This window comes from Misgurnus anguillicaudatus, unplaced genomic scaffold, assembly GCF_027580225.2.
Source record: "Misgurnus anguillicaudatus unplaced genomic scaffold, ASM2758022v2 HiC_scaffold_48, whole genome shotgun sequence".
Taxonomy (NCBI): domain Eukaryota; kingdom Metazoa; phylum Chordata; class Actinopteri; order Cypriniformes; family Cobitidae; genus Misgurnus; species Misgurnus anguillicaudatus.
In genome coordinates, this window is record NW_027395298.1 from 1 (window position 1) to 53701 (window position 53701).

The following is a 53701-nucleotide window of genomic DNA, read 5'->3' on the forward strand; positions in this document are numbered from 1 at the left end:
GTATGCAGCGCTAATCGCAGACGTCGGTAGGAGGCCGAGTCGAGTCGTCTGTTGAGAGGCATCAAGCCAAAACAAGGCTCGCGTTTTCAGTTCATAGTTTACAAACCAGCTACATATTTTAATGTAATTTACCCCCGTGCGGCAGCATATCAGCATGGCGAGCCAAAAGGTAAGAGTATACGTTTAAAACCACATTTTAATATTAATCCGAGGCTTTGGTGCCATATTTTGCTACATGGCTAATGTAACTAGCAGCCAAATGTAATTGCATTATTTCACATCCACCGTGAACGTGTCTTCGTGCGTATTAAATCGTCAAAATGTCGTTTTAAATTAATACGTTCAAATCTGTCATGTATTCAGCGCAACGCCAATGAAAATTGTATTAAATTTACGTTTTACGTTGTGTGTCGAAGGCCCACCCTGGATAGACAGCTTGATAGATCAAAACTGATCAGATCAAGCAGGTTTAAATTGAGTTTAAATGTGGGTTGGTTTTCAACTAGACCTTGTTTATGTGAAATAGCTGTGCAATCTTGCTTTTAATTCTGTGATAGGCTTATGAGTCCATATAGGATCACGTTAGATCAAGCTGCAGGTGTTTATGTATGTATGTTGCTTGAGGTATTTTGGATTATTATTGCTGGTTTCATAAATCACTAAGGTGCTTTCCCTCATTTGTTTTTTATTGTGGCTCTGTTGTGTGGACCTGTGATGCTAAAAAATATTATCTAGGCAGGAAGCTTACTAGGTTTTGAAACTCAGTCTGACTGTATTGGTTTCATAGTGGAGTTTGCATCAGAATACCTTACTTAACCCAGACGTGTCATTTCTCACGTTTATTTTTAGTAATGTGTAGTGTTAATGAAATGATTCACTTAAAATTATGTCAGCAGTTACTCATGTCTGTCTTCAGTGGTCTTGTGGGAATGTTCACACTGCTGTTTCACATACAATGAAACCATACAGTGATCCAACCTGGCACTTTGCTGTCATTCACAAGATATGAGACCAATACCTGGTGTGACCCCTGATTGGTTTTTTAAAACTACACCCTTTTAAGTGCTTAAAGGAAAACACCACTGTTTTTCATTATTTTACTATGTTCTTACCTCAACTTGGACGAATGAATACATACCTATCTTTTTTCAATGCGTGCACTTAATCTTTGTACAGTGCCTTGTGAATGTGTTAGCATTTAGCCTAGCCCCATTCATTCCTATGGCTCCAAACAGGAATGAATTTATAAGCCACCAAACACTTCCATGTTTTCCCTATTTAAAGACTGTCACATGAGTAGTTACACAAGTAAGTATGGTGGCACAAAATAAAACTTTTGTTTGGAGCCATAGGAATGAATGTGGCTAGGTTAAATGCTAACACATCCAAGAAGCGCTGTACAAAGATTAAAAGTGCACGCATTGAAAAAAGATAGGTATGTTTTAATTCATCTAAGTTGAGGAAAGAACATAGTGAAATATTGAAAGACGGTGGTGTTTTCCGTTGAAAGGGTCTTTACGGTGATTTACGGTTACTTTTAGAAAAACTGTACTTGAAATAATTTTGATCTTACCAGTGTTCGAATTATGTCAAAGATTATGGGGTCCCCTAGCTAAGCCCCCCACCCTGTCATTATAGGGTTGTCTTGTTTCACAAAGTAAGATATGATCCTGAATCAACGTTTTAATCAAAAAACCCCAAATTACCCTTAACTCAAATCCTAACCCTCAAATTAGTGTGAAATGCTAATTAATAGGGCTGCACGGTTTGGGTAATTTTTCACATTGCGATTATTGGTGCTAATATTGCGATGTGCGGTTGCGATTATAATAAATGGTATCATGAGTCAACTTGATGGGTTTTAAGGAAAATCCACACACAGTTTAGTGATAATGCTAAAATGTGTATTTGTAAAACTAGAAATGTTTTCGAATTGCCACGTGATGTAGCAACTGCTCAGTGTCAGTAATCCTAAATCCAAAATACCGCCATACAACAGACGTAGAGTTTTTTTTAGCTACCAGATCACTGTCAATCTCCTGTGCATCCATCTTCGCTCTGGTATTTCCGCACTGCGCACACACAAGTGACGACACACGCCACACACTTGCATGCCACACGTGCACTGCCTTTTTTGTTAGTTTTTCTTTCTTTTTTTAAACAGCAAGGAAAATCATCAAACTGTTATCAGAAAGTTTGTGTTAACAAGTCCACACATTTATTTATTTAATATAATTGCAACATTTTGCTGTCATATAATCACACAGGCTGACATCGCGATTGCGATGCGATTAATTGTGCAGCACTACTAATTAAGAAGATTTTTTAAAGCCCCTAACCCTAAATATAATAACTAAAGATTCTTACCGTCAACAAGGTTAAAATAATCCACACGCAAAATGACTCGTCCGACAATTCCTCCAGAAAACAGCATAAGGCAAACTTGAGATTTTACATTTATTTCAGAAATAGTTTGGATTAGTTTATTGCGAAATTGGGACAAATAATGGACAGTATCACTTTGTGGCAGCGCAGCACCACAATTTTAAATTCATGTAGTATTTTACTAAAAAACAGGGGATCCCCTCTAATTTATATGTTTGTGCTTCATAACAGGTTCCTCCATGCTTATAGGAGGTCCGGGACCCCCCCTCAATTCGAACACTGAAGCTTAAACAATAACCCTACAGTCACATTAGCTACAAAAGTGAACGACACCGAGCTACACGCACTCGCTTGATGGGCGCTCCTTGGCTAGTTTCTAAAAGCGGTATCAAAAGGCACTTTAAAGGTTTTTGGATTTAAAAGTATGTATTTCTCGATAAAAGTAACAAAACATATGAGATAAAATGCCAAACTTATCAGATATATACATAAATACGCATTTTCCGCCATCTTGAATTATTTTCTCAGACTCGACCACAGACCTACGTCACGCTGCCCCTTCACTCCGATTGGCAGTCGCTTTGTCGCATCGCTCAGCATTTGCATAAAATAGCCTGCTTGTCTATTTTGGCCCCGCCTTGCTCGCGCAGCGGCGAGCTCGTCGCTTGTCGCTGGCAAACGGCCACTTCCATTGAAAATGAATGGTAGCCTGTCGCTCTGTCTCTGTCTCTTGTAGCTAATGTGACTGGGGGGTCAGTTAGATTAAGCTTTGATGCTTCCGGCTACGTTTACACAACTATGTTGTAAAAAACGAAAACCTTTTCCTTTGAGTTTTTGATAAATAGGTAACACTTTGCAATAAGGTTAATTAGTTAATATTAGTAGTTAACTACATTAGTTAACATGAACTAATAATGAACTGCATTATGCAGCATATTTGTTAATGTAAATTTTTAACTATTACTAATACTTTATTAAAATCTTGTTAATGTTAGTTAAAGGGGTCATATCGTGAAAATGTTAGCATTGCCACTTTGTAGGTGTGAGCAAAAATAGGTCATTGAAGAAATTTGGCTTTCTTTATGATGTCATAAGGATATCTTATTAGAATAATACCGCCCCCTTAATGTACACTATCCAACCACAGCACTGCTATTTAGTGCAGAGAGAAAGAAAGAGAGAAAAATAATTCACAGCACAATTGAGTTTGAATTGCATCAAACCACCATCATTGTGATTAGTGTTTGCACTTCATCAGCTCATTTGCATTTTAAAAGACACACCCAAAACGACACATTTTTGCTCAAACCTACAAAGTGATAATGCTAACATTTTCACGATATGACCCCTTTAATGCACTGTGAACTAACATGAACAAACAATTAAAAACTTTATTTCTATTAACTAACATTAACAAAGATTAATAAATGCTGTAACAAATGTATTGCTCATAGTTTGTTTATGTTAGTTAATACATTTTGTTTACTAATGAACCTTATTGTAAAGTGTGACCGATAAATGTAATGTACACATGACAATGTTGTCATAAAGATGCACAAAAGCGAATTAAAAAAGTTGTATTACGCAGGCCAGACCATTAGATTGCAAAGTTATTTTGTAAAGAAACACTACACGCCTGCACACGTACGTATTCTTCTACTGAGCGATAAATACAAATAATCCAACAGCAAACAATCGCGATGAGACGATCATTTAATCATTTCAGATCACCGCAATGATTGCACATCTCTCTAAAAAACACAAGGGGGAGCTGACAGTATCAGATTACTTTTAAATATGTGTTATGTGTTAACTTACTGCCAGATAAACCTTGCAAAAGATTTAATTTAAATAATCACAACAATGTGTGAAAATTATTTCATGATCAACGAAAATGTATGAGAATTAAATGTCAAAGCAATAAAAGAGACAATTAATCATCATAATAGTCAAAGTCCTAAAACAGGCAATTAATTGTAAAAATGACCGCAATTTATTAGGCAAATAACCGTCAGCCAAAAGTCATAATCGTGACAGCCCTACCTACAGTTTTAACGGTTTATCTAATTCAGTACCTACTGTCACAGTATGCAATTTCGGACGCAGGGTCAGTGTATTGAGCAGCACAAACACTTTTAGGATGCCATTGTTTCACTTAAATTTGTGTATGCTTATCGTTGACTGAATTAACACACATGCGCCTGATGTCACCATTATCACAGCTTCATGTTTTTGTAGCTTATATGAAGACGACAAGGTGTCGTTTTCAAAAACTGTCCCTTTGAAACCCATCATCAAACGTTTGTTCAGAAGCCCTTGTTACATTGACTTTGTGCTTCTCTTAGCAGTGCTAGGATCTATCTGAGATAAGGTGTGGGAGCGAGGCTGCTCCCAAATTCCCTTCCCTCGCCCTCCTGGACGACCCCAAAATGACCACAGGGGAGTGTTGCCACCTCCCGGGCTCCCTGTGTGACTGCACTGGCAACACTGCCCTGTCTAAAACTGTGGAGGAAGCTGATAGCCGTCGGGCTCAGTACGTCACCCAGGTCACGGCTAAGGATGGACGTTTACTGTCTACTGTCATCAAAGCCCTTGGCACGCAGAGGTAAACGCATCCCGCCGTCGTCTTTGTTAAGCTTCCATTACCCAATAAATATAAAACTCTTGAACTTCTCTCCGTGTTAGCGATCGGCCAATTTGTCGGATCTGCCACGAGGGTCAGGACGTGTGCAACAGTGAGGGGCTTCTTTCCCCGTGTGACTGTACCGGAACGTTGGGAACGGTACACAAAAGCTGCCTGGAGAAGTGGCTGTCGTCTTCTAACACCAGCTACTGTGAGCTGTGCCACACTGAATTTACCATCGAGCGACGGCCGCGGCCGCTTACAGAGGTAACGGGACGATGCTTTTAGCTTCACATGCGTAGCTTGGTCCTACTATTCTCTTGTGCGTGTGTACATTTTTAGTATTTGAGTGGTGTTGCATAAATTCAATTGCTATCTTAGTTGTATAGATGCTATCGTATAGACCACTCTGCATTCTAGTTTAAAGATTTGAGCTTTGCGAACCATAGCATCAGTTTTTGGCCATGTGTATGACTAAAGCATCTTCTTTCTTCAGTGGCTCAGAGACCCCGGCCCTCGAAACGAAAAGCGCACCCTTTTCTGTGACATGGTGTGCTTTCTGTTTATAACGCCCCTAGCAGCCATCTCGGGCTGGCTGTGTCTACGGGGTGCACAGGACCACCTGCACTTCAATAGTCGCCTGGAGGCGGTCGGCCTCATTGCCCTGACCATCGCACTCTTCACCATATACGTCCTTTGGACTCTGGTAGTGTATTAGAAAGAATTCAAACACATTCATATTTGTCCCCTTAAAGGGACACTCGTTTTCCAGCTCCCCTAGAGTTAAACATTTGATTTTTACCATTTTGGAATCCATTCAGCTGATCTCCGGGTCTGGCGCTAGCACTTTTTGCATAGCTTAGCACAATCCATTGAATCTGATTAGACCATTAGCATTGTGCTAAAAATAACCGAAGAGTTTCAATATTTTATCTATTTAAAACTTGACTCTTCTGTAGTTACATTGTGTACTAAGACCGAAAATAGTCCCCTGCTATTGAAAGTAACCAAGGGGACTATTTTCGGGCAGTGTGTAATATCACTAAGCCTCCTGCAGCCATGTTACAGCAGCAAAGTCCTTGATTATTACGCCAGTTTGAGAGTATAGTTCCTAGCCATATTAGCATTGAAAATCACAACTTTTATTTTTTTTTCGGCTTTAGTACACGATGTAACTACAGAAGGGTAAAGTTTAAAGTAGGAAAAATATCGAAACGCTTTGGTTATTTTTAGCGCGATGCTGCTAATGGTCTAATCCGATTCAATGGATTGTGCTAAGCTATGCTAAAAGTGCTAGCGCCAGACCCGGAGATCAGCTGAATGGATTCCAAAACGGTAAAAATCAAATATTTAACACTAGGGGAGCTGGAAAATGAGCATATTTTCAAAAAAAGTGAAATGTCCCTTTAATAAATATTTAAACCGGTGACCAAGAAAATTCACCATTTGGTCGATTGGACCTCGTCCTTAAACCAACATGTTGTCTTTCTTTGCAGGTCTCATTCCGCTACCACTGTCAGTTGTACTCCGAGTGGAGACGAACCAATCAGAAAGTCCGCTTGCTCATTCCCGACACCAAGGGTGCACACTCTACCCAGCATTCCTTGCTCTCCACCAAGCTGCTGAAAAAGACGGCAGACGAGACCATAGTATGAGAGACGTGGTGCCTGGGGCCCGAACGTGGTGGTATTAGCGTGCAACAGGTTCTTGACGCGCTGTCGTCAACTAGAGCCGCGGCACCATTGGATGCATTCTTTTCTATTTAATCCTTTATATCTAAATATGTGAGCACTTCGTTTTTATTTCACCAGTCTCTTTTATTGTCTTTGTTTTTTTTAGCCTTTACAAGTGTGTTGTTTAAAAGAAACCTTTATTTATTTGGGGCTTGAACAGCTACGCTGAGGCCCCGTACCATTCAGTATGCATTGTATTTTAAACAATCAGAAATCTAACTTATGTGTACAGACAATTCCTTTGAGCACAGCAGTGAGGGATTTCGACTCGAGTACATACAGCTGCTGAAGCTTTAAACCAAACCTTTCTTTCGTTTTTCTACTCTACCTTCAAGTACTTTCCATCTTCACCCGACAGAGAATCGGTCCAAATCGATTCCTGGCGAACTTGCCAATGTGGCTCCTGTATGACTTAAATATATGGAGAAATATATATATATACACTATACAGTATGTAAAACAAGAAAGCTATAAGCTCTGTCAATAGTATTACAGGGCCCCTAAGAGGCCCTTTGCATTTTTTAGGGGGCGCGGGAAAGAAATATGGACACATGGCGATCCGGGCGGTCAAGCTTGCCCTCTTAAACGAGAAAGACAGACATACGAGCGCATTACAAGTGCAGGTTTCAACGCATGCCAGATTCCATGTAAAAAGTCTCATTAAATCGGCGACTGTTCAGCGTGAAGTTCATTCGAGATTTGCTGAGGTTGCTTTTCCAAAACGAATGATCTTGTAGAACATGCAGCATGCGGTGGTCCTAAAGTGGTAGCACTTTCTGACAACGTAGCCTAGATGTGAGCTGATCAAATGTAGATACATGTACGCTTTTAGGATCCAACAAACTTGTGTCGTGTTGAGTCGTAAGACCCCGTATTGTATCGGATCACATTCAAGCGGCTATAAAATGATGTTTTGGTGAGTGTTGAAGATGGACGTCTGTATGTGTTTACAGTATGCATTTTTACATTATGCCGTTTCGGCTGTATCAAACGGCAGACACTGAAAATGGCACACTTGGGATTTTGTAGCAATTTGGCCTGTGGAGGACGCAGGCCAGAAGGTCAAGAGAAGGTCGGGATGCTAAACTTAATCGCTAGTAATGAACTTCCTTATCCATACACTACAGTATCAAGTATCTTTTAGCTGTGCATCCAAGAAGAATGCAAAACATTAGCAACCATAGCTTTTCGTTTCTCCTGTTGTAGTACCATTTGAAAGTATATCTAGATTGATTCTTTGGGATATGCAGTAGCGTAATAATTGCACATTCGCCACTGTAAAAGGGATAGTTCACCCAAAAATGAAAATTATGTTATCGTTTACTCATTCTTAGGTTGTTACAAACCTGTATTAATTTCTTTGTTCTGATGAACACAACAGAAGATATTTTGAGAAATGTTTGTAATCGATCAGAGGCCCCATTGACTTCTATAGTATTCTTTTTGTTTTACTATCTCAACTATGGGGCTTCTAGGGAGGCATCCTACACAAGAGGGGATGTATGGCAAAAAATCGAGAACCAATGCCTTAGAAGATAGCTTTATTTGATCTTGGCAGCAATTTGTTAATATGAACTGTTGTTAAATAAAAAAGAGCTGCCTTACTGTGGGTGTACACCAAACGCGAAGCGTGCAATCACATCGCGTTGCTCGCTCTAGATTACTCGCGGGATTTAACTTTGCGTCATGCGAATTTTTCGCTCGAGTTGAATACTTTCAACTTGGGCGAAGACGCGTTTGAGGTGAATAGCACATGTTTTCACAGCAAACGCGCCCCCCATATTGCGTCATTCGCATCGCCCCACGCGAGGACGCCTCTGATCGCGTCTTTGCATTGACTTTGTATGTAATCTACTCGCGCAAATCGTTGAACTCGCATCTGGTGTAAACCCACAGTTACTGTGGGTTTACACCAAACGCGAAGTGTGCAATCGCATCGCGTTGCATGCTCTAGATTACTCGCGGGATTTAACTTCGTGTCATGCAAATTTTTCGCTCGAGTTGAATACTTTCAACTTGGGCGAAGACGCGTTTGAGGCGAATAACACGTGTTTTCACGGCAAACGCTCCGCCCATATCGTGTCATTCGCATCGCCCCACAGGAGGACGCCTCTGATCACGTTTTTGCATTGACTTTGTATGTAATCTACTCGCGCATATCGGTGAACTCGCATCTGGTGTACACCAAACGCGAAGCGTGCAATCGCATCGCGTTGCTCGCTCTAGATTACTTGCGGGATTTAACTTCGTGTCATGCAAATTTTTCGCTAGAGTTGAATATTTTCAACTTGGGCGAAGACGCGTTTGAGGCGAATAGCGCGTATTTTCATGGCACACCCGCCGGCCATATCACGTCATTCGCAACGCCCCGCGCGATGATGCGTCTGATCGCTTCTTTGCATTGACTTTGTATGTAATCTACTCGCGCAAATCGTTGAACTCGCATCTGGTGTACACCAAACGCGAAGCGTGCAATCGCATTGCGTTGCTCGCTCTAGATTACTCGCGTGATTTAACTTCGTGTCATGCGAATTTTTCGCTCAAGTTGAATATTTTCAACTTGGGCGAAGACGCGTTTGAGGCGAATAGCACATGTTTTCACAGCAAACGCGCCGCCCATATCGTGTCATTCGCATCGCCCCACGGGAGGACGCCTCTGATCGTGTCTTTGCATTGGCTTTGTATGTAATCTACTCGCGCAAATCGTTGAACTCGCATCTGGTGTACACCAAACGCGAAGCGTGCAATCGCATCGCGTTGCTCGCTCTAGATTACTCACGGGATTTAACTTCGTGTCATGAGAATTTTTCGCTAGAGTTGAATATTTTCAACTTGGGCAAACGCGTTTGAGGCGAATAGCGCGTATTTTCATGGCAAACGTGCCGGCCATATCACGTCATTCGCATCGCCCTGCGCGATGATGCGTCTGATCACGTCTTTGCATTGACTTTGTATGTAATCTACTCGCGCAAATCGTTGAACTCGCATCTGGTGTAAACCCACAGTTACTGCAGTTAACTGTGGGATTTAACTTCGTGTCATGCGAATAGCGATTTAACTTCGTGTTTGAGGCGAATAGCGCGTGTTTTCATCGAGGATGCGTCTGATCGTCTCTTTGCATTGACTTTTTATGTAATCTACTCGCGCAAATCGTTGAACTCGCATCTGGTGTAAACCCACACTGCCTTAAAGGGACAGTTCACCCAAAATTACAATTCTGTCATCATTTACTCATGTTGTTACAAACCTGTATAAATTTCTTTGTTCTGCTGAATACAAAGGAATATATTTTGAGCAATGTTTGTAACAAAACCATTTTTGAGCACCATAAGTATTTTTTCCTACTATGGAAGCTAATGGTGCTTCTGTTTGCTGCTTTATTACAAATATCTTCTTTTGTGTTCAGCGAAAATTTATACAGGTTTGTAACATCATAAAATGGGAGAGTAAATGACAGAATTGTAATTTTTGGGTGAACTATCGATGATTTTAATTTTGCTTTCCACAAAACGATATGCAAGTTTGAAATTACATCAGTGAGTAAATAATAAAAAATAAAAATAATAGTGTTGGGTGAACTGTTCCTTTCATAAAATGAGCAACCTCCTATATGAAGGTCCAGATTAACTCTTTAATTGTAAATTTGAGGATCAAATGTAAATTTGTAGATACACTGACTAAATGTCTCTGTTCTTAAAAGTGTTGTGCGTTCTAGATCCAGGATTTTGTGTGTGTGTGTGTGTGTGTGTGTGTGGAGCAAACAAGCCCATGAATGTCTTGAGTTATTTGCTGATCGCTTTTTTCAGGGACGCATTTGATAGGCCTGCGCTTTGATGCTTGTAGTCCATGAGCACCGCTAACCAATGAGTTTTATACAGAAAGGTGCTTCTGTAGGTGGAATTCAAGCGTGTAAAAGTTTTCCCCGAATTCATTCACCACTCAAAATGTCACCTTGCATTCAAATTGTAAAAGAAAGTAATGCTTTTCCTCTTTAAGACGACATTATTTTGTATGAAGAAAAAGTTGTGCAATACATAAAACACAATAGCATTAATTATTGTGACTTTATTTTAATATGTGGTTTTGAGGTAAAAACTTAATCATTGTCTATCCCATTGCTCAGTGTATTCGAAAGTTGATCTTTTGTGCTGAACCAACATCTCAAGTCTTATTTGCGGTCTCATAATACCAACAAAAGGCAACTTTGCTGGCTCACTGCTACCTTGAGGAATGCTCTCTCTCGTTGTTGTGCTTCCACCTGCTTTTTTTTTCACATTTTGGGTCATTTACTGGTTATTTTGCAATGTAGGGTAATACATTGAGAGTGCAATTTTAAAAATATTACAATGCAATTCTTACCTATAACCTTAACAATACATGTATGATATTAACATAGATATAGATGTTGTTGCATATGAAGAACTTTAGAAGGGGATGGACATTGTTGAGCTCCGTTTTATTTAATTAATAATTCAGTTTTTATGCCAACTTGCAGTGGATATGGATGAGCTGGCTTTAATATGCAACCCTGCCAGAGCAGCTCAGCAGTTTAAATGATGTTAATAGAAGTAAACCCTGTTCATCAAATGCATGCTTTCTATTTTTTATTTAAACAAATGACACTCACAAATTTATGATGGAAACCCCATTCTGAATTTTTGAGAGGATTTAAACTTTTGTTGCAGTTTGAAAGGAGATGTTTTTTTTATATCAAAGCCATCTCTTTGTCAGGATAAACTTAATTGTAAATGTACGCATAGTTTGTTGTTCAGTTTAAATATCTCTAATTTTACCGGTGTGTTTTAATGTATTCATACTCTATGTATAATTTTGTTATTCTTGTTTCATTTATTCATCATGCACAACTCAAAACATTTGACTGATTTGAGATACTACAATGTTTATTATGTTGTGCAGTGGCTAACGAATGGTGTTTGTAATGTCCTCACCAAAATATGTTGGTGCTTGAAATCGGCCAAGAAAAGTGTGCATATTAAAAACAATGCTCTGGATCTGTGAAATTGTTGTTTTATTTTCCCAAGAGGGTCAAACTTTTTCATCAAAAAACACTTTTGTAAACACACACTTTGTATTTGTCAATATATATAAAGCTTTGGATTTTAATATAATAGAAATATTATATATAATAAGAATACTGTAATATAAAAATATATCTGCACTGTAAAAAATACTTTTAAATTTTTTGTTGAATCAATTCGCATTTACAAGTCATTTCAACTTACTATTATTTATCTTGACTAGAGATGAGTTGGTTTAACTACAGGTGAGTTGTTATAACTTGTAAAATTAAATTGACTTTTCTCAACTATATAAGTTGTGACAACTCATCTCTGTTGACATGACTTGTAAATCTGTGTTGATTTTACAAAAAATTTCAAGGAAGCAAAGTATTTTTTAAAGTGCAATGCAGGTGCATTGGGCCAAATTTGAAATTAAAGTATGGATGAAATGGCCGAATTCAACACATAACATTTAGATCAATATCTAAAAATAATTTAAATCAAATTTAGATCATAATTTATGTGAATTTTTCATAAAAATTTGATATTTTACAGGCAAGCTTATGGTGTAGTTGAGGAATTGTGTGGTGAACAGGTACAAAATATCTCCCAAAACACAGCATTATTGTATAGATTGGAAGTAAAAAAAAGATATATTATTTATATTATTTTTACAGGAAAATAAGGGTTTATGAGGGTTAATCAAAATGATAACTGTTTATACAATATCAGGGGAAATAACGCACAATTATTTCATAATTCTTAAAAATAAAAAGAATTATATTGTGCAACCCTTTAAAAAAAAATCTATGCATTAATGCATAATACAAGGATGGTTAGATGAAGGATCATGGATGGATGGATTAATGTGTGGATATCTATCTATTATAGGCAACTATATAAACAATATTCACCTTTATTATATACACAGACTTTTATTGAATTATTTGTTTTTAAGCAAAAAAAGCAGGTGTTACAACAAGCCATTTGTTTGTTGCACGTAACCCCATCTATGAGGTAAGTTATAATGTTTGCACTCCTGTCACTTTCGGTGTAATTGTACGATAACGGTAGTGTTCATTTGTAGCAGAGATGTCTGTGTTAATTATGTAAAAATTATTAATGTAACTTAAATATTTTTTGAATGATGGAGCCAAAAAATTTTAGTTTGTGTCCCCCTTTCCCCTACGTGTGAACAGGAAATTGCGACCAACTTAAGTACTGTGACGTATTTTCAAACGAAACTGAATATTTAATGAGAAAGGATCAGATCTTTTTTTTTACATAGATCGACTTTCATGAATAAATTGTTCACAAAAACAAAAAAACTAGTAATGTATTGTGCCCTAACTGATTTCATAATTTTGATTTTGGTCTTTCAGTTGAAGGGAATTATATTTATGAATTAATTTTTTTTTATTTAAATGAATTGATATGATTTCCAATGTAATACAAATACGTAATATAATAAAATAATATAACGGAAAATCCTTTTACTTCACCGTTTACTGTGATCAGCGTTTTAAACGCGAATGGTCATACGTCACTTCCTATCACGCCCTCTTCTCTTCAAATATCAATTTCACTCGAGCTGCGTCGTCGCCATTTTCACCCGGCTGCAGACGTGCGCATGTAACAAACCCATCCAACAGCGCCTACGGAAAATTCACCAATCTTTTTAATTTTTTGCCGATTATTTCGTTTGCATCTTCATCTTCTAGACTGAGTCAGACGACTGGGTCGCAGTTGAACTCAAACGGAAAACACGATGTCTGAAAACGAAGGCAAAATGTCGACTGAGGCCAAGCAGGAGAAACAAGGCCAAGGGTAATGCGACACAAATGCAAACGTGCTTATCTTGTTATGTGTTAAAAAAAAAGAATCCGTAGATATTTAATAGCTTGTTTTTCTTACGCACAATACGTTTTTATATTGATTTGCCAACTTTCAGAAAACAATCAGTGCTTATTGTTTATATAAAGTCGTTGGATGTAGGTCATGCATGCAAACAAAGGCGTCGAATTCAAATCGTGAGGAATTAAGTTTCGTGCACAAATTATTCACACAGTTTGTGTGCTTTGTTAAACACAAAATAACTCGCATATATATATATATATATATACTATATATATTAGAGTTTACTTGTTGGTAAACACGCGTCGAATAAATTTTCTTTGTTAGCCGCTGTAGCTTAGCTTTAGCATGTTAGCATGCTAATGCAACACAACCTGCGAATCGATTGTAGTAACTTGCGTATGCTCACGAATAAAAGCGGTTGACTCTAACAGGTACTGCTTTTATTTGTATGATAATAATGTATAAACACGAAGAGATCTTATGATTGTTTTTCCTCATAGGAATGCAGTGAATGGCAAGTCCAACCATGAATCCAGAAAGGAGAGACCCCAGAAACGTGGTGGCGGGGGAAGATTTGAGCCCTATGGAAACCCAAACAAAAGATACCGCGTGTTTGTCAGCAACATTCCTTACGATGTTAAATGGCAAACGCTGAAAGATCTCATGAAGGAAAAAGGTAAGGGTTTATGTCGTTTTGCAGGGCCACTTTTATTAGCCACGTATCTAAAAGGTGGTCACGAGTTGGCTTTGTAAGTGCCGTATGTAGGATCGAGGATAAATATCCCATCATGGGGAAGTTGTCTCGAGGCTGTTTGAAAAATCACAATTGTGGTCCAAGTAATGATTTCAGATAGGTAATGTGGTCATCTTTGTAGGGTGCCTACAAAAAAAGTGACTGGATAACGTGCACAAAGTTGTTTTTCATAAGCACATATTACATAGTACATTTGGTGCCATGCATTGGTCTCTTTGGCTTTTGGATAACCCAGTTACAGTTTATGCACTTTGCAGATGCTTTTATCAGTATGTGTGTGGGTTCAAACCCATGACATTTGAGTTGCTAACGCAATACTCAACTAATTCAGCTAGATAATCCTTGTTGGTTAGAATTTAAGTACTCATGGGTCACATTTTGTATTTTAGTCATGTATATTATTTATAAGATCCACTTTAAGGTGTAAATATTTAGTAGTGCCCTCTACTAAAGGATTCCTCCATGCCATTCCTATGCATGGGAATTTCATGTGGAAATTGTACCTGTGTAGAATTAAATTGCATTTTCTTTTTTAGGTTTGCAAGAGTGAATGTTGTTGCTGCAGATCTTCATTATTGTGCCTTTTAAATGGAAGTGTGATTGATTTTTGGGGGTACAGGTCTACAGAGTAAAGCAGCTTCTTAAGATGGTCCTTGTTTTATCTTCTGGACAGGAGAATTGGAAGGATGGCTCAGAGTAGTTTTCGAAAAACTTACCGGTGGATAACAGACCTGAACGGGTTCCTTGACCAGCAGGATTTTTTTAATACATGTATATGATCTGGTTTATCGAGTCCACTTAAAATTGAGTCACAATGCCAAGTGAATAGTTGGGCAGCCCAGATGACTTCATGTGGATGAGATTGAGGTTGCTGTAACGTTTAACTCGCAACTTTTCCCCCTTTGGGTTTAGCCATTTTTCTTCCATAACGCCAAGCAGGCACTTGGATTAGGTGTGTCGACTGTGTACGGGATAGATAGACAAGTCAAAAATCAAATGAAGTGTCTTTTTGTCCACTTCATTGACTAGTTGAGATGCTTTCAAATCCGATGGCTCACGAGGTCGTAAATCTTTTGGTCAGTATTGGATGTTTGAGGTTTTCAGCAGGGACCGCTTAAGAAGTTTCACCTTAAAATGTTCAAAGCTTGCTGCTTGTAGACCTGTACCAGAATTTGTGGTGCTGTGGGAGGCTCTGGACTCGCAGACCGAGCTCACCGTCACCGTTCCGTTTGTTTCTTCTCTAAACCCCAATTGTTTTCTCGGCTTCTCTCCCTTGGTGTGTGTCGTCTGGGATCTGATTTGTAGTGGGTGAGGTAACATACGTGGAACACTTAATGGACGCGGAAGGCAAGTCAAGGGTAAGTGCAAAGAGACGAACCTCCATTTGTCCGCTTGAGTTTTTACATTTACTCTGCTTTTAATGTGGGATGTCCAGGGATGAGAGTTCAAAATGTGTCGTCTTGGGTGGCAAAAAAACGGACGCCGATTGTGGTTCTGAGTGGAACCACTGGGGTTGTTTCGCAGCTACATAGTTACGCTGTTTCTTGTGTGTCTCCTTTCAAGAGTCTTAGTGAGTGGTGTTCAATAACAAAACAAGGTTAACATTCGTTGAAAAGATTTTAGTGAGATAACAGCAATGGAACATCCGAACTTGATTGTGTAATTGGAACCGAAGGCCGGTTTGGGAATTTTTTCCGATCAGTGATTTTGACTTTGAGCCCATAATCTATGATGTAATTCAGTGTAAACTAAGATGTAATTGTGTTGCAGTAAGTGGACACCACATAGATGTACTGTTTTTTAGTCATTTATCATATATTATAATTTCCTGAGTTTTCACTCAATGCATTACGAATTTTGTCTAATTTTGAATTTTGTTCCCCTTCTGTTTTTGTTTGGGCTGGCGTGCTGAATAAACAAAGGGTTGCGCGTAAGTGTTGTTCAAATCATTCCTCATTTAGATTTTATAGTTGTTGGTTTTTTTGCATTGCTAATGTTTTATTTAACACTATAAAGGGTGGTTGAGTTCAGAACTGAAGAACTCATGAAAAAAGCAGTGGAAAAAGTCAACAAACACGTCATGAATGGCCGTCCCCTCAAAGTTAAAGAGGTTAGTGAGAACAACGCAAAGGCGCGTTCATAATCACACCCTTTTACTTTTTATTTCTACCTGATGACCTGGATTTGCATTTAAATAAGCAAATAATACCCATTTGTAGGATCCAGATGGAGTGATTGCCCAGCGTGAAGCGCATCGGGCCCAGGGGGGAGGTGGTGGTGGACCCCCAGGTATGGGTGGAGGAATGGGAGGCGGAATGGGCATGGGTGGAGGTATGGGCATGGGTGGAGGAATGGGTCCAGGGCCTGGAGGTCCACCCATGGTCAACATACCTCCCAGTCTCATGAACAACCCCAACATTCCCAACGAGATCATCCACGGGCTTCAGGCAGGAAAAATCGGAAGCACCATTTTCGTAGCCAATGTAAGACTTGAATTCGCTGTATGAAAGCGTACAATGAATGTTGAGATTATCAGATCTGTAACAGTGGTGCGTCTCTTCTCAGCTGGACTACAAGGTTGGGTGGAAGAAGTTGAAGGAGGTGTTCGGAATGGCTGGAGTCGTGGTGCGTGCCGACATCCTGGAGGATAAAGATGGGAAGAGCAGAGGCATGGGAACAGTCACATTTGAAATGCCAATCGAAGCCGTTCAGGCAGTCTGTATCCTTCCTAAGAAGTTAACTGTGTACAGAAATTTGTGTTTTTTATTGGATTTTTGGAAATGTGGTTTGTGGTCCTTAATGTATGTTAGCTATGTTCAATGGGCAGCTCCTCTTCAACAGAGTCATGCATGTCAAACTGGTAAGTTAGCAGTTACTTTGGTTGACATCAGAAACTTGATTGTACCTTAATCTGCCCATTTACACTAGCCATTTTTTCCTAGGATGAGAAATCCCTGCCTAAAGGTGACTTCGGACCCCCAGAGCGTCCACCAGCTCTTCCTCGTAAGTGATTGTTTTAACTGTTGAAAGGGACACTCCACTTTTTTGGAAAATAGGTTCAACTCCCCTAGAGTTAAACATTAGATTTTTACAGTTTTGGAATCCATTTAGCTGATCTTGGTTCTGGCGGTACCACTTTTAGCATAGCTTAGCATAATCCATTAAATCTGATTAGACCATTAGCATCACGCTCAAATAACCTAATTGTTCCATATTTTTTATTTAATTAAAATTTGACTCTTCTGTAGTTGCATCGTGTACTAAAACCGAGAGAAAATTAAAAGTTGTGAATTTCTCGGCAGATATGGCTAGGAACTATGCGCTCATTCTGGCGTAATAATCAAGGGCTTTGCTGCCGTAACATGGCTGCAGGAGGCGCAATGATATTACGCAGTGCCTGAAAACAGTCCCCTGCTATTGAAAGTTACTAAGGGGACTATTTTCGGCTGCTGCGTAATATCATTGCGCCTCCTGCAGCCATGTTATGGCATTTTTAAGCATGATGCTAAATGGTCTAATCCGATTCAATGGATTATGCTAAGCTATGCTAAAAGTAGTACAGCCAGACCCTGAGATGAGCTGAAAGGATTCCCAATCTGCAAAAATCAAATGTTTATCTCAAGGGGAGATGATAAATGAGCAAATTTTCAAAAAAAGTGGAGTGTTCCTTTAAGGATACTTTAGGAAGTAGCCAAAATGGCGGCACACACGTGCATCTGACATCTTACTATAGTCCCTTTTCTAATTGTTTTCCCACAATTCCAATGCAGGTGGTCTTAGTGGCATCGGCCTTGGTTTAGGACCTGGCGGTCAGCCCATCGACGCTGCCCAACTCAACCGAGGTGGAATGAACAATATGGGACCAGGAGGTAAAAACATGCCTGTTTAATCTTTCAATCATTTCAGCTTGTACTCACTCATTCATTTATCATTCCCCTCCCCTCTTCATAAATGAATGTTTTCATAGGAATGGATGGAATGGGATTTGGTGGCATGGGTAGAATGGGAGGTATGTTTCCTCTGAATTAATTGCATGTTAAGTGGATTGTGCATGCCAAGATGATTGGCTGAGTAGTTTCCATAGAGCATCAACATTTTTCATTCATGTTTTCTGTTCAATGCGCTAGTGAATTAACATTTCATAAATGATTTCAAAGGTATGGATAATTTTGGTGGTGGCGGCGGTATGAACAACATGGATCGTTTCGGACCCTCTGGAATGGGGCGAATGAATGGTAAGTGTATAGAGAGTTGATATATAAATCTTTACGTTTGTCTCTTTTTAGTGTATGGTCTTCTAATAATGAACCCAAATATCTAATAATTTATTTTTAGATATGGATCGTGGCATTGGTGGTGGTGGCGGAGGTTTTGATAGAGATTTCGGTGGCCGCAATGACATGGGAATGACGAGGAGCAACTTTGGAGACTCCTTTGACAGAGGAATGGGTCAGTAAGCCGTTACATGCCCTAACATATAAGTGTCATTTCATTTAATGGTATGTTCACACCAGTCATGGTAGAGGTGGCAAAAACGCGCTATTTGTGCGTAGTTGGACGCTTAAACATTTTGAGTTTACTCGCTTCATTTAGACATGATATTCTAGTCATTTGAGACATTAACGTGGAAATTTGTGTCATGGGAGGGGCTTCTGCGACTCCGCACGCTCCCTGTAATCACGTGACTACTAGAGCAAGCTCCTTATTGGTTCCGTTGCACAAATATCTGCCAGAGTCTCGATTTGTCAACCCGCGCATTTCCCACGGCAACGCTCAAGTCAATCCTACCGTGCCGCAGGATGCCTATTCGCGTCTTTGCATTTAATCTCACTATTTTTTTGTCTACCAGGAGGAGGTTCCATGGGAATGGATCGGATGAATCCCGGCATGGACCGTCTCAGCGGCGGAATGGACCGCATGGCCAGCCTAGACCGAATGGGAATGGACCGCATGGATCGCGTTTCTGATCTAGACAGACTGGGTACCGGTTTCGACCGAATGGGTGCAGGCATGGACCGTCTTGGGCCCGGCATGGACCGTTTGGGATCAGGCCTCGACCGCATGAGCTCCAGCCTCGGCCCCACCGGATTCGATCGCCTCGGCTCGTCCAGCTTGGACCGTATGAGCGGTGGTGGGATGGACTTTGCCTCTCCTATGGGCATGGACAGGATGAATACGGGCCTAGACCGCATGGGAACCAACTTCGACCGCATGGGCACCGGAGCCCTCGACCGTTTTCCCTCCTCAGGTCTGGACCGAATGGGTTCCGGCATGGATCGAATGGGCGCCGGTGGCGTAGGAGGCCAGTTTGACAGACCTGCCGATATGGACCGCGGCAACTTCGGCACACCTTTCGGTGGTACCGGAATCGGACAGGGAGGTGCAGGGGCTGGCGGACCCAACGCTAGGAAGGGCTGTCAGATCTTTGTCAGAAATGTAAGCACTTTTTTTCGGGTTTTGTGTGTTTGTTTCTCTTAATTTGTCACATTATTTACTCTTTGCATTTTTATTTTACAGCTGCCCTTTGACTTTTCATGGAAGATGTTAAAGGACACTTTCAACTCATGTGGTGAGATCATTGTTTGATAATGTTAACCAATCAAATTCTGAAATGCTTTTATTGCAGCTGACTTGTATTAATCTCACATTTGTGTTTTGTCACAGGAGTTGTGCAGTACGCAGATATTAAGATGGAAAACGGCAAATCCAAGGGTTGCGGGGTGGTGCGCTTCGACAGCCCCGAGACCGCAGAGAGGGCCTGCCGTACAATGAACGGTTACCGGCTCAGCGGACGAGAGATCGACGTCAGGATTGACAGGAATGCATAATTCGTCTCCCACGTGTGATTTGCCTCATCCCTCGCCGTGCTTTCCAAATTATTTGTCAGTTATGTATTTGTATGGGTGCCAAATGGTGCACTTTTAGTTTTTGCTTAAGATTTTAGAGACCAAATTTATTTTTTTCCCCCTGAATCCCTACACTTTTTATTGTAATGCTTTTCAAGAAAATGCCTTTGTTAAAGGTTTAATAAATCTCAACAATGGGAACCTTAGCCAATGTTGTCATGTTTTTTTCTGCATGTGTTTGGTTTGCTAGGTGGATATATCTTTTAATAGCTTTTATAAAAATGGGTGAACCTAAAATGCAAGGTAGTTCCCAGTGAATTAAATTCTCAGAAAAAGGCACAAAAATAAAGTCTAATGGTCATATTTATTTTAGGGGTCAAACAAATACACTCACACAATGAGCTGCTTGTGGTTCGTCATAAAGATGAATGCATATGGTGGACATTTATGTAAATAGACTCACATTTTGTCATGCTATTGAAGGGCGCACACACAAACACAACTGTTGGATTGATATTGTTGCAATGTTTATACATAATACAAAGAAACGGTCTTGACTTAAACACAAGTGATGCTGCATGCCCTTGATCCTGGAAGAAAGCTTGGGTAGATCACGGATGCCTTTTGCACACCACTTGTGTAAAAAAAGTCAAATAACATTTAAAATATATTTTGTGTATTTATAGATCTATTTACAAACAATCTAGGGGGTATAAGAAAAGAAAATCTAACTACAGCAGGATTTGGGCTGGCAATAAAGATTAAGGCAACCGAAATATGCACAAAATATTGCTGGAGTAGTCTTAAAAACACAACGGCAATATCAATAGCAACTGTCCACTGCACATACAGTATTGAGTATCGCACACTTCCATTGTAAAATTATACACACACACACACACTCAAATGCATATATGTACACACATATTCTTTACAAGAAGATTTACATTTTAACTTTGAATCTCACATATGAATGTTAAATATATAATAATGATTGTGATATGGTACATATTTGGCCTCCACACAATAAGTTTGGTCCCATCTTGCGGTTTACCTGCTATTTTTAAACTATAAAAGCTTGAATCACAACTTTGGGTTGTGTACACAATTTTAAAATCCAAATTTTTATTGAAATAATGTTATGGGACTTTGGTTATTGCCGAATTTCCCACACACTGAATGCCATTTAACGTTACACATTTTATAAAAATCTTAAACGTTGAAACAAAAATATTAAGCATTTAACTATCGCTGAAATAAAAGAAAATTAAAGCTGGGCATAGATTGATCTAGATTAATCTCATACAAAATAAAAGTAATTTTATGCATAACATATGAGTTTGTGCTGAATGTAATTATTATAATATAAATACAAACACATTCATGTATGTATTTAAGAAACATTTACATGTGTATATATATTTATTTATATTTTAAATTATATATAAATTAAAAAACGATATTTAAATAAAACATTTCTTAAATGTTTCGGACGCACGTGATACACGTCTGGATCCGAACCTTACTTCCGGTTTCGTTTTTTTTAATGGTCTGACTAGTTGCTAAACTGATCTCTTGAACAAATACCTCGTCGAAAATAACTAATGTTTTGGTTTCCTAGGTAACCTATGTGTTGTTATTTTGCTTGTTATATAAATAAACTACGTTTAAAGAACTTTGTTGTTATTTATTCTTAGCGGAGTTTACCGGAAGTTATGGCAGACCGCGACAGGCGCTTGTTTATGTTGTTACTGCTGAAACGGTCGTGTGTGTGTGTGTGTGTGTGCGTGCGTGCGTGTTTAAATATACATAATATTTACACACATCACAAACTCGTATATTATGCAAAAAAAATACTTTAATTTTGTATGAGATTAATCTAGATTAATCCATGCCCAGCCCTAATGAAAATCTTTTTTTTTTTCAAGAAAAAGCAGTCTGGTTTTTGGAGGTAAATAAATAAATAAATACAAAATCAACCGCAAGAGCAATACATTGTCTGTCATTTGAAGTCATCTGCCCTCATATAAAGAAAAACTATGAATAATGCTGTCTGACAACAATAAAGAAATGCATTATAAGTGTTGGCTGTTTGTATATTAAATGATCACGTGGCACATAACTTACGTGCCACTTGAATCTCGATTCCCAGATCTCAAATTGGATCAAACGTTCACAGTATGTTAATAAACAAACGAAATAATTCAACATGAATATTTTCATTAATCCTTATAAATATATCTGGATGTTGTTATTACTACTTGCTCTGTGTTGTTTGTGGAATGGATTATAAGACAGTGAATGATGGAGCTGAATTAAACTTCGCTGTCAGCTCAAACGTGATGGAAGTTCATGACGTCATACACCTGAAGATGAACATCTCGCAGCTGCCTCACTTCCTCTGAGGTCTGATTACTGTTGGGATGAACACAGAAGAAAAGCGATTGGATGTTTTTAGTACTGATATTTAAGTTTACATGATGTACAAACATTATATATGTTTCCACCAATAGTATGGTTCCAATATGTGACCCCACCAAACAATTTTTATTGAGACTTTTACATCATTTGAAAGCTTAATAAATGATATTTCTATTGAAGTATGGATGGTTAGGATTGGGCAAAACTATATGGAAAATCTGTTATTTGAGGGTGCAAAAAAATCGAAATATTCATACGTCATAACTGTTTCGAAAATCCGATGATTCACCACTAGGGGGAGTCGATCACAAATTACTAGTTTCCAATATGGTTAGGAAACTCGGGTCAGTTTTATTATGCAAGTTCATAAAACATTCATCCTTCTGACTAATAGTAATAACACAACCATTTTGTCTAGTTTTTGTCTATACATAGATTTAATGACAAAAAATTGCATAAATAGAAGGGGAGTTCATTTTAATAATTTGTTTGCCCTAAATAAAGCTAAGAATACATTTTTAATGATGTCTAAATTAAGTTTAATATTTTTTAAACATATTTTTAGAAAAACTTGCTATTATTTTGTAAAAAGTGCAAAATGTTTGGACAGATCTGGTTGCTTTTACACGATTTTGACCAGCAGGTGTCGCCAGCGTGCGTGGTGTTTCGAATTAATTCGAAGCTTCGAAAAGCTTTGTTTCTTTCATCACTAACACAGTGTATTGTTGGCTATTGCTACAATATACCCATGCGACTTATGACTGGTTTTGTCACATATGCATTTATCAAAAAGTGTACATCTTCTTCCTTATCAGTTTATGCACATTAGCTCAAAGATTGCATTACTCTTAAAAGTACGTAGTAAGTAGAGTTTTTTGTAACTTTTTATTAAAACTGTACATTTTTTAAGGTTTTAGTTGGTAGCGCAAATATAAATGTTATAAAAAACTGACACTTAATGTTCTGATAACAATCACAATTTTTACACTTAGTATGATCTTATGAAAAAACTGATACACATGCTTGTTTAATAGCACTATGAATATAATGGTCTGATTGCAAACCTACATACTATTGTTTTCATAGTTGGTATACACTAATAAAATGTAGTTTGCAATAATAACATGTATTATATATTATGAGCCTTTTTTTGTCTATACTGCATACTAATATGCATTTACTGTAAAGCTGCTTTACAACACTGCAAAAATATGAAAAGCACATCCTTGTTGCACTTAAAATGTTTATGTTTAATTTAGTGCTAGGCAAAGATTATAATAAAAGTTAAAGAAAATAAAAGTTAATTTTTGCATAATATGTGTGTGTGCTGTGTGTAAATATTATGTTAATTTAAACACACTCACATATATACATACATTTCAAAATTTTTTTAGTTATATATAATTTTGTAAAAATATATAGATTATATAGAATATAAATAAATGTATATACACATGTAAATGTTTCTTAAATACATACACGAATGTGTGTGTGTGTGTGTGTGTGTGTGTGTGTGTGTGTGTGTGTGTATTTATATATACATAATAATTACACACAGCACACATTTTTATATTATGCAAAAAATGCTTGTCGATTCAGATAAATCCAAGAAATTTCATGAAATGCGTATAAATAGCACGCAGTGTGATTATTGTGCAATACATACGCCAAATTCCAATTTTGCGTGCATATTATACACCAGTCCTTCCTGTTCACTTACATAGTGTATCTTTTCGTGTCATTTTATTTAGTAGTTTTTCATTTGTTTCCTGCTTTTTAAACCATTTTCGCTTGGGTTTGGGGTTAAATTTGGGTTTTGCTTTAGGATGTCATTTAAAGGTGCAGTGTGTAAATTTTAGCGACATCTAGTGGTGAGGTTGCGAATTGCAACCAACGGCGTAGTCCACTGCTCACCCCTTGCTTTTGAAACACATAGAGAAGCTACGGTAGCTGCCACCGGACAAACATGTCATCGTCGGAGACGACAAAAATTGTCCGTTAAGGGCTTCTGTAAAAAAATGGCGGCACAAAATGGCGACTTCCATGTAAGGGGACCATCTTTGTATGTAGATAAAAAGGTCTCGTTCTAAGATAATAAACACATAACGGTTCATTATGAAAGGTCTTTGTACACCCCTGATAATATAGTTTTGTATATTATCTTGCATTTCTGTCAAGAGATCCTTCTAAAAATTACACACTGCACCTTTAACACATAGGTTTCTCCATGTTTTGTCTATTTTTAAACCATGGTCGCTTGGAGTTGGGGTTAGAATTGGGGTTTGGGTTACGATGTCACTTTATGTTACAAAACTTGCTCTAACCCCAAACCCAAGCCCAATAAATAAAACGACGGGAAAAGATACACCATATAAGTGAACGGGAAGGACTGGCATATCACATGCACGCAAAATTGGAATTTGGCGTATGTATTGCACGATAATCACACTGCGTGCTATTTATACGCATCTCATGAATGGGCTGTAATTTACAACAACAAAAAAACACACATACGAAGATGTATGTGATGTATATGGGGGTCATCAACAAAAACACAGATGAAATGCATGCACGGCACCATACAAATAAAAAAAAAACATATATTTGACTAATGACAAAAGCTATTCTCACCGGTACAGATGGCCACGACAAAGTTTACACTTACTGTATCACTCTCCTCTTCATCTCCAGACAGAGTCTTAGACCCTGCGCTGTAGTGTAGAGGAGAATAAACCCAGCTTCGGTCCTCTGGAGGCTGACAGTACACGACCAGAACAGCAGAGGACGCCAGAACAGCATAGGAAATAGAAAAATACAGCAGAAGACGAGTGCAGAGAAGAACATTAGAAATGCTAGAGGAGCATAACAATAGACACACAAGTCAAATATTAGTTTTGAATGTTATCAAGATAGAAAAAGTAGACATTTATAACAGTTGGAAAAACATTGGTGGATATCAAGAGAGGAAGGTGGCTGATAGCAAAATGTCACCCTGCCTGTGAAAACCAAAATAAAGTCTGTTTGTGATATATTTTTTACATAAAATACATAATGTAAAGAACATGCAATGAAAATATAACCTTGATATCTTTAATATTGACTGTGTATGAAATCAAACTTTGATGCTTTCATAATTAGATTATGAGACTTTAACCTGGATGTCACAGATAGGGTCACAAAACTGCATAATAATAATAATAATATATAACGTTATCATACAGTGTGGATGCCAGTATAGCTATTCTCAATTTTATCGTACTTGGTGTGAACAAACCTTTAAAACTACCTCTAAAATATTTAAGCACTATAAGCTATAAAACTTACAGCGTGATTTGAATTTAGCCTCTGTGTGTGCGAGACGGGCTGACAGACGCAGACTCCACCATCAGAGAACTTACAGGCAGCCAGAGAAAGATAGAAAGCAGGACGGCAAACAAATAATGAAAAGACAAAACGGTAATGAAAAATGCAAGGTGATGGCGTGCCGTTAGCAGGTAATAAATGAAAGATCTGACAGCTCCATTTATAAGACACACACGGGCCGCAGCTGGGAAGGAGTGTTAATGGATGAATAATTCAATAGCTGGTGTCTGCACATCTTTAGGGCTTTGCAGAACCCATTTCACACACAACCGATTTTAAAAGGCATCTGATGTGTCTAGCTATGATAATGATTCTCATTTCTCAAGTATTTTAGCTGTCTTTAGAGACGTCACGAATGGGATGCGAAGGAGAGTCCTTTTGTTTTTCAGGATCACAATCAGAATAAATACTCAAAACTTCTCAAAGAAGGACTATATTTAAATGACACTAAAGAAAGTAAACAATATATTCAACTACCCATAACATCTAAGCACACAGAAACCCTGTGTGAGATTGAATTCAGCATTGGAGACGTTTCCTGTAGTTACCATTTATATATTTCAATAATGCTTATAGACTCCTGCCGAGCACAAAACCTGTCCAGATCTGATTTCAGGACAAAATCAAAGTTAGAAATTTTATTTTGTAAGAAAACTAGTGCTGGGAAAAGATTAATCGTGATTAATAGCATACAAAATAAAAGTGAATTTTTGCCTAATATATGTGTGTGTACTGTGTGTAATTATTATGTATATTTAAACACACACACATCCATGTACACATTTCAGAACATTTTTATTTATATATCCATTTTTATTGTTAATATATAATATATAATATATAAAAATATAAATATATAAATATATATATATATATATATATATATATATATATATATATATATATATATATATATATATATATATATATATATATATATATATATATATATACACACATGTAAATGTTTCATAAATACATACATGAATGTGTGTGTGTTTAAATGTACATAATAATTACACACAGCACGCACTCATATATTATGCAAAAAAAACTTTTATTTTGTTTGCGATTAATCGCAATTAATCTTTTCCCAGCACTAAGCAAAAGCTTCCTTTAGTACCATTAGGAACGTTACCATTGTCACAATAATTTAATTAATTAATTTAATTTTAATTTAGTCCAAAATTCACATTAAAAAATAAATACAACCTCACGTTGTGTCAATAACATTCACAAACTGCCTCCGAAACTTTCCGTCATCAAAAAATTCGGATCGGATTTGCACATGGACATTTTTGGCGATGTCTTTTATTCTTTTCTGGGCTTGAATATTGACTATTACCGAGCCCCTTAGGTGACATTGGAGTAAAAAACATCTAAAGTTTAGTTTCATGTGCTCGCCTGAAACTTTCATGTGCTCATGCAAAACCTTCATGTGCAGATTTTTTTTTTAAAGTTTAGTTTCGAGCGCTCACATTAAACTTTCGGGCCCAAGTGAAACTATTGCACGCGCACGTGAAAGTTTCACGTGAGCACGCAATAGTTTCACGTGCGCATGCGAAACTAAGCTTTATTTAATTTTTGCTCCATCCCCTTAGGGGCTCTTTAGACTATTAACTCATTCCCTGCCAGCATTTTTCGACAAAAGTTTCACAAAATCCCTTCCAGGAAAATCTTCTTCTATAAATAAATAAACATACAAATATATCAAATACTCTTTGCTTTCAAACAAACAAACAAAACGAAAAAAGTTTCATCCTATCTTCATTTGTTCTCTTTTTATAACCTCTTAAATATGGGTAGGTTTCTTCAAAAATACAAAATTTTGAGCAAAAAAGCTGAAATAGTTGCATTTTTGTAAAGGAATTTTGTTAGAGATCAGATTTAACGATTATCAAAACATACACAGAGTTTAAAATTAATTATATTAATTTTTGCTTTAGTTTTTTTATAAATTGGCCATCTAGTGGATATTAGCGGAATTACAGATTACCGTAAAAACTCGTTAGGAAAGCGTTATTGGCAGGGAATTTTTTTCTCTTAATTGACTCGTCAATGGCGAGGAAAGAGTTAAATAGTAGTCTACGGGACAGTCAAAAGCCTCCCGGTTTTCATCAAAAATATCTAAAAATGTATTCCGAAGACGATCAAAGGACTTACGGGTTTGAAACATCAAGGGGGTAAGTGATTTATGATCAAAAGTTTAATTTTGGAGTGAACTATCCCTTTACTGCTTTACTGTGAGGTGTCAAATTCGCGTCTACCGCTTCTAGTTTGCCGCTTGAACATTTTGCGTTTACTCGCTTCATTCGCATGAAAGCCGCGTGTGAAATTCTAGTCATCTAGACATTCAGGCGGAAATTCGCATCATGGGAGGGGCTTCTGCGACTCCGCTCACACGTTTTTCCGTCAAAGTTCAAATTTTTCAACTCGCGCGTTTCCTGCAGCAACGCTCAATTCGCGCCATTCGCGGCGGAATCGTGTCTACCGAGCCGCGCTGAACGCCTCATTCGCGCCGCGAGACCTCCAGACTCGTGTCAACATGTCTTTATATTGACTTAACTCACGCTGACGCCTCTACTGCGGCTTGTGTGAACGCAGCATAAAGGTTCACTTTGTTGATTTTTAGCGCCATTCAGAGGTGAGATTGTGACTTGCAACAACGGCTCAGTCCACAGTTCACTTCTCCCGTTTGAAACACAAAGAGAAGCTACGGCAGCTGCCACAGGCAAACACGTCATTGTCTGAGACAACGTAGTGGCAAAACATAACAGTTTGTCCATTTGGGCTACTGTAGTAACATGGCAGCGTGAAATGGCGACTTAAGGGGAGACACGGTACATAAAAATACCTCATTCTACACTGATAATATAGTTATGTGTATTATATTGCATTTCTGTCAAGAGATCCTTCTAAAAGTAACACAATGCACCTTTAAGACTTACGAAATATATGTCTGTAACCGGCACCTCATCGTCCTCATCCACAGAGGCGCGGCTTGTCCCACCAGATGCCTGACTGCCACCGTCAGATTCCACGACTATCCTGGGGCTCGCCGGGAGGGACGATGACGAAGCTTCTAGAAACGTCTCTGGAAGTTCACTATTTAGTTTATGAAAACAAACAGTCAGTCAGTGCCAAGTCCTTTAACTCTTTCCCCACCAGCTTTTAAAAAAAAAAGTTGTCAGCCAGTGCCAGCATTTTTATAAATTTTCACGAAAGTTTAATGTTCTTCTTTAAATATATAAACATACAATATATCAAATGAAAGAACAGACCCTTTGCTTTAAAAAAAAAACTTTCATTTGTTCTCTTTTTATAACCTCTCAAAGTTTCTTCAAAAATACAAAATTTTGAGCAAAAAGCTGAGATAATTGCATTTTTGTGAAAGACTTCTGATAGAAATCCGATTTACAGCAATTATCAAAACATACACTGAATTTGAACTTTTTGGTGTGAGGGGTTGCCTCCGGGTTTTATAAGTTGGATAAGAGCGCCATCCGGTGGATAATAGCAGAAATACGAATTGCCAGAAAAACTTGGCAGGAAAGCGTTTTTTCTTAATTGACGACTTAACTCATCAATGGCGGGAAAATAGTTAAGATACTAAAAAAAGACTTGGAATATAGAGAATCCATCTGTTAGACAACTTTAATAATGTTTATTAATGTCCTGTTTGCTCATCTTTATATAAAACTTCCTTTAAACTATTCCTCACATAAGAAAACGTCCCACAGGTTTAAAATGATTTGAGGATTTTTAAATGTTTATGCTGTACCTCCACTGTCACTATAGCCGGTTTACTTGTATTATCCAACACAAAAACGTGGTTCCTGTTTGCTTATATTCCTGTGTGACTGTTTCCATCGAGGAGTTTTCCCATCACTCCACCAGGAAAACTCAGCTGATCATTGCTCATTCCCATGATACCCCTGACTGCACGGCTTTCGATTCAGTGAAAGTTTCCCAAGGGAAAATACATGGTTTGCACTTGATTCAGTTTAAAACCGCATGAAACTGTTTTTTGTTTTGTTTTGGTAACCAGATGAAAACATTATTTCTCTCATTTGGACAGTGTTGCGTCATTACCCGATTTCCGTCGATGGCTGGGGAGCCTTCAGGGTGAGCTCGCTGTCATAACGTCCCTCCACTTCCACCTCCACTGTGAAGGTCTGCTGATCTTCATCCTGCATTCTACGACAATACAAGCAAAGGGCTTAATAAAAGCATACTGCTGACAGTACTACATAAACATGGTATATCTCAGCATAGTGCCACTATTGATAAAACATAAACACATTTATCTACCAAAAACGACATGGTCAATATTTTCGGTGTAAAAAAATGTGTAGTTTTCTTTTAAAGGAAAAGGTGGGATTTATTTTTGTAAAAGGAGAAGTGACTGATGAGGTCATTAGGGACAAAATACTTCCTGTTTTACTTACGATTCTTCATGACTGGACTGGGTGTGTCTCCTGTACAGAAGAGAACAGATGGCTTATTGTACGAGGTATGGGTTCAAGCCATGACACTGTAATATTACAGAGAGAGAGAGAGAGAGAGAGAGAGAGAGAGAGAGAGAGAGAGAGAGAGAGAGAAAGGGGGGGTTACCTGTAGCGCGGGTGCTCTGAGGTGTCTGATGGTGAACGTTCTGGAATGGATAGAGAGGTGGTGGAGGAGAGAGTGGTCGCGATGGACGCTGTTGCGGCCTCCTCAAAGGATGGAGGAGTGCAGGGGAGCACGTCTGCCCGACCTGAAATACAAATGTTCTCATTAAAACTCAAAAGTGTGACCTTTTAAATGCAAATGAGCTGATCTCTGCACTAAATGGCAGTGCCATGGTTGGATAGTGCAGATTAAGGGGCGGTATTATCCCTTTCTGACATCACAAGGGGAGCCAAATTTTAATGGCCTATTTTTTCACGTTTGCAGAGAATGGTTTACCAAAACTAAGTTACTGGGTTGATCTTTTTCACATTTTCTAGGTTGATACAAGCACTGGGGACCCAATTATAGCACTTAAACATGAAAAAAGTCAGATTTTCATAATATGTCCCCTTTAATGCCTAAAAAGGCATGTCTTAAACCCATGCAATTTTTGGTAGATTGCATTAGTCATTATAGAAAATTAGATTTAAGCACCTATGTTCCCTGATGGGCGCCTTGACAGTACAGTTGTTACTTGTTTAGAGACATTTACCATCGTCATCCAGCGTGGGGAAGCTCCGAGCTCCTCTCAGGTCGTAGATGTTTTCGTCTTTCACGAACGGCAGCTGGCTGGCCGACCAGGACGCACCGGGGCCGCTGCATTTGGTGCCGATCAGACCTCCGCGGCCCCTCTTCGATGGAGAGGATTTTAATGCTGAAAAGATATTCAATGTGTTCAAATGAACTTGACTAAAACTCATTAATTGAAAGTATCTGTCTGATTCAGAGGCAGAATCAGTTGACTCACAGGAAGACTTTCTGAATACGGTAGTGCTCATGAATCTGAAGAATCTGTCTGCATAAAATGACGGCCGGTGTACAGACACAGTGTCCTGCAATAGAAAAGATACATTAGCATTCATAGATAGACAGATAGACAGACAGACAGATACAGTAGATAGACAGACATACAGACAAACAGATGAAAACTATCTGTAAAGATAGATAGATAGATAGATAGATAGATAGATAGATAGATAGATAGATAGATAGATAGATAGATAGATAGATAGATAGATAGATAGATAGATAGATAGATAGATGTTCCAAAACCCGATAAACTACCTTTTTTTAATAGTTACCGCCAAAATCAGTGTTGTATCAGGTCAGTATTAAAAAGAAAATTCTTAATTTTAAACAAAATCTGATATCTGCCGTGTTATTCCGTCATCTTTTCTCCCTTTTTCCCAAAACGCAATAAACGCCAGTTTTCCTTCTCTGCAGAATGCAATAAATCCACATAACCAATCACAGCGCACCATTCCACGCACTGTAAACAACAATGGCGGCGCGCTGAATATACAAGGAATCCTAGTTTTCCTCATCTACTTTGTACTTTGTGATCAACAAACAAACAAAAACAATCAACAAATCGAATAATTTACGCGCGAGGCACTCGGGAGACGGAAAAATGCCGGCTGTTGCTTGTTCTCACACGAGAGCATCAAGCTTCTGTCATGCTAACACATTGACTCCATCTTATAAAAAACTTTCCATTATTTTACTCAAAGTCAACAAAAAATCGAGCAGGACCAAAACATTTTACAGCTGATCGCTGTCAAAAACGTTCAGCGACGACATCCCAAGAATGGCAGCAGCAATGACAGTGTACTTAATATGACAAGTAAGTGTTTTGATTAATGCCATTAATGTTTATTTTTTATCAGTGTTTAGCACTAGTCAACTAAATACATATAACATAGCAAAGATGAATGCACGTTTATATATAGATTCAAAAGATTCATAGCATTTTGAAAAAAAAAATCAGTTTTTATAATAAATCTACGAAAATCAAATTATGAATTTGAAATTTTTATGTTATTATAACCTAAAGATGCCATGTGAAAGTTTGTAACAGGAAATAGTGGTTTTCATCTTGTCACTTTCTTGGTATAGAAAACACGTTTTTACCGAAATTAGTCAAAATAGATTGTGTTTTGGAACCAAACTCTTCATTGGTTGGCCCCTTTTTTGTGGTATTCTGTTCTGGGCTACGTCTTTATAAACGTTGCACATCTGTTGTGTGTAATTTCTTGCCAAACCTCCTTAAATTCTTCTCAAAGCTGAGCTTTAGCTCCAAAGACAACAATACAACATGCATACAAAATGTTTAATGCATCTTCAATAAAATATTTCAATAGAGTGAAGATATCTCTTGGACATCACTTTTGTCCACTACACACACATTTTAGTCCCACCAGATGTGATTCGGAACTGTTGTCTCTTATTCTATAAATAACCTAATTAGTATGCAAATGAATCCTGAGCCATTTGCAGTGCGGCATAAGCTGAAGCGTCAGAGGCAGAAACCTACGTCACCAAATGTGACATAGCCTCTATTTTCACAGCTGTGCCTAGCAAAATGAACTTCTTCTTCCAGGAATAAAGTGTGTATTTGCGAATGCATGCACCCCTTATATCCAGCAAACGTCACATGCATGGGACAAATACGTGTGCATATTATATCATTATTTCAATTTATAAATAATTTATTAATTCTGTTCCAAGCATTGCATCTGATGAAAACGATAATGTTTGCAGAGATATGTGTGACCCAGTCTGTTTAAACCTAGCTAAAGTAATTTTTTTTTTTTTACATAAAATCATCCTATTTAATGTAAAGAACATTCAGTGAAAATATACCATTGATATCTTTAATATTGACTGTGTAAGATTGAAATCAATGAGTGAAATCAAACTCCTCATCTCAAAATTATATTGAGACTTTAGCCTGGATTATACAGACAGGATCACATATGTAAATGTTTTCTTTATTAATAACTGTACAGCAAAATTCTCACCCCATCATGAACCAAAGCCTTCCACGTGTGCTCTAATTTCTTTATTAACCTAAAAGAAAAAACAAATGTGTCAAACACTACGTTGCATAAATCAAACTGACAGCTATGAATCATATGTCGGACACAAGCACCTGTAGGACTGCAGGATGTCGATTATTCCGATGTACAGTAACAGGCGCTCTCCTTTGGCATTGACTGCAGGAATGCCGCCCATCCTGAAAAATACATATATAGAAAGTTACATAAAATAGCTTTTTTCAGTGCAAAATAACTTGAATACTGAAACAAAATACTGTATTTTGAAGATGTTTTTATAGCTAATTCCTAAACAAAATGAAAAAATTAACATAATTTGTTTGCAGGTGTCACCTTGTTTGGTATTTCGTTATCTTAACAACAAGCCATATAATACATATGTATATTTTATTTTCCTTGTACTGTATATTTGTGACCCAGTATATATATACACTCACCTAAAGGATTATTAGGAACACCATACTAATACTGTGTTTGACCCCCTTTCGCCTTCAGAACTGCCTTAATTCTACGTGGCATTGATTCAACAAGGTGCTAAAAGCATTGCCCGTCCAGGGCACAAAGCTCCCGTTCCACCGCATCCCAAAGATCCTCTATTGGGTTGAGATCTGGTGACTGTGGGGGCCATTTTAGTACAGTGAACCATTATCATGTTCAAGAAACCAATTTGAAATGATTCAAACTTTGTGACATGGTGCATTATCCTGCTGGAAGTACCCATCAGAGGATAGGTACATAGTGGTCATAAAGGGATGGACATGGTCAGAAACAATGCTCATGTAGGCTGTGGCATTTAAACGATGCCCAATTGGCACTAAGGGGCCTAAAGTGTGCCAAGAAAACATCCACCATCACACCACCATCAGCAGCCTGCACAGTGGTAACAAGGCATGATGGATCCATGTTCTCATTCTGTTTACGCCAAATTCTGACTCTACCATCTGAATGTCTCAACAGAAATCGAGACTCATCAGACCATGCAATATTTTTCCAGTCTTCAACTGTCCAATTTTGGTGAGCTTGTGCAAATTGTAGCATCTTTTTCCTATTTGTAGTGGAGATGAGTGGTATCCGGTGGGGTCTTCTGCTGTTGCAGCCCATCCGCCTCAAGATTGTGCGTGTTGTGGCTTCACAAATGCTTTGCTGCATACCTTGGTTGTAACGAGTGGTTATTTCAGTCAAAGTTGCTCTTCTATCAGCTTGAATCAGTCGGCCCATTCTCCTCTGACCTCTAGCATCAACAAGGCATTTTCGCCCAAAGGACTGCCGCATACTGGATGTTTTTCCCTTTTCACACCATTCTTTGTAAACCCTAGAAATGGTTGTGCGTGAAAATTCCAGTAACTGAACAGATTGTGAAATACTCAGACCAGCCCGTCTGGCACCAACAACCATGCCACGCTCAAAATTGCTTAAATCACCTTTCCTTCCCATTCTGACATTCAGGAGATTGACTTGACCAGGACCACACCCCTAAATGCATTGAAGCAACTGCCATGTAATTGGTTGATTAGATAATTGCATTACTGGGAAATTGAACAGGTGTTCCTAATAATCCTTTAGGTGAGTGTATCTATAAAAATGTGCTCACGTGTCCTCCGTGTCAATCTCCTCTCCGCAGGCAGACGCTCCCTGTATGGACTCCATGGCAGTAGAGTAAAGTGCTTTCTGTGCCAGTGGTCTCTTCTCATCACTGTTACCCTGAGATCCCTCCATCTGCTGCTCTTTCTCCGCCTGATCGATGTTGTGAACTCCCAATAACAAACTGTAGTCCATAATCTTAAAACTCTCCAAGACCTGCAACACAAAACATGTCAATAATAGTCCAATATCTTAACAAATCTTATTACACGGCTTGTTGATATTCAAGGCTGTGCCATTATTGTGCATATAGTCACGCCAGTGCACCCAATTATAATTAACCGACACTTTACCATCATTTATTTACAAAGCCAATTTTTACCAACATGTTTCGCTTACTAGATGTACATTTTGGACCACAATGTGATCATTTTGTAAAAATGTAAGCCGATGTCCGAGTAGTATTTAGGAAACTGAATCTCCTGATAACCTTACCAAACAGTCCCTCTGTAACGTCTTTATCAGGGCGCTGTAAGTGTCCGTGTCCAGCATGATTCCATCCAGCATATCCTGCATGAAGTCGAGGTCTTTGAAAGTGGGCCTTGCCTTTTCCCGCTCTTTCTTAGAGGCCCGTCGCTTGTAGGTGGATCCTTTCAAGTCATATTTAAGGTGCATGCGCACCACCCTGGGCAGCACGTTGTTCATGACCACCATCCGAATGTTCTTCCCACCCGATTGTACGCAGTACAGCCCGAAGAACTTGGGCAATAAGGTGCGAGGATTCTGGTTTAGGTTCTGGACGAAACAAAAGGCACAAACACATTCCAGTCAGACTGAGACTAACATTTACACATTTTGGGAAGGATTACTGAATACATTTTAGTGTGGGAATGTTTTAATTAGCCTATTAATCCAATTTAGTTTGATGCTTTTAGTTTAATTTCACTTATTTTATTCAAACAATATTTGGAGGACTCCCGCCACAGACCCCCAAGGGTCCCTGGACCCCCTGTTGAAGACCTATTGTCTAGATGTCTAATCTTGGTAGACACTCTAAAGTTTTTGACTGAAGCGTCTGTAGTCTGTAATATGAAACAAAAAAAGTTATAGCAGTTTAAGCCTATTTTAATAAATAAAAATAATGCAAATCAAGTTAAAAAAATATAAAAATTAAAATGTTTTATGCTTAAAATGCTAAAAAAAATTAAGCCGTAAGTCTTAAGTAGTTTGATCCAAATTTCAAGTTAAAATCACAAAAAAATTGTTTTTGTCACATTTTTTGTGATTTTACCAACAAAGGCCACTAGGTGTCATTGGTTTGCTGCATACTATTGTCACAAATTAATAAATTACAGTCACTGCATTATTATTACTCCAAAAAGGTTTTGAAATATGAAAACCACATTCTTACGAGCTTCCCAAACGATATAAAGTTTGTCAAAATTATTTTATTTTAGTTTTAGAATAGGCTATTATCAATTTAATAGGTACATAAAGAATTGGGACCCACCAGTGTGCACCGTGACAGTTTTTTATCTGATAACACTTATTTACTTTCACTGTAAGTAAAAAGCAATGTGAACTTTTTGTGAAGTAAAGTTTCTGTTGTGTAATCACATGAGGGTGTGTAAACTAACATATTTTCATTTTTAGGGGAACTATTCTATAAAATCGGTCAGTACTTCAAGCCATGTCAGTTTCAAGTTCCACTAACCCACAAAACAGGCTTATCATTTGCATGCAAACCACATGTTAATAGATAACAAAGTAAACCACTTCTGAATGTTAAAGTTTTGTACAAAGAATTACAGTAAAAGTAAATGTAGTCAACACAATCAATTTGTTTTCGTCATTTTTCAAACACGAAAAACACCACAAAAACACAGGCCTGTTAGCCAATCATCGTCATTTCAGAAACCCCTAAAACTTCAACCACCTGATTCTAGTTAGTTCAAAGTTAGTTCAAAAACAAACAATGACGCAGTACAAGACCCATCAAGCAACATTCCAAAAATTCACATCAACCTCCACGGATCCACTTAAGCCGAAGAAATGTGAACGAAAGATGCTGAGGTGAAACAAAAAAACCCAAAAAGAGTTAAATGCAGGTTTCTTAAAATATCGTTCCCTGTGGGCCATAAACAGGTGAAGGTCAGCATTGTTTCTAAACAACGGCCGATCCGTCACTATTCACGGGCTCATTAGCTCCAGCTGAATGGACGAAACAAGCCAATCCTATAACTGCCCAGACATCCAAAACCCATTTATACTTCATCTACCCAAAGCCATGACACGTTCTCCTGGAAATCGGACTCCATTATTGTCGACTCAAGGGGATCAACAGGGGAATGTAAAGCACAGTTTGAATGCTAATCATTTCTCACCTAAATCGTAATTCAAGTAAATAGTACACTGTAAGATTAAAATTGAAGGAACTTATTCCTTGGTCACAACTTGGCACAACCCCCTGTGCTGATCAAAGACTATTGTTACAGCTGTTTATCCAATACAGTGGGGGTTAAAGATGGTCTTCTGATTGGTCAGTTGAATGTATTATGTTGGGTTTGGTCAAGTACAGTGGGGGTTAAAGGTGATCTTTTGATTGGTCAATTTAAATGTATCAAGTTAGGCTTAGTCACATGGTCAAGAGATAGAGGATAAAGGTCAATGTTTTTATGAGCTCTGGGCCTTTGCATTTTAGCTTTTGCCTTTGCATTGGTCTTTTCCCCTTTCCTTTCTTTCTTCACCTAAGTTCTGGGGTTCGGGCCATTAGGCCTAGATTTCAGTTCTCAAGTGTGAATCACTTTCTTCTAAACTTTCTTTCTCTGTTCTCTATCTTATCAGGTAATATCTCACATACATTGGAAACAGTCAATTGTTTGTATTATTTAACATTTCATTCATTTATAGTGTAACCATTTCAACTGTAACTTTAAATCAGTACTGTAATTAAACCTTTTCATTTACAAATCTGTTGTTTAGTTTTGATTTAAGGTTAACACTTAAACGCTCCATATTGCAATACAATATATTCGTACTCTAGCAACGCTCTCAGACATATTGTGTCCGAAACCGGGGAACGATTGCAGTTTTGTTCTCCTTCCGAAACCTGAGATCCCTTACAGTTTGGTGGCCCTGTACGGGGATCCCTTGCGGTGAGTTTTCTGAGTTTTACTCTGATTGATCAACTGAATGAGGACTTTATCACAGTTAATCCTGTGAATGGATTAAAGGCCTTCTGACCACACAGTGGGTAAGTCTGTTTTCATTGTTTCATGGCATGGTTAGTGAAATCTCCATTTGCATGAATTGTGTGAAACAGAAATAAGAAGGACCTTAAATATCCTATTTGTTGTACAGTTAGAGATTATTTCAGATTATCTCCTCGGGGATGGAAGGGAATAACTCCAGTAATGATATATTGTTTGATTTATGGAGCGAGAAAGTTGAACCTACACTTTCTAAATTATATAGAAAGGGTCTGGATTACTACGCTAATGATATTCTCACATGGTGGCGCATGGTTGGTAGTGAACAAAGAAAATCCAAACATGCTGAAATCATTGAGGCTTTGAATTACATGAAGTGCTTGGAGCTACGTAAAATGGATGGACAGGTTAAGTCTATCCTGAATTCTAAGTGTGATGAATTGAATATCAAAAATGCTGAATTACAAAAGTCAGAGGCAAAGATCCAAAATCTTCAAACTCAGATAGATCAACTATCATCTGAGCAGTTAGCCCTGGCCAAACAGTGTGAGAAGTATAAAGACATTATTGCAGATGTAAGGGCTAAACTAATTGTGCGAGACACTAAGTCTCCCCAAACGCTTAACAGCTATGGGACTAAAAAAGATGCTACTTGTACTAAAGAGAATGTATTTTCCAGAACCCAGAAAAGTGTTCCTATTTCAGCAATTGGGGTGATGCATCAACATGCTGGAACAGAACCGCATGATGTGAATGAAGCATTAGAGAGTCACAGACCTCCTGAAGCTCCAGTAGAACCAAGCTACAGACCCGGTGGCAAAATGAACAGGCTTTGTAGTTCCTGTCATAAAATAGGCCATACAGAGGAGAAATGCTGGTCACTGGGCAGGGGCAGACCTCCACCTTATTATTTAAAATGTAGGAAATCACTTTCTAAGGACAGATGTAAGCAATCTGGTTTTGCAGGTAAAACCATTACTGAGTTAACTGCATTGTTCATGCAAGGACTCCAGCTGCTAACCTCACTTGCTAGTGGCTTAGCAGCCAGTTAGCATGTGTTTAACATTCTCATAGATGATCCTGTTTGCATTTCCTGATTTGTAATTGTTCGTAATGCATTGTTGTTTCTTTAGAACACAAATTCTAGTTGTTTGTTGTACTATACGTACACATAGGCTAATGAAGTTAATTTCTTATAACACTTGACTGTTTCCATTGTAAGTGTTTGACAAAACATTTAAGTGAGAGGTTGTTGAAGCTACATGTATTCTAGACCAGTTGTCTTGTGTTAATGGAATAACTTTTGCTCTTGAAATTGTCTACCAGTTTCAAGTTGTATGTGTTTCTATGTTGAAAGATTTGTCTCCTAAGTGGTAAACTCTGCTATTGCTCGTATAGCTGCAGTAAGACCCTAAAGAGGAGCACAAAAATGCCATGTGGCTACATTGTGTTATATAATTGCATTAATGAAAATGTTTTACCTCACAACAGGATCCAGTAGCACTTTTACCATGCTTAACTAAAAACATGGGTGTGAGAAGATTTACAGAGCCAGATTACAATCTCATACTTATAATATCAAATGGCTCTCTGTTTTAACAACAGGACCAAATTTGCATCACAATTTTATCTTCCTCACCTTTGTTGCAGCATGGTATTCACACATAGCCTCAGTTAAATTCACACATAGCAAACACAATTTGCCTCATATCAGTCATTATGTTAAAATGTCTGATGTCAAGCATCTGTTTTGGTTTCTTTTCAAAAAGTTTGATTAGTTTTATGTCTCAAATACTGAAATCTTGATAAAGAGTTATTTTTTATGTGTAATAATTTCATTAATTTTGCTATTATGTTTTACATTTAATTTGCTCTTTATCCAAGACATTTAAAACTGTCATGTTCTTTGTTCTCATTTTGTTCATTTAATTTATAATGATTATACTGGAAAATTAAGATCTTTAAATATCATGTATTTGGTTACACTATATTGTTGTTGTTGCTTCTAATGACAAACTGGATTGTTAAAAATAACATTTACTAAGTTAAAAAAGCATTTTAATTTGTTTCCAAAAACAAATGTGAGAGCTTTTATTATTTTCCTTTTATTCTCACCTTGACCATGTTTTAATGTATTTGACAGGGATTTTAGGCTGAAGACCAATCTGACCATTTAAAACTCGAGTAACAAATGCCATATGCTTTGCTGTTTGTTGTGCCATTTGCTTGAATCACAGGATTTCTGCTGTTTCACATCTTGGGTGTTGCCTCAAAGAGAAGGACAAAAGTGAAACCCCCTTCAGGGCCTGTTCTTGTGAAAGTGTGAAGTATCGATGGAAATCTGCATAACTATGAAAAGTGCAATTCCATTCGGTGAAGCCTTTCATGCAGGGCTGAAGGAAGAAGGACGTCTTCAAGTCTCATCAACCAGCAACCAGTTTGGACAATAAGTCTGAAGATGACCACTGCACACAACTGAAAGCATAATCTTATGAACTGTGTCATCATGGATCTTCTTACGTGTAGCCCATGTTGCCAAAGGGCGGATTGTAAGATTAAAATTGAAGGAACTTATTCCTTGGTCACAACTTGGCACAACCCCCTGTGCTGATCAAAGACTATTGTTACAGCTGTTTATCCAATACAGTGGGGGTTAAAGATGGTCTTCTGATTGGTCAGTTGAATGTATTATGTTGGGTTTGGTCAAGTACAGTGGGGGTTAAAGGTGATCTTTTGATTGGTCAATTTAAATGTATCAAGTTAGGCTTAGTCACATGGTCAAGAGATAGAGGATAAAGGTCAATGTTTTTATGAGCTCTGGGCCTTTGCATTTTAGCTTTTGCCTTTGCATTGGTCTTTTCCCCTTTCCTTTCTTTCTTCACCTAAGTTCTGGGGTTCGGGCCATTAGGCCTAGATTTCAGTTCTCAAGTGTGAATCACTTTCTTCTAAACTTTCTTTCTCTGTTCTCTATCTTATCAGGTAATATCTCACATACATTGGAAACAGTCAATTGTTTGTATTATTTAACATTTCATTCATTTATAGTGTAACCATTTCAACTGTAACTTTAAATCAGTACTGTAATTAAACCTTTTCATTTACAAATCTGTTGTTTAGTTTTGATTTAAGGTTAACACTTAAACGCTCCATATTGCAATACAATATATTCGTACTCTAGCAACGCTCTCAGACATATTGTGTCCGAAACCGGGGAACGATTGCAGTTTTGTTCTCCTTCCGAAACCTGAGATCCCTTACAACACATATCACCTCAGGGGAGAGATCTGTTCAAAATAGCCTGTTGGGTAATGGGCACTGTTATTGTTTAACCATGCAGTTAATGTATAATATGGTTGAAAAGCTTCAGCTTAGAAGTAAAATATAAAAGTTTTCTTTAATTGTATGTTGTACCAGCTGATGTTTTTTTTAGGGCACGTATTGAAATGTACCTTCACACAAAAGCAAATGTTTACCAGGTACTGATGGCGTTGAAGAAATAACCTGTTCTTGGGTGTATTTCTCACCCACAATTCTTTTCACAACAAAATTGTATGTGGTATCATGGATAGACTGGTACAGTATGCATTGGGGTGTCATGAAACATTTTGATTTAAAAAGTAAATGCAAAGTAAGAGTATCAAAATAAGACGCATACAGTTACAAACATCTTCATGTACTATTTTTCACATGATTTCAAATGACATCATACAAATCAATTTTGTTGTTTTTTCCACATTTAAAGGGAAAATTTTCATTACCGCAACGTGTCCATGACTGGATTTGGGTTCTTTGACGTGGAAATATTTATAATTAAAAAATCTAAAAAATAAAAAGCTTCAGTGCATATTATACTATAAACATTTACAGTAAAGAACCATGTGGTGTTTGGTGATCATTGGTAAATGTAGAAACAATAATAAGGAATATAAATGTGTCCAAGACCAATTTTCTCGTCCTCCACAACAATTTTCAATCATTGTTTAATCCCTCAAGGAACTAACATTTAAAAAAAATAATTTGTTGGAAGGGACATAATTGACTGTGACACTCAAGATGGCTACCATGTAAGCAGTTCTTATTTTTCTCTCCAGATAAAAGTTGAAATTTTGCTTGTTATAGTACCTAGACAACTTTTTAGTTCTCATTACCGAAGCAAAAGTTTGTAAATGCATATATTTAATGTAATTTCATGTTGCGGTAATGATAATTTTTTATAATGGTAATCTAAAAAATTTAAATAATTCTATAGGAAATATTTTTATAATAAAATAATGGTTATAGTAAGTTCAGACCTTAATCTTATATGTGCAAAAAAATTGGCTCAATGTCTGATGCTGGACACCTTCTAAATCTGGATTTCGTGAGAATCACCCATTTGGGTTATCTTGCATAAATGGATATAATCTTAAACATTAGTCAAAATATGATTAATTTCTTTTGGTGTAAAAAATTGCTAATATACTCAAACACAAGTTAAAATTTGTTAACCCACCATGTAATATCCAGGCAGGAGTTTCTGCAAGAACTCCGCTTCTTTGTGCATGACTGTTTTGATGATGAACTCATCGTCCTTGGTGACGTAAAAGACAGAGCCACTCGCTCCTGGATTGGACAGCTCGATCAATGGCTCATTACACAGCGAATACTGTGGGGGAACACAAATATAGCTCTCAAAATGTTTTATTTAAACTCTTTAACATGTAACATAATTAAAACTAATACAGTATATAACATAATTTACAATTACACATTTGGCAGCTCATTGTTAGTTCATGCTAGCTTATGCTAATATTAACAAACCTTATTGTAAAGTGTTGCCAGAATAATTGATTATTTCTTACCAAATAGTCATCCGGCCGTATGCCGAAAAGCTCTCTGAAGTATCGAAAGGCCACGGGGGCGTACGTTTTAAAGCGGAAGTCTGGGAAATGGTGGGCTGGCGTCAAATTGCTCCCCTCGCTGGATAAACACGGAGAAGATATTTTACTCCTTGTGAAATATCACATCACCCCTCCACCACGTTTGCATGTGCTCACCTGGGGAAAAATATGCTCTCCACCACATAGAAATCTTGCATGAGAACGTCACGCTCGGGCTTTGAACTCAAGTTCCCCACCGTGTAGCCAATGCCGAGCTGAATGGCACCTTTAAGCGCAGATGATGTTGTCTGTAAAAATCGACAGATGTGGACGATAAGATTCACATTTAAAATGTTATAAACTGTAAATTTTGATCAAATGCTGGACCTTCTTGTAAGTGGTCTCTCCGGACGCATCCACTCCTCGGTGTCCGATCTTCTTTATGTGGGCCGGCTGGCCTGAAGATGAAGGCATCTATTGGATAGAGAGAACGAATGAGACCTCATACCATACTTTTACTTTAGGTTCATACTTAAAAATCGACGCTGATCCGTAATCTTTACATGATTCGTGCTTCGTCAAGGTCTTCTCCAGTCGTTTACATTACATTTCTGCATTTAAGTTATATAGTTTTTATCAGTATGTGTTCCCTGGGAATCGAACCCATGACCTGCGTTGTTAAAGGAATAGTCTACTCATTTTCAATATTAAAATATGTTATTACCTTAACTAAGAATTGTTGATACATCCCTCTATCATCTGTGTGAGTGCACGTAAGCGCTGGAGCGCGCTGCAACGCTTCGATAGCATTAGCTTAGCCCCATTCATTCAATTTTACCATTTAGAGATAAAGTTAGAAGTGACCAAACACATCAACGTTTTTCCTATTTAAGACGAGTAGTTATACGAGCAAGTTTGGTGGTACAAAATAAAACGTAGCGCTTTTCTAAGCGGATTTAAAAGAGGAACTATATTTTATGGCGTAATAGCACTTTTGGGAGTACTTCGACTCGGCGCAGTAACACCCTCCCTCTCCCATTATGAGAGTGAGAAGGGGAGCGGACTTTTCAGGCGAGTCAAAGTACTCCCAAAAGTGCTATTACGCCATACAATATAGTTCCTCTTTTAAATCCGCTTAGAAAAGCGCTACGTTTTATTTTGTACCACCAAACTTGCTCGTATAATAAAGGGATGTATCAACAATTCTTAGTTAAGGTAATAACATATTTTAATATTTAAAATGAGTAGACTATTTCTTTAACATAATGCTTTACCAGTTAAACTACAGTTTAGTGGATGTTTTTGATGTATGGTAGATGAACATACCTCTGTGATGAAAGCCTTTTTCAATGTAGCATCTAGGAGATAAAGAAAATAGATAAAGAGGAATTCAATTATAAGAAAATACATGGACGGCAAAATTATTTTTAAACAACAAGAGATTTTCTAACGTTAAGTCAAAACGGTATTACAGTTTACCCTAAAAACTCATCAGGGACACGTTTTTTCATGCAAATGTTTTTTCTTAATTGAAGAGATAACTCGTCAATGGCAGGGAAAGAGTTAATTCATTGAACAGTTCAAGGGAACCAGGTAACTTACTTTTTTAAGTTAAACCAACACATTTTTTATTAGTATGTGTATTCCCTGGGTTTGAACTTATGAGCTTTTACGCTGCTGACACAATTTTTTACCAATGAGATGCTATATTGGAGCGGTAGATACATAAACACACCCAGAACATTTCACACCTACAACTGCTGATATATTCATATGAAACGTTAACCGGACTCTGCAGTCAATGGGTTGTCAACCACTTACTGTGTATACACAGACGGCTTCAGCCGACACTTCATTAATCAGTCTTCATTTATATTCTGTACCCTGATACCATCAGCAGCAGCTGTCGTTGTTGACCAGGGCATCGGTTTTACAAAAAAACGCCCATGTGAGAGTGACAGCTCGATTTCTTTTGCTTTGTGATTCTCTCACAGACGCATTTGCAAATGTTCCCATTCAGTCGCTTTCCTCTTTTTCCATGACATCACAATCAAGGTCAGCAGGCTTTCTAAGAGTTTGCTTATGCATAAACAGACACGTGCCGCTCTAAATAGGATGTTAGTCGGTCACTAGACAGAGCGACATGCACTGAGAAAGCATGGGGAAATAAAAATGGTGTTAAAAGGCCTAAGCTAAAGTTAAAAAGATCTGCTGGAGAATCCAAACTAAGCTGTTTTTAGGAGGAAAGTAGCTGGTCCAAGCTGAACTATACCGGTTTGGATTGTGCCATGTAGTAGGAGGGCTGAGATGGTATAAACAGCTGGTAGAGCTAGAATTCTGGTTATTGGCTGGTTTGGCCACCTGGATTATCATCTTGTGGCTACCTGTCTGGATGGTACGTATGACCAGTACAGTTTGACCAGCTAGTTCCTGGTTTTTCTGGTTTAAGATGACCTAGTAGTTTAGACAAAGCTACACTTAAAAAAATTGCTGGGTTATTTTCAACCCAGCGTAAGTTCAAAAATGGACGAACCCAACATCCATTTAACATATGATGGGTTGTTTTAACCCATTGTTGGGTCAAATTTAAACATTTAACATCTTGTTTTTTTTTTAAAGGGATAGTTCACCCAAAAATGGAAATTCTCTTATCATTTACTCAGTCTCATGTTGTTACAAACCTGTATTAATTTCTTTGTTCTGATGAACACGAAGGAAGATATTATGTGGAAAACCGATTCATGAGCCCCATTCACTTCCATAGTATTCTTTTTTCCTACTATGGAAGTAAATGGGGCTAATGATCGGTTAACTATGTCTTTAACACAACAGCTGGGCTTGTGCCGTTTTGACCCAACACTGGGCTTTTAAAAAATGCTGGGTTATTTTCAACCCAGCATTGGGTCAAAAACAGACAAACCCAAAAAAATGTATAGTTTACCTACCAATTGGTCAAAAAAACAGCATTTTGGGTTAAGCAAAGGTTTAATTACCACCCAATGAGTTGGGTTTGTCCCTTTTTGACCCAGTGCTGGGTTGATAACTCCCCCCAGCATTTTTTACGGTACATTCCCAAAGGCGTAACTGTACATTCACACTGCCGCCGACTTGAGCTTCCAAAGAAGCTAGGACCGCCCAGTCAAGGGTGCTTGTCAAAAAGAACGAGGAAGCTTGTTGGGGCTTTGACCGCTCTGAAATCTGTTTTCTCAAAACTAATGTTTTGGTAGGAACAAAAGTTTACATCATACAGTATGTTTCTCCGGTATCAACCAGTGAAGAACGTCTAGGCTATATTCCGATTGGTTGCTGCCGTTTTGCCGCTGCTTGCCACTGAACCGTGTCATAGCTCATTACCATAAAGTTAAGCTTCTTTCAACTTTCTGATTGATGCTATGGTCGCTCAAAACGCCCAAAACACGGTGCCGATGGATTTGACGCTCCTTGCAGCTGAAAAAAGCTGGCTTCCATTGTAAATGAATGACTTCCGGTAACTTTGGAAGCTCAAGTTGGTGGCGGCTGAACGTACAGTAAGCATTAACGCTTCATATTTACTATTAATGGGTGACATCATGAGTTGCCGAACTGAATTGTGGATCCGTAAACGTCGCGTCACTGCCGTTGCTCATGGCAGAAGATGAACATTTCTTAACTTTTTAAGCGCCAACGTGCGTCAGCCAATCAGATCGCCTTATGCAAATAACCTAGTGCGAGCCAGCCAATTACGTTTATGCAAGACCGGAGCCACTGTGATTGGCTGTTGGCCATGCTTCAGACAACCCTTCCATCAAGCATTAACGCTTTCGCCCCGTGTGAAAGGCGAAATCGGTCTTCTAAGCGAATCGGTGTGTTGATTTTTGAAATGTGTTTTCAAACAAACTAAGCGTAGTTAACTCCTCCCCCTCCCTTCCGTGCTTTCATGAATGCGCCCAAACCCAACCCCCAAATCCTTCTTGGCGTTTATTGGCTGGAACACTTTGTTTTGTTTTGTGGTGCAGGTTTGGCCACTGTGTTTTTATTGCAGTTTGTGGAGCCTGGGCTGTCTACAGAGATCGCGTTTTTTACAGTTTGATCAGCGGACAGGCAGCAAGCAGATAGTGAGGAGATGTTTGCTGTATGTAACCAAAAATGTTTTATGGTCTAAAACGCGTGAATTCGCTTAGAGAGCCTTGAATATACCGTAAGTGTACAGTGAACAGCTAGAAGTTAGAAAACAGCTATCATTAGCTCTTTCAACCAACCTTTCTTTTTACCTGTAAAATGTAGTAGTTTTCATTGTTTAGTAGTCCATTGAACAAAGTTATAAAGAAGTTAAATCTTGCCGCAATATCATAAACAAAACCTGATTTCTATTTTCACCTTTGAAAAAACACGTCCACACCCACAACACACCAAGTTAGTTCCTGTTATTTCTGAAACAGCTGTCAATGTTTGACCCTCATAGAGGACTGTTTGGGCAACACTGTGGTTTCATAAAAATGCTTTTCCAAGAGTTTGTAGCCTCTTGCAGTGATGATGGGATTGGCTTCAGTTTAAGCTGGACGGGGGAAAAATCCATGTTTTTGAAGTTTTGTTATTCTCTAATATATCCGACAACATATCTAACAAAGATCATTAGACATGCAAAAATACTACTCACTTTTAATTTTGTTTTTGGTCATTTTAGTAGTTTATTACAGAAAAAATAAAAATGTTTGTGATTTACATAAAATCTTCCTACATAATGTAAAGAAAATTCTGTGAATATATAATCTTGATATCTTTATATTGATTGAGTAAGGTCATGTCAAAGATTGAAATCAATGTAAAATCAAACTTTAAATTCTGATCTCAGAACGAACCAATATGAATAAAACAGTGTTATTAATATGCTGTGTTGATATGTCTTAACATTAACCACTATGTGCTGTCTGCGGTTCTCATGAGCTTCGAGGTTTTGTTTACGGTAGTTTCTTGTTTCAATGGAAAAGGCTCCCGACTTGTATGCTTTACCTGGAAAGTGACGGCATAATTTATTTTGTCGTGTTTTACCCAAGTAAATGTTTGCTTCCAAGAAATTTATGTTTTCGTTTGGTCTCATAATAAGTAGGGCTGTGCAAAAATATCGATACAGCTAACTATCGTAATACTTTTTTAGTGTGCCGATATTTCAATGTCTTCTATCGATATATATATATATTTTTTTTTATGAATAATAATCCCTCTATGTGCGTCAAACGACCTCCTTCACCGCTGTCCAGTTGTTGCTGTCCAGTTGTCTGTTATATACGGCCAATGTCTCAGAAGTTAGCGGGAGTGAAAAAATGGCAGAAAATGTAAAAACACCTGCAGCTTTCGTGTGGACGCACTTTGGCTTTAAAAAAAAAAAAGTAAAAAAAATCAGCTCTATTTTTTAAATTTTTTGATAAAAAAGCATTGCAATGTATCGCAACACGCAACGTATTGTATCGTATCGTGATATGTATCGTGCGGGCCTTGTCAATACCCATCCCTAATAATAAGAGGGTTAACATCTCTTTGCTCTACCAGCTGACATAACACGCAACACTTGCAACAGCGTCAACAACAACCAAAAAGGTAGTAGAAACCTCATGACATTACTAAGAAGTTAGCGTTCGCGACACTTAAAATGTGTCTCGATGGTAACATTGCATAAGAATACATACAGACAAACCGTGTTGGGGGTAACGCATTACAAGAAACGTGCATTACGTAATAATATTACCTTTTTGAAGTAACGACGAGTAAAATAACGCATTACTTTTTAAATGTACACATTGATATTTGATTTACTTTTTAAAAAGTAATGAAAGTTACTTTTTTAGTTTAATTAATTTGATTTAAAATATATGTACTGAATTAAACTAAACATAGTCACATTATGCACTCTATGCGTACAAACCTGTGTGGTAACAGCTTTAGTCAAAAACTGAGATGGCAGGCGAGAGATCGACATTTTTGTGATGAAATATGAAATGTCTGAAGGCAGAACTTTTCAGTCATAAAAAACACCTGCAAGGCCTGAAAGAGATCAAGCCTCAGCCAAGAAAAAGTAACTAAAAAGTAACGTAAGCATTACTTTCCATGAAAAGTAACTAAGAAACGCAATTAGTTACTTTTTTGGGAGTAACTTAATATTGTAATGCATTACTTTTATAAGTAACTTTCCCCAACACTACAGACAAATAGGCAAAAAATATATTTTAGTGACTGAGGGCGAAGCACTGGCCCAATCGGGGAAGTGACAATACTGTTTATTAGCCCTAGCGTCTCTCACGCTGGCCCTGGGCAGTCTTTAATGTTGAGCTCTGTTATCTAACACAAAATTGATTTATTGTTAACACCTTACAATTAAAAGAAAGTTCGACAACTTAATCTAAAGTCGTTTCAAGACTAAACAACTTCTGCTTATGGTCTTTATGACAATTATTTTCTGCAACTTCTTAAATTATATTAAGAAACTTATAAAAGCTCGACAGTGCTAATGAGGTAGCAAAACACCTCCTGAAATTCCACCGGCTCCATGATGGTGTGATCACATACAGCTCGAGACTAACTTGAAATGATGAACTTGACGACAGAGCATCTGACACCTCAAGTTAACATTCATTATATAGGACTATATTTAGAGAAGCTATAACGTATAGATATAAATAAATGATCAAGAGTCTAGAAAAACAAGCAGTATGATCCCAAATATCTGAAAAATGCAAAACTGTACAAAGCAAACCAAAAAGGAAACAAGATATCATAAGACCACTGATGAAGCACGTCAAACTTGTCATTGCTCACTTCTAATTTACTCGATTTCATTCCTTTATCCGTGTATGTATCATTTAAGAGATGCATTAAAAGGTGACTTACAAAGTATAGTTATTATAAAGACAATCCCCCTGGGACAAACCGGAGCTGAAGGGCAAAATGGTGATAATCAGGGACATTGAAACCTTACAACCTTACTTATGAATATTAATTAGATGATGTAACATTTACCCTGTAGTCCTTGCTGAAAGTGGGGTAAATGTGTGCTACATTTACATTTATGGGTCAGTTTATGGGTTTGGCAAGATGAGAAATTCAAAAATCTTTTTTTTAAAACGTGTTTTAAAAGCACGCATCAGGTTTATTTCAATGTATTTATGTTAATTTTATGCAATACAAAATTACAATAGCACCATTTTTATGAAAGTTAAGACTGAATGGACCTGAAAATGTCAAATGGTGTAACCACCAATTGCGCCAAAGAATGAGAAATATTAAATATTTTATCCACCTTGATGGCGTGTAAGTGTAATCCTTAAAATACATAAATAAATAAATAAATAAAAAATAATAATAAAAAAAATATATATATCATTTTATTAGTTATTTCTAAATGTTAATTTTAATGCGTTTTTGTAATGTTTGTCCTGCTGAAATGCATATGCTGAAAAGAGCTCTGTTTTCTAAATAATCTTTGACGAATTATGTAAAAATGTATGTTAAAAAAATCATATTACACTAAACTAGATGATTATATTTTATTCCACACTTTTTATGAATATATATTTTCATTAAAAAAAATACTAGTTACACCAATTGACACAGACCGGTTACACCACACTGACATTTTTGCAACTATCCCCTAAGTATTCTTTCAAAATGAAATAAAACCAAAAATTTTAGACTTGGTCCTCAAAAAAGAGAATGTATGCAAGTAATCTGCAAATTTATTTTGAAACATTTACATTTATGGGTCAGTGACAAAAAAGGTTTGGCAAGATGAGAAATTCAAAAATCTTTTTAAAAAACTTGTTTTAAAAGCATGCATCAGGTTTATTTCAATGCACATAGTGTATTTATGTACATTTTATGCCATAAAAAATTACATTTGCACCATTTTTATGAAAGTTAAGACTGAATGGACCTGAAAATGTCAAATGGTGTAACCGCCAATTGTGCCACAGGAGGAAAAATATTAAATATTTTATCCACCTTGATGGCAAGTAAGTGTAATCATAAAAAAAAAAAATTAAATATAATTTTATTAGTTATTTCTAAATGTAAATTTTAATTGAGTTTTTGTAATATTTGTCCTGACATATGCTGAAAAGAGCTCTGTTTTCTAAATAATCTTTGACAAATTATGTAAAAATGTGTTTAAAAAATCATATTACACTAAACTATTATGTGATTATATTATATTCACGTTTTTAATGAATATATTTATATTTTCATTTAAAAAAATAATAGTTACACCAATTGACACAGACCGGTTACACCACATTGACATTTTTGCAATTATCCCCCAATTATTCTTTCAAGGTGAAATAAAACCAGAAATTTTAGACTTGGTCCTCAAAAAAGAGAATGTATGCAAGTAATCTGCAAATTTATTTTTAAAATTTTAACCCTTTTATATTTAATTGAACCATACGGACACGAGATAATTAACGTCACGTCACTGACCCTTAATCATTTAGGATTTTAGTATCCAAAAGCCACTTACAAATGAGATAGCATTTTCTATTTTTCTAAAAAAGGCAAGTTTCCCTTTGCTGCTTGTGCAACCAGTTGGTCTTTAAAGGATAATTCCGGTATTTAACACTTTGAGTCTCATTTCTGATTTGTTTTGGATGAACTACAGTGATGGACACATAAATTCTGACAATGGGTCGTGTCTTGAGTTTTTGACTCGTTTAGAGGCGTCTCTTGACTGCTTCAGAATGGAAGTCAATGGCCATGCACAAACATGTCATTAAAACAACACTTAACGTTCATTTTCAAAACTGTGCTACTCACCGAGTGGTTCGTGGTGTTCGTTGATGATGATTAAAAACAAGTTGTGTAGCGAAATACAGTTTCTGTCGTGTTTTATTTGGCATTTTGTAAAATTCCATTGACTCTCTTGGAAGACTGTTTGCTCGCTGATATATCACTCCGCCGCCGGGAAACAGAAAAGGGCCTGTTTGTTTACATGAGGTTGTAGTTTTTTCGCTCGGTTTCTCTCAGAAGAATTTTTTCCCATATTTGTAGGGCTGGACCAGAATATTCGAATATTAGTTCCGTGGGTTGACATTCGATTTTCAGTTTTGAGATTCGAATATATATATAAATATTTTACAGCGTTAATGCAGAGCTTTTGCCAAGCAGGAAGTGCGCTTCACGCTCCCGCTCTATAGGTGGCGCAGACAGACCAACATCCATAGCCAACAGCAGCAGCACTAGTGGAAGAGATCACCTCAAACGGAAAGCACGCTTCCTGCTTTGGCATTCACGCTAATAATGTTGTAAATAACGTTCAGTTTCTTGCAAAAACTGATTGATTTGCTTTACAAGACGTCAATATGTCACACGGAGTCATGGGGGATTACTGTTGTATTGGATATATATGCTTTAGCTCTTAAAGTGTGCGGATCTGTTGACTTGCATGGCGGAGCACCGGGGTTTCTGCAAAATATCTTCTTTATTGTTCTGCTGATGAAAAAAACATATTGGATGGTGTAAGTGTTAAAAATAAACTTGATTTTGAAAGTATGCTACCGTTTTATTACAGTTTGTTGGACTACGTTCATTCATGCTTCAGACTCAAATATAGAGCGGAAGTATATACGCGGTTGTGAGGTATCTGAAAAAACAGTTCCACTATAGCAAATAACACGGATTGAAATCATACATTGCGCCAATATATTTGTTTTTAATCATCAACGAACACCACGAACCACTCGGTGAGTAGTACAGTTTTGAAAATGAACGTTAAGTGTTGTTTTAATGACATGTTTGTGCATGGCCATTGACTTCCATTCTGAAGCAGCCAAGAGATGCTTCTAAATGAGTCGAAAAGTCAAGACTCGACCCATTGTCAAAATTTCTGTGTCCATCACTGTAGTTCATCCAAAACAAACCAGAAATGAGACTCAAAGTGTTAAATACCGGAATTATCCTTTAAGTCAATGTTTCATTTTTAAATCATATAGGCCGGCTATACTTTCTTTGCACATCCGATATTCCTATTTTTGATGCTGCCTGTGCAAACAAAACATGTTGGATTGAAGTGGTCTTAAAAATCATAATGGTTCTGGTGATGCCATGCATCCTCTGACAACAACTGTGTTGAAGAAGTGGATCTGTGCTTCCCCCTTAGGAGGCACACGACTGTGTCTGACCTGCCGATGGGGCTCGAGCGTCTACTCACTGTGGTCTGATCTGCAAAAAGACTATAAAAAGCACCAAACCCTTCGGGCATGAATGAGGGTGGCTGAGGAATACAGAACGACATTATGCAATTCCTGCTCTGCTTTCCATTTCCCACCGGAGCTTGAAAACTCCCAACAGTGTGACCTATCAGAATAACACGAGCTGTCTCGGCTGTCGAGGAAAAAACATGGTGGAGTGTGTAAACAGACCTGCCCTGTTTTACAAAGCGACCTTGACTCTTTGCAGGCAAGCAGAACACTACACAGCTTTGATGAGCTTCTTAGAAACTGGAGACTGTTTGATTATACACGCGTCCCTTGGGTTGTTAG

At 37.7% G+C, this 53701-nt stretch overlaps 3 protein-coding genes across 8 annotated transcripts; 2 read left to right on the forward strand and 1 right to left on the reverse strand.

Annotated features, from left to right (window-relative positions):
- The first annotated feature begins 16 nt into the window (after positions 1 to 16).
- Positions 17 to 11762, forward strand: LOC129453764 (E3 ubiquitin-protein ligase MARCHF2). 2 transcript variants are annotated; one of them, XM_055218136.2, is made up of 5 exons: positions 17 to 169; positions 4731 to 4990; positions 5071 to 5275; positions 5505 to 5714; positions 6505 to 11762. In XM_055218136.2, the coding sequence occupies exons 2-5, from the start codon at positions 4815 to 4817 to the stop codon at positions 6661 to 6663; spliced, it is 750 nt and encodes a 249-aa protein (XP_055074111.1). In that variant the 5' UTR covers positions 17 to 169; positions 4731 to 4814; the 3' UTR covers positions 6664 to 11762. The 2 variants fall into 2 exon arrangements, with proteins under 2 accessions (XP_055074111.1, XP_055074112.1); XM_055218137.2 differs by having other exon boundaries at positions 4734 to 4990.
- A 1571-nt stretch (positions 11763 to 13333) lies between these two features.
- Positions 13334 to 20425, forward strand: LOC141349015 (heterogeneous nuclear ribonucleoprotein M-like). 2 transcript variants are annotated; one of them, XM_073866117.1, is made up of 16 exons: positions 13334 to 13589; positions 14120 to 14295; positions 15679 to 15731; positions 16296 to 16303; positions 16390 to 16483; positions 16593 to 16856; positions 16939 to 17092; positions 17184 to 17233; positions 17316 to 17376; positions 18144 to 18242; positions 18341 to 18382; positions 18531 to 18608; positions 18709 to 18822; positions 19223 to 19809; positions 19891 to 19942; positions 20038 to 20425. In XM_073866117.1, exons 1-16 carry the CDS (start codon positions 13531 to 13533, stop codon positions 20199 to 20201), a joined length of 2055 nt encoding a protein of 684 aa, XP_073722218.1. In that variant the 5' UTR covers positions 13334 to 13530; the 3' UTR covers positions 20202 to 20425. The 2 variants fall into 2 exon arrangements, with proteins under 2 accessions (XP_073722218.1, XP_073722217.1); XM_073866116.1 differs by lacking the exons at positions 13334 to 13589; positions 14120 to 14295; positions 15679 to 15731; positions 18341 to 18382 and having other exon boundaries at positions 15790 to 16303.
- Positions 20426 to 20579: 154 nt separating this feature from the next.
- On the reverse strand, positions 20580 to 44656 carry LOC141363513 (phosphatidylinositol 4-phosphate 5-kinase type-1 gamma-like). 4 transcript variants are annotated; one of them, XM_073866111.1, is made up of 18 exons: positions 44526 to 44656; positions 43587 to 43673; positions 43377 to 43507; positions 43182 to 43299; positions 42833 to 42985; positions 35627 to 35926; positions 35142 to 35347; positions 33646 to 33729; positions 33515 to 33563; positions 31462 to 31546; positions 31207 to 31368; positions 30618 to 30759; positions 30452 to 30481; positions 30096 to 30200; positions 28952 to 29108; positions 25965 to 26033; positions 25306 to 25395; positions 20580 to 22634 (listed from the first exon to the last, which is right to left on the reverse strand). In XM_073866111.1, the coding sequence occupies exons 1-18, from the start codon at positions 44607 to 44609 to the stop codon at positions 22632 to 22634; spliced, it is 2055 nt and encodes a 684-aa protein (XP_073722212.1). In that variant the 5' UTR covers positions 44610 to 44656; the 3' UTR covers positions 20580 to 22631. The 4 variants fall into 4 exon arrangements, with proteins under 4 accessions (XP_073722212.1, XP_073722213.1, XP_073722216.1 ...); XM_073866112.1 differs by lacking the exon at positions 25965 to 26033 and having other exon boundaries at positions 44526 to 44646; XM_073866115.1 differs by lacking the exons at positions 25306 to 25395; positions 25965 to 26033 and having other exon boundaries at positions 44526 to 44648.
- Positions 44657 to 53701: the final 9045 nt, after the last annotated feature.

Bases quoted from the DNA above. Each gene is read 5' to 3' on its own strand.
- LOC129453764 (XM_055218136.2), top strand. From the start codon at position 4,815: ATGACCACAGGGGAGTGTTGCCACCTCCCGGGCTCCCTGTGTGACTGC. The intron at 5,276-5,504 runs GTAACGGGACGA...TTCTTTCTTCAG, and splicing joins GGCCGCGGCCGCTTACAGAG to TGGCTCAGAGACCCCGGCCC. The intron at 5,715-6,504 runs GTAGTGTATTAG...CTTTCTTTGCAG, and splicing joins TATACGTCCTTTGGACTCTG to GTCTCATTCCGCTACCACTG.
- LOC141349015 (XM_073866117.1), top strand. From the start codon at position 13,531: ATGTCTGAAAACGAAGGCAAAATGTCGACTGAGGCCAAGCAGGAGAAA. The intron at 17,093-17,183 runs GTATCCTTCCTA...AATGTATGTTAG, and splicing joins CGAAGCCGTTCAGGCAGTCT to CTATGTTCAATGGGCAGCTC. The intron at 19,943-20,037 runs GTGAGATCATTG...GTTTTGTCACAG, and splicing joins GGACACTTTCAACTCATGTG to GAGTTGTGCAGTACGCAGAT.
- LOC141363513 (XM_073866111.1), bottom strand. From the start codon at position 44,609: ATGTATTTTCTTATAATTGAATTCCTCTTTATCTATTTTCTTTATCTC. The intron at 31,547-33,514 runs GTGAGAATTTTG...TTTCTATTGCAG, and splicing joins AGGCTTTGGTTCATGATGGG to GACACTGTGTCTGTACACCG. The intron at 30,482-30,617 runs GTAACCCCCCCT...TCTTCTGTACAG, and splicing joins TCAGAGCACCCGCGCTACAG to GAGACACACCCAGTCCAGTC.